Source organism: Amphiprion ocellaris, chromosome 8 (genome assembly GCF_022539595.1).
Source record: "Amphiprion ocellaris isolate individual 3 ecotype Okinawa chromosome 8, ASM2253959v1, whole genome shotgun sequence".
NCBI classification, from domain to species: Eukaryota; Metazoa; Chordata; class Actinopteri; family Pomacentridae; genus Amphiprion; species Amphiprion ocellaris.
Window position 1 is genome coordinate 17268744 of NC_072773.1, and position 72089 is coordinate 17340832.

Here is a 72089-nt window from a genome sequence, read left to right on the forward strand (position 1 = left end):
CTTGCTCATCACACCCGGGACATGAAAAACAGAAAATGACCACATCTACCATTTGCAGCAGTGTGTGTCATCTTTGCCGTGTCCCCCTCCTCCTTCCGCCCGCTCAGTCTCTGAAATGCCTCGTCTCCCATTCGTTAGCATAGCATCTCCTCTCCGCTCAGCCTCGGCCTCCCATCTATCAAGGCGGACCAAGGCAAATGGAGCTTTCAGCTGAGTGGTGATAAGGAATCGCAGCCACATTAAAACATCTGTCACACCTCCAAAGCCATGCACAGCGGGTGATACAGCCGCCGTGGAGGAGAGGAGGATGAAGGGCTGAAGGAAGGAGGAAAGTAGGATGTGACTGGAAAAAGAAAGACAGGAGAGTTTGAAAGGCTGGAAAGACAGATCAGTTTGGGAAATTTCTCCCTCCTTTTCCCTACATTTCTGCTTCTCCTTCTGCTATAGTTCTCCAGCACTCACACTCCATCCTACACACTCAACGATCATTAGTTAACTGGGTACCCATAGATGAAAAAAAAAAAAACCATTCAACGCAAGACTTTGTTTTGAGAGTTATTTTTTGTATTACTGGTGGATTATTTGGACTGCACAGTGGCTCGGTGGTTAGCACTTTCACTTTGCAGCTAGAAGATCCTCAGGAACTTACTGCTGCAGTTTGCATGTTCTCCCTGTGCATGCACTTTCTCCAGGTACTCCGGCTTCCTCCCACAGTCCAAAAACAAACTGAGGTTAATTGATGATTCTAAATTGTCCGTAAATGTGGATGTGAGTGTGATTGTTTGTCTGAATATGTAGTCTTGTGATGGACTGGTGACAAGTCCAGGGTGTCCCCTGCCTTCACCCTAAATCAGCTGGGATAGACTCCAGCCCCCTATGACCCTAATGAGGATGGATGAATGGATGGATAGATGGATGGATGGTGGATTATTTAAATTGTGGTGCAATGTAGTTTTCATTATTAAACTCTCCTGCAGGTCTTTTAAAACACCCCAGTTAATATTAATGTCTGTCTTTTGTGGTTTTACTGTCATAGTCTCTGGTCACTTTGTACAGTAACTCTAATTTGTTGAGCTTTATCAAAATAATTTAGTTTGCTACACTTGCACCAAGTATAATGAGCTCAGAGCTAGAGGTCTTTATAGGTCAGACAGGATCCAAATTCAGTCTTATGGGATCAGATTTTTTTGTCTGTGTGTCAATATGTCCAATAGCTGAGTGATTATGACTGGACCTGAGTGTGTGTTGCATCATGTACATTCAATTTCATAATTGCTTTTGTTTCTGTTATCAAAAATTGACATAAAATTAATGACTTTTTAAAATAAATGTGTCTTTTAAGCATATAAAAGAATGACTTTGGTTTCTATGATTTTACATTCGCTCTAAAAGCAATATTATTAGGGATGTCTCAATCTGATTCTAATTCTTTTCCTAGATAATATACACCTCAGATATATTGAGGTTGTCAAGATCAATCCAATATATATCCTTGACCGCTGAATAACTCTGAAATGTATTTTAAAAAATTGCAGTTCAAAGCTGCCTTAATGTTATGTAGTTGGTCACAAACCTTCTTGTAAAGCTCCCGTAGAACGCTATCAGAAATCTAGTATAGAGAGAGGCTGAACTGGGGTTATACAAGCTCCAACCCCCCCCCCCCCCCCCCCCCCCCCCCCCAAAAAAAAAAAAAAAAACAAAAAAAACCCAGCCACAACCTGTATTCTCTTCATGTATGCCAAAAAATGTATAGCTGATTAGCTGATGTACCTGGTTGTTTCACCAGGTGGAGTCTCTTACTGTTTAATGCTGTAGTGACTCGAGTAGGTGATCAGCTGGACTAGGCGAAATTGACCACCACGACAAAGACCTCTGTGATGCTTAACTGCCTCCAACCAGTGGCCACATGCTTGTAAAAAAAACATGGATCAACTAAGTCAGTGTTCCCATATCTTAGTGGCAAAGATAACAACTTTATGGTCCACATCGTACGAATGTGGACTAAAACAGCAACATCAGGACAAATGACCACTCTGCTCAATTTGTCTGTTCAATTATTGTATTACTGATGAGAATGCTGCTGATTATTGTGCAAAAAAATAATTCAAAATTTGTACCCCTGACTTCCTGCCACAAATTGTGCTCCCCCTTTATGACACCTATGTGACAGCAGATGTGAACAAAGGATCGTGCTGCGGTTTGTGTCAATAACATACAGTGTAAAAATGCCTTGATCAGCCCCAAACAAGTTCTTTGAGATCGGGATTTAGGTGAACTGTTATTATTAATACAATTTGGTTCCCACTGCTTGTAAAATGACAGAAGTAACTGATTGTACATCATGCTGTTTCCTATGTTTGTGTCCTCTCACAGTCATGATACCTCCAGGTTGGATAAGGTCATCTATTTGGGTCAAGTCTGCCTGTACTTGGGTATACGTCAGATTGATCGAGATGCGTTTGGAACTTATTCGTATCAGGTGTCTTTTTTTGGACTTCTGAAGACCACAGTCACGTTTGGTCAAATCAACTAACAGGTACTGAGCAAAGTTAAAACTCCACTGAGCAAAAACATAAACACAGCATGCAGATGATCTGCATTACTGACTCAGATAAAAAGTAAAAGATCTATTGTTCTTTTTAGAAAAGGATTATATGTTGCGAATTATCCACTAAAAGTTTTTGAGCTCTTTAACTGGTGACTGATTCTGAACTACTGAGTTAATCCACAGCCTGGTCAGACACTGCTTTAGAGACAACAACCAGTGACTATAAAAGGCCTCCTTAAAATGCAGCCTCATATCACGGATGACAAGAAAAACACAAAAGTGAGCTGTTGGCTGTTGTAGCCATAACACACTGAATGGGCGTTTATTAGTCTGACTGCCAGAAACACGACTCCAAACCAACAATAATGATATCCAGTATCTGCTTGATATGTGAAGAAACATCTGTTTGTTAGCATGTTTAGCATTTCATATCTTTGGTTGCTAATATCAGTGTTGTGTTTACATTTTGTGTCTTTTAAAGTACCAGCCAAATTCATTCTGATCATTTAAAGCTACTTGAACAGTTCAAAGTATTGTGTGTGAATCCAAAGCCTGATCTGAGCCACAGAGCTTCACTGTTGTCACTGTTATATAGCCCTAACTGACATGCCAATGCATGTCAGTTAGGGCTGTAGCCAGGAACTTAAATGTCCACAACTCCACTATTAGTCGTCTAAGAAATCATTTCATAAACCTCTGAATATCTGACATTCTGTGCCCCCAAAATGTCCAAAAACTTCCCTGAGCTCTTCAGGACGATTGTGACAGCATTCCACAAGCAGCATCGGCAGTTTTATTAACTCAATGCGTCGCAGATATGCAGCACTACGCAATACAAAAGGTGGACACACTGACTTGTGATTTCTGTTCTGTGATCTGTCCATTATCATTTCCAAAATAGTTTTACTTGATTGTTCCATTCTGTTGTAGAGATGCTGTGTGACAAAAATTTTGTCCCCCACATAAAAAGAATGCTTAGAAATGAATAAAATACCACATTCCATGTTTGAATTCTTAACCCAGTTCTCTTCCTTCCGTTCCACCACCACATGATATGTTTTACTGCACCCCCTCCAGTCAGTCCACACTTTAAAGCAAAGAACACTTCAGCAGTTTATATGAACTTCACATTAGGTTTTATTGATCAGACGTGTGCATTAGCAGTTGGTGACACACACATACATGCATGCACCCTCACATACGCACCAGTGCTTTTCTTACACTGCATCAGTTTTTACACTGTTCAGCAAACATACGCACTTTTAAAAAAAAAAAATCTGCAAAGAATAATAAAAAAATAGTCTCCAAAGGACGATGCAATTATAGCAGTACACAATAAAAGTACAAATTTACCAAGATACAGTATCTATAATTACTTACCTGACTTGTTTTATTCAGATTAAACAAATGACTTCAGTGTCTTTTGGGTAATCTGTGTGATAGAGATAAATCCACGCAGTAACTGGTGCATGCTGTGTATTATCCATGGATGACTTTCTGTGTCTCAGTCCAATAAAGAAGCAAATGTAGCCTCAGTTTTAGATTTTAAAGCTGTTTTCCACTGAATTAGCTCGAGTCTTTCCGCCGCTTCTCTGTCCATTTGTTTTTCCCTCTGCAAGTGTGTGTTCAGATGTTCGGAGTGATCAATGCACAGCTACAGCTGGTTGAAGGGGACCAAATCCATTGAACAGTTGATTTGGTTCCATTTTACCAGCTTTAGCAAAGCATTTGAGGGGCAAGTCTGGTCCGAGTGGAGAAGGAGGAAGTAGAGAAGAGGATAATCTGGATGAAGACCTGAAAGAGACAGAGCCAGAGAGAAGAACTGATAAGAAACAAAGGTGTCCACACGCAAGCAGCATCAAATAAGTATGCGTACAGAATTTGTGCAGACATGCACAAAACACACAATGCAATACATCAGCAAACAGCCATTGATTATTGGAAGAAATGTTGCCCTTGAAAGAGCGCATGTTACTGCTTAGAAGAGGCAAAAATATACGACAAAGGCAGGGTTTAAAGGAAGAACGGGGGGAAAAGATGTAGATGGGAGTGTGTGAGGAAGAAGGAGAGAAAGAGAAAGGAGAAGAACAAGCAACGTGTGTGATGAAAAAGAGATGAGAAAAACAGGGAGCAGGGCCCTAAGAGATAAGAAAGGAGCGCATATAAACGATGGTTGCAGACAAACTTGAGAAAACAATGAATTCATCACCTAACTGCCAATACTGCTAATGAAGCCAGCGGATAGGACAGCAGGAAAATTAACTCTCATTGACCTCTAGCGCTATGTGGAACATCTCTTCCTCTCTCTCGCACACATACTAATGCTCTCACGCTTTCTTTCCATTTCACCGAGCCTCTGCTCCTCCTCCTGCTCCTCTCCGTTATTACTATTCTCACTTGTATTTGCGATGTTTTTGGCCCGTGGTTTGGGCCGTTCGGCTCTGCTGCCTAGCTGAGCGTGGTGGCACAGAGATGATGTACTCAGCAGTCTTCCTGCTAGCTGCACAGCTCTGCTTGTCCTTGGAGCAACTCACTCATTTCCTGGTTCAATTAGCCTAGCTAATCATTTAATCATTAGGAAATAAACTGTTTAAGCAGAGTCTTGGCCTCCGAATCCCAGCTATTGATATATTCTGTCTGGATGTTTTTTATTTTTTCAACGATTCACTGGTATTCAATTTTTTGCGTGTACAATCTGCAGTGGTATCTTCACCTATAGTTCATTTTTTTTATTTTGCTCTTCAGAGCTTAAAGCTGCCATATCCAATATTTTTGTATTAATAATGCATGAAATTGCCATGTGGAAATGGAAAAAGGGTTCCTTCTCGTGAGAAACGTCACGTGCTTCAGCTCCATGCAGTGTTTTAGCATCTTTCACCTCATTGTTTCAGTTTAATTGGCTGCAATTTTGCCGTCTTTATTCAGTCTTACCATTCTGGTAATCATCATTTTCATGCAGCAGCATGCAGCTGTATTCAGTCAAAAAGCTCTGTACACTATCCGCTCAGCAGAAAGACACAGTCTTTAGTTAGTTAGTGAACATAGAAGAACATTTAGAGGTTAAAGAGACATATATAGTAGACTAGCAGGATGTACTGATGTGGCCAAAATGTAGTATGAACTATGCAGTATGCAAAAAAAAAGAGAAAAAAGTGTGCTCTGGGCTTTTATAATAACTTTGTTGACAATGCACTACTATAGACTTTTGTCACCAGAGAAATATTTGACAGGTTTGAGTTGTAATGCTGTATTTTTATGGGCTGGGGTATAATGAATTTAATCATATTTTAATTTTGACTTCATCATTGTAAATAATGTTACTGTATGAAATGACACAGGAAGTCATAGAATATTTGGCTCTGTTTTATTCTGTTAATGTTTTGTTTTAACTATATAGCTCCTGAGTAGGAGAAATGTTGACCAAACCCACGGTGTGTATTAAACCTTTTAAAAATGAGTAAATGAATTTAAAAAAAAAAAACAAATGACATGTTTGCTTGTGCTTTCCAAAACCATAAAGTGTCTGAGCCTGCTGTAACACACTGCAAAATAAGATGATTTAACATCTGCATGTGGAACAAACTATGCAGTGTTTGGTACACACAGTGTCTGTATGTACACACTGAATGGGCGTTTATTAGTCTGACTGCCAGAAACACGACTCCAAACCACCAGTAATGATATCCAGTATCTGCTTGATATGTGAAGAAACAACTGTTTGTTAGCATGCTTAACATTTCATATCTTTGGTTGCTAATATCAGTGTTGTTTTTACATCTTGTGTCTTTTAAAGTACCGGTCAAATTCATTCTGATCATTTAAAGCTACTTGAACAGTTCAAAGAAAGCATTGTGTGTAAATCCAAAGCCTGATCTGAGCCACAGAGCTTCACTGTTGTCCAAAAACTATTGAAACCACAGCAGTGACCCACACTAGTTTATTCTGACTCAGTCCCACATAAACCACCATCCTGCTGCTGTCTGAAATGCTCACTGTAGCAGCAATTGTGGATTAATCCACCACTGAAAATAGTCCCAAAAAAATGCACCATTTCTACCAGTTCAAATTACACTTGTTTAAAAAAATACTACAGTGTCCAACAGTCACATTCTGCTGTGTAGCTCTGCTGGGTTTTGGCACTCAGAAGAGGAGTGTTTCAGTATGTGTGTGTGTGTGAAAGAGAGAGAGATTACACTGTCAGTTCTGTATCAAAGCTGTCCACCCCTCTCTAGATAACAAATACATCAGCCTCAATGCACACAAATCGCATTACAAAAAAAAAAGAAGAAAAAAAGAGCTTAAATACTGGCAGTGCATGTGAGGAGCTAAGGAGCAATACAGGGTCTGTTCACTCTTTCTTTCCCCTCTCCCTCCATCTCTCTGGTGTTTAATAAACTTGTCACCCAAGAGACTGGCAAATTGATGAGGAGGATGCATCCTTGACTGAGAAATTAAAAAAAAAACTGAGAGGGAAAGAAGGGAGCCTGGAGAGAGAGAGAGAGAGAGAGACTGAGAGAGAGGGGGGTGAAGTGCAAGAGAGAGAAAGTTGGAAGTAGCATAGGGAGGACGAGCTTGCATGGCCTGAATTCTCTACCTGTCCCAGAGCTGCAGTTGTTCTACCTCTGCAACATGCAGCACTGCAGTGTGCATGTGTGTGTGTGTGTGTGTGTGTGTGTGTATCCTGTGTGCTTCCAAGCATGTAACCTGTATGGATGTTCGTATCTATTTTTGATCTCGGCGGTGCGAGTGTGAACCATGCCTATGTACCACTTTTGTGGATAATGATCTATGAATGTCCACATAAGACAGACAGTGAGAGCGAGTGTTGCTTGGCAAGCTTCTGTGTGTGTTCAAGCGCAAATATCAACTTCAGAGGAGAAAGCGCGAGACATGAAATCCTTTTCATAGCAGGATTTTCAGTAGATTAGGGAGAGAATCCCTTCGCTACGCCGTCTGCGCTTTATTCCGGCAATCTTTGGCCCACACACTCATCAAACGGGCAACCCTCCTTCACCTTGCACACCTCCACTCAGATCCGACATCAAACAGAATCATTACACCCATAGCGTTTTATCATTAACCTCGCTCAGATGCCTGCTGAAGGCTTCACCGGTGAGTGCTCTTTCAACATTAAACTGTAAGGCAGCTCCGTCAAGATCAAAACTACAATAAGTAAAGGTGTTGTGCATTCATAAGCTTAGCAGCTCAAGAGCTCAGGGAAGTGGACAGTATGTGGGTCGGGGTGCCTCCGTGTGTGTGTGTGTGTGTGTGTGTGTGTGTGTGTGTGTGTGTGTGTGTGTGTGTGTGTGTGTGTGTGTGTGTGTGTGTGTGTGTGTGTGTGTGTGTGTGTGTGTGTGTGTGTGTGTGTGTGTGTGTGTGTGTGTGTGTGCGCTCCTGCTTGAGTCTGGCTGCTACTGTATGTGCCCTCTATCAGGCTGACTGCATGGCTGGAGATAGGCTGGCTACTTGTCTATTCTGGGACTGTGCTGTCCGCTGCATTCCTGCCCTTATATTGGAGACAGAGGGGAGGAGGAGTTGAGGGCTAGGGACAGCTGGACGCCGGCAGAGAGGGAGGGAGAGACGTAGTGGTAAAGACAGTCAGGGAGTCATAGTGGGAAGGTCAGTGGGGGTGTGGGGCCTCCCCCGGGAGACTCGCACAGTACAGGTGGTGTTACAGAGCAGCTGCCAGCCCACCGCTCTGTACGGCCCCCGCAGGAGGAGTGACACTTTGAAACCAGTCCCGCAGCGGACTCTGTCACTCTCGCTCACCGTGATATTTTCATTTTAGATGTATGGCCTGACACCCGGGGCTGCACTAGTACAACCTGCCGCACGCCGCCACTCCCATCACTCTCTCAGCCTCTCCCCTCGCTCACCATGTCGCATGCTCTGTGTCTCAGTCTCTGGCTGCCTGGTATTCCTCTCAGCTCTCAGTCTCTCTCTCCTTATCAGGACAAGTGGCTCTTGGTGACTGACTGACTGCCAGGCCACGGCTCTCCATCCGGCGCTCTGTGGGAGGGCGAGGCCTGGAAACCTCTCAGAGCATCACTTCTTGTCACATCAACGTGCTGCGACTGAAACCCCTGACAGTTCCGAGGCCAGCGCTACAACACAACCATTAAAATCCACTTAAAACTGCAATAATCCTCAGTAATGCAGCATTTAAACGAAGCAGATTCAAACCATCCTAATGAAGGCCCGTGTGCATGTCTGATGAAGATGTTTGCCAGTTGGTAATTAGCTTAATGCAAGGCACACCATAGTAATGAAACAAGTTGACCTGTGGTCAGGCTGTAAACTTTATCTTCTGTGGCTGGCTGTATTTATTCCCACTAATTACCTACTGACTAGAGGCAGAAGGAAAAGTGGGACATATATTATCAAAGTGGGCACAGACATCTAGTGTGAATCTAATATCTACAGGATAAGCATTGGAGAAGTGGTGTAAAATAAAAGTCCATGAGGAAGGAACAGGCTCTGAGGCTGCTGGGCCGGCCCTCTCCAAAGAAAGGCCTCTTTGCCATGAAGTTAGTGGTGCTAACGCTGCTGCAGTCCACTGCAGACACCGGCTGGCTGGCTGGCTCCTCTTCAACCACCAACCCCTCCTCCCACCCCCCTGCATTCGGACGTGAGCAGCACCCAGCGGCTGACTCAGCACTATTCCCGCACCTGATTGGTTGATCAGAGAAGGAGACAGGAGCGTAACAGGACCCTTTATCCTCCGCTCAGCCACTTCCTCGCTCTCTTACTCTCCCCCGAAGATAAAACACGTCTGTCGGATAGAAACGCTTCCTGACCTTGTGCAACTGCTTGGCTCAGGTGCTGCACCGTGAACTCTTTCTTTATCAGCCTTCTCAGGGTTACTGTGGCCCGTGATGATTGTATCTCTAAAGCTACATCCACACTGTAGTTCATAATGTGGAGCAACTCTGACAGTATCTCCTCAGACATAAGCAGCACCTGCTTCACCTTGCGTCGTCCAACCGAACCTCTCTTGTTTTTGGGTGAAATGCAATGGCCAGTTTTGGTCATGGTGCCTAAATGCATCTTGACGGGATCTTTAATGTATCTATAGGACATCATTAAGCGTATTTGCAGCGCTCATAGTTTGTGATTATTGCGATGTTTATCTTCCTTTGCTCTTGATTTTACCTCACAATGATTTAATCCTCAAAGCGGTTTTATTCCTTAACCTTTTAATCTAACGGCAACACCCTTAAGACGATCAATACCTATTTAGATGATATATTTAATTATATCCTCACATACTCTCGGCCTTCTGCTTTTCTTTGTCAACCACCACAACATGCAAACAGGGTTTGACTGTTTTTTTAGACAGTTATTTGGCTTTAAAAAAAGGACCAAGGCCTGTATCCCCCATTTATAAAACCTTACTGGACTCTTGGGGACTTTGTCTTTTCCTAGACTTTGCAGAACTGATATTCTTCATGTTAATGCAAGAATTATGACACTGTGAGTGTCCTTAAAGAGACACTTTATTCAGTAATTTCATCAAATACATAAACAGAGTGCTGGAACACTATTAAGCAAACAGAGCTCTTCACAATACATGTGCGTGAATCATCTAACCAGCCTTTTACTGCCCCTCGGACCTGTCCTCACCACGGCAACACACCATCAATAACTGTAATGAGATTACAAAAAAAAACATGGCAACAAGCACAGGAAAGACCTCAACGCTGCTGTATGTGATTTTTATGTGTTCGAAAATGCTGAGATGTGGCTTCAACAATTAAATGGAAGTGGTGTGTAAAGATGCTGGGGACAGCCAATATCTGCAATTATCTGCTCGTAAGGATATAAAAAAGGCCAGCCGCTAACTCCTGCACGCTGGACTGTCACTAAACTTCTTGGCAAAGTGGAACAAAGGGAGATAAACGTAGACAGCTGGGATAGAAAAGAAATGATGGGAAAAGCTTCAGTTTCTCAAGCGAGAGCAGATTGGATTAAGAAAATGAAGGGCGCTGCTGAAGTTAAATGAAACAGTTTAACATGTGCAGGTTCTTCATTTTTAAAAGAACTCTTTGAACGACACTACAGCGGAGAAGACGTCATCTAGTTTTGTCCGGGGGAATGATGTCATGATCCATATGCAGAGGCTGCCAAACCGCAGCAGACCTGCCTTCTGTCTTCACCTTTCTTTCTCCCTCTCTCTACCTATGCAGGCTAATTCTCACTCTGAGCACGCTCCAACCCACCCCCCTTCTCCTCCTCCTCCACCTCTTACCCCACGCTCCCTCCCTATCCCCCCCTCCCTTAACGAACCACCGCTGCCACTTAGGTATCTTAGCCATGCATTCATTACAGGCCACAGCAGGGCCACAAAGGCGCGCTTGATATACGCTCTGTCGTGAAACAAAAAATCCAATGCAGTTAAAGTCAGAGAGGGCGCTCGGGCGTAAAGATGGCCCCGGCTGACACGCTTTTCTATTGTGAGAGAGTGGGACACCCGCTCTTTCTAAACCTGAAAAGCACACGGAGAGTGAGAGGCTTCATTACAACTGCTGTGTTTTAACTTGGGACAATGGGGATTGAAAGAGGCCCGAGCTAGTTAGAGTCATCGAGATTAGAATCTGTGACAGATCAGCATCTTCTGTAAAGATATATGTGTCGGGACGGGTAAGTGTTAATAAAGTAAGTCAGCAAAGCTTTTGGCCTAAAGGAGAAATGCAGTTTACTGTGGATAAAGAGGAGCACAGTGTGGACATTATATTCATTTTCTTATTAACTCTTGGTCAAAGATTAATAATTTTTTGTAACATATTAAAAATTTACGTGCAACTGACCACCAGTGGTGAAAAGTAATTTAGTACACTCACTTAAAGCTGTTGATAATAGTTGATATTTTATGTAATAAAAGGGCTGCATATAGTCATGAGCTCATCAAGAATTATCAGCCAACCGTGCAGTTCCACTCAGCTATATGAAGCTTTTTAGCATCTGACTGTTTTGTCTTGGTTAACTCTCACTGTTGTCACCAGAGAGTTTTGAGTAAAAAGCTTTAAGAAGATATTTCAAACAACCCATTCAGCCACTAAACAGCAGACAGACACAATTAGAGACTGGCTTTTTAGCAGCTAAGAGTGAATTTTATTTATATCTGACTATTTGATATTCATTGTGTGGAGAGAACCGGGACTCCAAATAAAAGCTAATGTTGCTCTGGATGTGTAAATAAGCCGTTTGCTAACATGTTTGCTATATCAACTTTAAACCGCTTTATTCTCCACTACACAACCCAGTAATTGCTCTTTGTACTCCACTATATTCATTTGGAAGTTGTTGCCACTTCTTAATTGGCAGAGTAAGCCTTTGCCGGTTTTGCACACACGCCTCTCTCTTTCCGCTTTCTCGTCTTTCCCCACTCCTCTCCTCTCTTGCCCTGCAGCTTTATTGTTCCCATAACAAACCACTAAGGCCCAGGAGTCTTTCTTCCCATCTCCCCCTGCCACCGCTATGACCTGCCCTCATGAAGCCCTCTCAGCCGTGTGTCCGGCCACAGACTGACCACCGGAGACAAACGAAAGAAGTTCACATCCAACAGACACACTGCCGTAATGCAACATGGAAGTCTATTATATTATGTGACACACTGCTTCCTGGTTAGTGCAAGCAATTAGAAGCAATTTCACCACAAAGAACACTTAATCCATGTTACGTTTGATTCCCTCCTCATCTTCCTCTAGTGCATCTCTTCTATCACTGAAGAGCCTCTTAAATCTATGACTGCAATATGAACTTGAGAAGTTTAAGGAAAATGATGAGGAGTCTATTTAGCAGTCAGTTTTTGATTTTTAGATCATACTTAAATTTCAGTGATGGTTGTAGCTTGTGCGTATGAGGTGCACCGTTACAGTGATCTTAGTCTGAAATCAGCACTGAAACAGACTGACAGACAGGTCGCATGGAAATAATTACATTAATATTAATATAATGATTACAACTAGTATAACTGTAGCATCAGTGTATCTCCTGCTGAGGTGTCACAATGCATGTGAATGAAACAGGACCTCCTGATAGTCAGCGGCATAATAAAACTAATAGCTAATACATATAAAAAGAAAGAAAAATATGTTTATGCATTTTGTCACATCATTATGTGGCTTTATCATTGGCAAAGTAGTACACTTTATTAATATGTAAACGAATGCAGCTGGAAAATGACTGGTAAGCCCTCCTTTTACATTCTTTTAAGATAAGTCTGGTGTTATTCTATATTTTTCTTAATGCCGTGAACAAATCAAAACCATCAATGACTGCATCTATCAACAAGTGTTGTGTTTGTACCCAAAACTTCATGTGTGTCACTCCTCTGTGTTATAGAACTCCACTGCCATATACCAAATGTTGCAAGTGCTTTTTGGTTCACGAAATATGTACCAATCAGATGCTGAAAAACCCTTTATTATATTATAATTAATGCACAGTTTCTATCTGCTCGACTAAGACCTAGTTATAAAAAAAAAATCTGTAAAATAACAGCTAAAAAAGATTCTTTACCATTTCCAGTCCATAAGACGCAGACTTAAAAAAAAATAACAGCAAATATCATAAAAAAATTGTTGTAAAAGCAAAAAAATACTATTTTTAAAGACATAGGTTTTTGATGTGGACATTATGTTTTGGATTTTTTGGGGGGGTAAACATGTCAATTAACCCTTTTTTTCCTTTTTTTGCACTTTTTAAAATAAAAATGTGCAATTTAACAAAATTGAGAAAATGTAAAACAGGGATAAATTGTTAAAAAAAAGTTTTTAAAATTTATATATATTTTTTAAATGTAGGCAATACAGACAGGATAGTGAGAGATGCACTAATACATTATTCGTTTGGACGCTTTCAAAGGAAAAATATTAAAAATGTGTAGCCTACTGCAATCAGGGTGAGTCAATCCCAAAAGAGTTTTCATATTGCGACTCCAACAAAGAAAATTGTAAAAGGTTAGAACCACTTGCACTGATTTTAAAAACATTCAGGTAAAAATATAACCTCTACTACACACAACTACCAGAATGACTATGGAGAGTCACTTGGTTCGTACGTTTCACACCTACAATGAGATTTGATGCCATCATGGTGATGTGCTGATGTCGCTGGATCCGACAGGGGAAAAATGTTTTTACTCTACCGAGTGAAATTCTTGTGAAAGGAGACCATAACTACTACAATAGCCCTGGGCTCATACACAACCCACTCACGCTGTTCACTAAACCTATAGTTTCTACAGTAGCCCTGCTGCTGATACAGCACTACTGCTGCTGTGTAAAGCCCACTGTTACAGATGGTAATCCGGCTATCATATACTGTAATAGTCTCTGTACAACAAAATGGAAGCAATTATCTCAAAGCACACAACGATCGCTGGAACAGATCACAACGCATAACTCTTTATGGGTTTGGGAGATTTACTTTCTGCAAGTGACTCTCCCTCTCTGCGTAATTCATGGTCTTTACGATGCCACTCTCCTCCTCTTTTGTTTCTCTTCCTTTCTCTATTGATCATTTTTTCCTTGCCTTTCTCGTTAGTGATGATCCCCCCACCCTCCATATACATTTTGGAGATGTAATGTAGCCTTTATGCCACCACCACTTCCCTCCTCCTTTCACTCTTCTGTCCTCTACCTTGCTCTCTTTTTTCCTCTTCAATAACGCAAGTCCTGAGCGGTGAGGGCGATGACAGAGGAATGCTAACTAGCCTTGTCCTGACGCTGCACTCTCCTCCTCTGAGATATATATGTGCACTTACAGGGGGAAGGAGAGGCCTGACTCGGTGCTCTGCTGTTTGACTGACAGACTCCCTGACTGACATGGTCATTTTACCAGCTGACAGGCCACGACTGACTCGCTGCTTTTGCTGCCTTCCAGGCTGCTCCACTAATCTTCCTGCTCTATGGTCCTGTATCACTGGCTATGGCAGGCTGGCTTTCTGACTCCCTGACACTCTGCACACAACAACACTGCTCCCAATTACACTTGTCCTCTGGTGGACTGACGGGAGATGGATGCTAGAGGCCCCACTCAGATAGAAGACGTGTTAGCATTGGCAGGTCGATGAAGCCGCGCAGATACTTGTATGTGTGTAAATCACACATATGATCTCCTGTGCATCTCAGATGCTCAGACACTGGACCAGGAGGCATCATTTTATTAAACATTTCTCTGAATCATGTCTGGCTTTTTAAAAATTGTGCCTATCTAGTTTAGAAATTTTAAAGAATTCATTGTTCTAATTCATTACTTGCTTCATAAAAAAAAATTCAGAACTTAAATTAGTGTTAAAGCAATTTGCTGATTAACTCTCTGAAAACCCGCCAGTGGGTTTGAAAGGCACATTATCTTTTGAAAAATCACCAAAATTGTAATATTTATAAGAGTCAGAAACTGTAAAAGCAGTTAGAGAGAATCATTGGAATGAGCCACTTTTCGATGTTTCTTCAACTATCCATCTGTAAAGTGCTGCTCTGTCATAAAAAGTTACAAAATCTAAGCTTAAAATGGTGATGGTACAACAAAATCACTTGAGTTTGACAAAAAAATAAATAGATCTCTAAGCAGAATTTTATCATAGTGGTTAAATAATTACAGCATCTTCCAAAAGACGTGTAAAAAAACTCTTGTAATAATTCAATCTGCAATAATTGTGTTCAAAAATACACTGATGTTGTCAAAAATTGTTGTTGGAGTCACCATTATTTTGTGTAAAAGCTGCATGTGTAAAGTCAACAGATAATTTAAACTAAATTATCACTACACAACACTTAAAAAGTAGAGAATCACGAGATCATGAGAAGACAGCCATTTTTGTGCTTGATAAAGAGGGATACAGTTAAGAGTCAGTGGCTTTGAATCAGCAAAAACAACATTTATTACAACCTCAAGAAGAAAACGCAGTATGACTCTAGCAAGAACCACAAAAAAGAGGCAGAAAACTGAGGTCACAGGGGTCTAATCATTATTTTCAAGGCTGTATAATCAGTTAAGGTCACCTGAACCCAGATACAAGGCTAATGGAGGAATTAATCAATTAAGAAATGGTCAAAAGTTCTTCTAAAAATTGACACTTCAGGGTTTTAATTGTTAAACTATTGCCTTTTAGAGAGAATGTAAGTCCTGCATGAACACAAAATAACCTCAGAAGAGTTCTGGTCATATCACATGACAGATTTCTCTATTTCTGTGTTTTGGTTGTTCTTCTTCTCCTTATGCTTGTTTAGTTTTTCTTTGATATGGTGCTCACTGGTTTAGATTCTGTTAGAAAAAATTCTGACCACTGCTCAGAATTGACCAACCACTGAATCAAAATTTAAAGACAGTTGGGTTGTTTCTTCATGCTGTCAATCAAATCTAACTAATTCACAAACACACAGTCCTGAAGAAGCAGGCCAGCCACATTTTTAACCGTTAAACTCCAAGAATGTTGCTTAGCTTCACCTTAATTGTTACATATTATTAACTCATGAATATTTGATGCATGAACTGTAACAATTCCACGAGACTCCCTCCCAAAAAAAAAAAAAAAAGATGAATCTACAGCACATGAATCTGCTCTTTCACACAGTCTTCATTCACTATTCTCATAACCCGTAATGGAAATAACAATGTGCCCAGGAATGCATTATATGCTGAGATATACCTTATGAGACACATCAGTGAAAGTCTACTTCATATTTCCCTGAGATGCCTCTCCAGGCAATATATTTTTGAAATACTGCAGGAGATGGATGAAGGTGCTCTGAGGTGGGGAGGATGGGAGCTGCATAATGGAAGATACTGTATATTCTATAACCTAAATCTATTTTAAACTAATTAAAAAAAAATTAAAAAACGGGGTGTTTTTTCTGGGGCTGGTGATAGCGTCCGATGTGTGTTGTCATCAGAAACAATTAGAGGTGGGAAATGCCTTTTTCTCATTTTTTGGTCAATTGACAATTACTGTGTCGTAAAATTGTAAATGTTATGACCTTATGAACACAGACAGAGTGTAATTAGAATATTAGGATGACTGTAAACCCTGGCAGTAATTATGGGGATGTCAATGTAAGGGGGAACCTGCATGGGAAAACGTGTAATCTCCAGCAAGCAGGGGGGAAACAGCAGCGGAGGGGATGCAGAGGAGGGGGATGCAGCCCACCACCAGCACCACCACAGTGCCCTTGTTCCTTTAATTACTTCCCTCTGCTTCACAGCTTCACTGCATAACAATTATCCTGCGTGTTCATTTGAAGGGAGCAGACCCTCTCTCCTCATATCATACAGTAATGGACAGACTCTGGTGTCAGCAACATCACTTGATGTACAGAGAACACTAGTGGGAGCCATTAAATTAGACTCAAGCTAATACAACTGTCTTTTACCTCTTTTTTTTCTTTCCTCCCCCTCCTCTCCTGCACCACAAACAATAAACAAGAGCAGAAGTTGCCCGTAGCGTTGCTCAATCCAGATGTGAAGTTTTCTCCCTTTCTGTCCTCCCATCCTGCATTGCATCTCAGCAGCTAAACGTGTTTGGCAAAAAGTGTAATAGGAGAAAATGAGGAGACAAACTGCAAAGTGATGCAACAATTTACAAACCCAGCTTGTGCCCTACAACTGTTAAAATCAATTATGTGCTGCGGGACGGTTAGATTCTTCACCTTTTAGCGGTTTGTTCGCGGCTGCGGTGTGATCTGCGCACACGCAACACACACTCGCACTAATACACCGGGGGATAGGAAGGGGTTGGGCCTTTTGCAGTCTATTGGAGTCTAATTCAAGCAGATGTCTGTTTAATTGATCGAAACAAATTACCTCAACATTGATCCCTGTCCCGGCGTAAGGGACTGATCGGCTTTTTGGAGGTGCACTGTGTGTGTGTGTGTGTGCGTGCGTGCGTGCGTGCGTGCGTGCGTGCGTGCGTGCGTGCGTGTGTTGTGTTTGTGTGCGTGCCTGGGGCAGGGTGAAGCTCTCCGGCTCTGACCCGCTCACAGAGAATGCGCGACTTAATCGCTAAATGATAAATCCTAATTTGCTTTCTGATTATGCCGTGTGTTTTCTTAATCGATTCCGAGTTTCCCTTTGAACTGATGCGCCATCATTCTCGCATTAAAACGCTGCGCCAATTAACTGATTGACTTTTAAGGTTCATAATTATGAGTAATTCATTAGATATCTGAAGCCGTTTATTATCAAAGCCCTATCTTCTTTCTTTCATCTCTTGTCGTTCGTCCTTTTTTTTTTCTTTTTCCAGAGAGCAATTTGTCCGCCGTGATTTAGGTGACACATCTATTGTCCAGCACATGCTCCATCTCTAATAAGCTCTGGTGTCTATTTTAACACAGTCCCTGTAATGACTGAGTGCATGAGCAGTTTGTAGGTGTGAACTGTGAAATTACACATTTGCCTTGGCGCTAGCCCATCACTGATACTACAAATAAAAGCAGCTTCTGCAGTTGGAGAAACAAATCAGTGGACTGCTGCTCTCAGTACAGATGCATTATATCCATGTAATGTGCACATATTAGAAAAAGGCACATGAACAGCCAGATAAATCAATAGTGTGGCTGGCACTGCTGGCGCTGATACCACACATACATGTTCTACTGCACCTTGCCAAGTGTTTGTGCATCCATGTAGAGGTTTTATTTACACCAGCACATGTGACGGTATCTGTGCGTGTATTTTTATGTGTGTGTCCATTGAGGAATGACTTTGGGGGGGTTCAGATGTACATTCCCCCTGAGATTCACTTTAGAGACATAAACATAGAATGGGATATAATAGGCTGCGTCTGTGTCCTTGTATCAGGGTGAGACGACACATACATTACCACTCCACCGCATCTGTTTCAACTTCCATTACTCTTTACCCCTATTATATTCCGTGGATTGCTGCCGATGCACACTTACTATAAACATGATTAAAAGAGAAAAAAAAAGTCCTGGCAATAAACTCTGACACTTAATATAAAACGGCTGACTTTACAATCTCATCTCCTCCTTCCTTCTCGCTCTTCTGAGCTGCCCACCCACTCCAGGTATGCAGTGTATGGATGCAGATTAACAATTTAAGAACCTAAACTCATCCTGCTTGGCTTTAAAAATCTACAGGCCTCACTTTAAGCTGCTTCCTCTTCTATTAATACACAGCCAGCCACAGACACTCAACCCTGTATAATTTTCAACTTACTGCAATAAACACATTTTGTTTTGTGTGACACAAATAAATGCAATTGTTAGAAACAGCATCACAAAAAAATTGCGAATTCCATCTTTTGCTCTGAGCCCTCACCACTGATTTCACACTGACATCTTGTGTTGCTGCTAATTGCAAACCACCCATTTCTTCTTTTGTTTAAAACTTTAAAACAGGTTACCTCACTCCAGGGACGTGCACACAAAAACACCTTGCATATACCCACAAATGAACTGGCATTTACAAAACTAGATTGTGGAATGATACTTCAGATGCACATGTTTTTCTGCAATAGTCCAAAGGTGATGTGATGATGAGATTATGAGAGATGAAATCTAATAACAAAAGTGTTTGCTGAGGCAGCCTACACAACTGCCTGGAAGACGCACATCAAATAATTTCATTTTACTCACTTTTGTTGTTTCTTTTACTGACAGTAGAGACATTATTTTATTTGATTGTGTGTCTTTGTAATCCTTTCAGCTTATCTTGTGTGGTGAGGCACTTTGTAAAGTCTGTTTCAGTGTGACTCCTCTAAGCAAAATCACTGAGTACCTTCTCGTAATTGAAATTTGAGCGGCACAGGTACATGTAAGTAATTCATGATGTGGACGGTATGAACAGCCTCAGGCGCGTAATGGTCGGATTGAAGGACAGCTGCCCCTGTCCAGTGAGACCCAGTCCGTTTTTTAACTGCCTGCTCCAATGAGTGCAGAAGCATCGACGTGTGAACATATGATGAAGGGTGTGTCCCTTTATGTCTAACTGTGGGCGCAGAAACGAGGCTCCTGCAGTTTAGCACCATTTGAGAATTCTAAAAGAGAAGCATCTGAACACACTCTGGCCTCTGCCGTTGCTGTTTGGAACAAAATCACTCATAATCTCAGCACAGTATATTGACTATTGCGCTTCAGCTGACAGAGAGTGATGAATCAAGCGTTCCTTCACATGCAGTCGGATGCGTTGTAGATTCTGCATTAAATTCCACATTCACAGAGGCGGATTTTTTCGGTCGTTACAGTCAATGTTCCACATGACTGATCTGTATGTAACGACCACTAATCCCTCACTGGGCCCGTGGATTACTAGCTTTGCCCGTGCCCTTGTGTGGACTCCCAAATGGGGGGGACAAGTCATCCAGCCGGCCGGTCAGCTGGCAAGTCAGCCGGCTTTACCAGCTGACTACACCGCCACCCAGCCAAGGAGAGCGGGGAGAGAAGGGTCAGGGGAGCCCTGAGAAGACGCCGGAGGTCTCCAGGTGTGTGTGTCGGCGTGTGCATGTGTGTGTGTGCGTGTTAGGATGGATGGCTGTCTAGCACGGCGCGAGGCAAAGCGGTGCCGCTGGTTTACTTTTAGTGGGGCCCCCCAGTCGTCCGGCTTTGGCTGTCTCAGCACGGTGCCGCAGTCAGCATTGTTGCATATTTAATGTCCTGATGAGAGCTTCCACCTGCTGACACAGGCAAAGTGACAGAACAATACCCGCCCAGCCCCCCTCACACCCCCCCATATAACACACACACACACACACACACACACACACACACACAGAGGCCCTGAACACCATCATCAATCCAGTCTCCCTCACTCTCTCTCTCGCTGCCTCTTTCGCCTCGCCTCATCTCACACGCTCACTCGCCACAACTCCCTCCGCTCCGATCCCACTTCAGTCTACGGCGCTCTCTCGTTTCCCTTTTGTCACCCGCCTCCCCCCCCGCCCCGCCATCTCTCTCACCCTCACCACTGTGCCCTTCTATCTTTGAATTCTCCCACAGTACAACGACCTTTCCCTCTGGTTCTTACAAATCACTGCAATAAATCCCTCCAGCATATAAACACACACACTTGTGCTTACTCACAAATACACGCTCCGTGTTTTTTTTTTTTTGTGTGTTTTTTTTTTGTAAAGGGTGTTGGTGGGGCGCTGTGTGAATATCTTCTCCGCTGATGTGTGCTTCCTGCATTTTTGTACCCAGTATATCGCAATGGGCTCTTCATCAGCGGCTGCTCAGATTAGAACTGTCTCTCATGCTGATGGTTAATTAGCTCTGAAACACACTGTCTGACTGCATGTATTGTAATGTTAAACAATTCTTCTTGGCACAAAGCTGTTCTACTCGTTTATGATCCCCTGTTAACATTTTTTTCCCCCTCCTCGTAAAATAAGATTGGCAGCGAGTGCAATCCAGCTGCAGATCCCTGTCAGGCCAGGAGTTCCCACACAGGCGCAGCGCCCTGGAGTGTTCACCTGATCAGGGCCAAATTGCCGCACTGAAACTGGCCCAAATAACACCTAAACAGGGACAGGTAAACCCTAACTAGGTCACATACAGTATTTATACACAAAGTAGGCCAAAATACATACATTAAAACCTGACATGATTGTTATACCTGCTCCCAAACCACACCCAGATTAGTCACTGCTCCAGCACACATGTACATACCGTGCTGTACCATACATGCTTAAACAGGGCTAAAGAATTATCACAGGAGTCTAGCAAAAAAAAGGAAAAAAAAGAAAAAAGTGGCACCTATATGTTCTGCTGGCTCAGCAGGCTGAGACAGATATCATGTAGCCTGACATTGTGGGTTGGACTCGTCGTAAGTCATTTTCTCAGTCTCACTCGCCCATTTTTCCTGTCACTTTCCCCTCTTTCAGCTATCTAGTAAACGCCATGAGACATAAACTTTCCCCTTCCAGAAACGGACTGCTCCTGAGATAGTGCAAGAACACACAAAGCAAGAGATCCAAGCGTCAGTGAAAAACAAAACTTCACACAGACTGATTTTGGTGATGACCAGACCAACGAGTAGAGCCCAGATCCAGACAGCGTGACTACAAGCAGGCGTCTGAGCGCAGTAATCTGTTAGAGAGGCCTGCAGCCAGTCTCCGCTTCTTCCTCTTTCTTACCATCCTCTCAGACCCATACTATCCATTAGCAAGCATTTAATCACTGCACCATTTACTGGAAACTGCTGTCTGTCTGTGATGTGTGTCTGTGTGTGGAATTTTGTAGCATTAGCAGATTCACACAATCCAATCCAAACGCTTGAATGCCATTTAAAAAAAAAAAAAAAAAAAAGTGCATCCTGAAGAAAGAAGGGAGAAGTGTTCTTGAAATCACCGCCAGTAGGAGATAAGACTGCTTTTCCACAAATAAACTCAAAAGAACAGGCTGAAAGAGATATCCAAAAATCTATTGTGGGCAAGAGGAAACTGCTGACCGGAGTTGCAGCTGCATCTACGCTTCTCTACTGCATGCATCTCTCTGCAGCACCAAGCTGACTGGACTCAACTGGGCCACATCAGGGCAGAAAAAATCGTGGACACACATATATACATTCTGCAAATGTACGTGAAGCGTGCATGTAGAATATCTGGTGCTAAAGTGCAGAAATGAACCGTCTTCTCCACTGAGTTTCCATGCGGTGGACTCACTTGGCGGTTAAGTTTACACGTTTGAGTTTCTTTCAGATGCAGGCGCTGCAATTTCTCCCGACCTGGGATACATACTTCTTTACATTCCATAGTTGCTCTTGTTCATATGGGCATATAAAGAAGTATGTCCCCCAAGCAGGCCACTGTCCTTGGTGGCGCATCAGGCCCACCCGCCCACCTCCACGCTCTCCACCCCGCTCCTCCCCCAACACACTCAACCAGGAGGGAAAAAAAAAAAAATGTTGAATCGGGATTCACACAGAACGCACATAACCCACCCTGTGATCCTTCAACAGCAGGGTCAACTCCACATCGCTTTGGAAACAAAAAACCAAAAAAAGTTCATACTAATACCCTCAAAGAAAAAAACTTTCCTCACTGCTTTAAAAATGCTTGTTCTTCTGACCCGTCATGCAGCCCTTGACCAAAGCTTGTAAAAGCAACTAAAACAAGCCAGATTCTTTTTAAAAAATTACACAATGAGCTCACTAATTTACACCCTGCTCCATCAGAAACATCAAGAGGTCACATTTCGCACCGTGAACATTCAAGTTGCCCTCTTCCCCTGAAAGAAGAGATTAATAAAAAGCTGCACCACCACAGTTTTGCGTGGCGACCATGTGTCCGCTCAGCTTTGACATACTGTACGTTATGGAGCAGTTTCTCAAGACAGACACACGATTCACCTTGAGTGCCATGCTTAGAGGTTCAGCTGCAGCGGGAGGAGGAGGACATGGGAGGGGAGGTTAGAGAAAGAAGGGAAATGAGGGAGATGTTGCACTTACCTACAGGCAGATGTTGGCTAGAAACCCCCCCCTCCTCCTTCTCCTCTCCTCTCCTCCTCTTCCTCCTCCTCCCTCCCCTCTCCTTCACCACCTCATCTTGCTTGAGCCGGGGCCGATGCGCCAAAGAGAAGAAGCAATAAAGCAAGAGCAGAGAAGAAAAGGAGACTGGGAAGAAGAAGAAGTGCTTCGCTCTCTCTTCTCTCAGTCTGTGTCCCAGGTGCTGCCTCTGCAGTCTCTCTCTCTCTCTCTCTCTCTCTGTGTTTCACTACACTCTCTCCCTCTGATTCTCTCTCTCTCTCTCTCTCTCTCTCTCTCCTCTCCTTAATCTCTCCCTCTTCCTCACACTGAAAACTTTTAGTCCGGCGCACAGCTGCTCGTCCCACCGGTCCTCCACCACTGAGAGCAATTCCTCTTTCTTTTCTTTTTTTTTAACCCCCCATCTCCCACCTTCTCTCTTTCTCTCTCTCACACACACATACACTGTCCCATGCAGTCTATAGGCTGACATGCTATGCAGTCATCCCCCTCGCTGCCCACTCCCCTCTATATACTGCATGCGCTCTCGTTGTCTCTCTCTCTCTCGCTGCCTCTCCTCCACTCCAACTACAGTAGCGTTACAGTTCCATGCTGAGCAGACGGCGGTGATGATGAGGTTTGAATGGCATATGTGGCGTGGCACGTGGACACTTTTGGGAGTGGGGGGTGTGCAGCCAGAGTCGACTAAAGGAATGTCAATATAAGTTGTGTGTGTGTGTTTGTCTCTAAATGCATGTCAGCGTGCACAGAGTGTGTGTTTGTGTGTTTATACGCGTCTTCAATTGCCCTTGTTGCTTCAGTGAATCTCATTCACCTGAGACCCCCCCTGCCCCCTCCCATTAGCCTCAACCCTTGATCCGCAAGCAGCCAACACCCCCCCAACACACACACATATACACACACACACACACACACACACCCTCCTCACCCTCCTCTGCTGCCTCACCCTCTCCTCCCCTGCACCCCCCCACCCCCCTCCCTGTCCTCTCAGAGATCAATACCAATTTATAGGCAAATGCACAAAGGCTGAGTCGCGCTTTTAATGAATTGAACCATTGCTAGCGTCAGGCATCTAATGAAGGCTCTGAGAGAGGCGTTAAGAAAACCTACGGCGGGAGCAGCAGGAAGCATATAAGGGTTATTGGGGGAGTGTGTGTCTTTGTGCTGCTCCGTGTGTGTGTGTGTGTGTGTTTTCCAACCGGGCTTCCCCTTCAAATATTCACCTAATAGGAGACCGGTTACAGAAGATAAACTGAGAGTCACAACAAATAGAGAAGGAGGATTTTCTCCATTTGACTGATTAATTCAGGCATAAATGTGGACTAAAACATAAAAAAAAGAACTAGCCGAAGAAGACAAAAAAAAAATCACAGGGCATTCTCTGACACCCCAGCATGCACAGCTCTTGGAAGTTTCACCCAACTGCAACATCAGGAGGTCTTTCTTTGTCTTTGGTCTGTCAAACTTTCACCTTGAATGACATTTACAGGTAATCAAATGTCCATGAACGCTTGCATTAAGGTGGACTGTTGACACAGCACAATACTCTCTCTTTAACTATCTGAAATATTCTACTTGTTTACATGCAAAGGAAAAAAAGATACATTTTTCTATATGAGATTGCCTCCACAGTGAAGTGGAAAATGGATATTGTTTAAAAGCAGCGATGTGCATATATTTTCTTGTGTTTTTGCTTATACACTTAAGACCCCTGCACAGGTACTGTATATTGCTTTTGCATGCTGTGTAATTTGACTCTTGAGTCCTGTCCTGCACATTAGCCATACAAATTGGCCGAGTGTATCAACAGCAGCCGCAAAACCTATGTGAATATGTCATCTTGTGTAGCCCCCCAATAGCTCCTTTGTGTGTTCCTACCACTGTGTAACCAGTGCCATGGGGGCTGCGTACATCAGCCCTGCCCGCCCAGTAATTAAACTAAAAGTCTCTTCCATAAATCACACTCGTCCTCTCATCTCTCTTCTCTCTCTCATTCCTCCCCTCTTTTCTCTCCCAGCAATGGAACGAAGGTTTTGTAAATCACCGGCCGGCGCTGGTAAACGAGGGGGCTTTGCACATGTGCACACCCCAGCCCAGCTCGAGACACAGACACATTACGGAGAATTAAGCTGCCTGTCCACTCTGGCCTCTGCGCCATCACCATTACAATATTCCAGGCAGGAATTACAATTCTCCAGGGAGAAATAGCCAACTGCTATAGATTGCAAGATAAGGGAAGTGTGTAATATGCACCCGCACTGGGTTGTGATACGCATCTTGGCAGGAATCGGAAGGAATTTGCCAACATCTGGCACGACTTCTGTAATCCTTACAGTAGGGTGAAGTATCAAAAGCATCTTTCATCTCAATAAGCAAGTTGAAAGCAGACCCCCACCCCAACATTCACAGATAAGCTAACACCATATAAAGCTAAGATTCACACAGTGAGAGATCGATTGCCAGACAAAAAGACAGACAGATTCCCTTCAGACAGCTGCATGTCTGCTATACAACCATGCAGGCGGTCTCCTACAGGGCTGGGCTGGGATACCCGACACTTCGCCACCTGCAGCAATTCACCATGAAGCCTGTCAGGGCTCCGGACGCTTGACAGACAGCTGACCACTGCTGATCTCCCTGGTATCTGCTAACTGGGTAAAATTAGCCTGGACAGCAGGCGAGACATAGAGAACAAGGGGAAAAGATACAGAAGGATGGGAGCATATGCAAGACACTTTTAGAACCTTGCTTCTACTTTAAACCTCTCTCTGTCACTGCCTCTGTCTCTGGAGAGTGACACATGTGTGTGTCCCGTCTATAGATAGAGCCGAGGCCCTGTTTGGACGGCAGCGCTGACACTGAGCTTAACACTGGGGCACATTAGAACACATCCCTGTGGTGTTTCAACTGATAAAACTCACCTGTCCTGCAGGCAGATATAGTACACAGAGCAGGACTGCACCGGATCAACACCGTGCAATTTCACACTATGTTCCATTGCTGGATTTCAGATGTTATGGTTGACATGCTGCTTAAAAAGCATGAGAATATTTCCAAAGATATACTTACAAAAACCCAGAACAACTTTAAAAAGAATCTGTGGTTCTGTAGTGGAAAATGAAGAAGTGGGAATATGGAGGGGTGCTCACGTGGTGCGATGACTTTACATGTGTGTCCTGTTCATGCTCATACTTGGATAAATTTAAGTAGATTCATTCTGCACAAAAAGCTAGAAAACTAAGGTCATTACCAGTTTTTAAGTGATCCCTCAGTGTACGCTGTGTAAATTCAAAATTCACAAAGTAAGACTGCCTTGTTTCCCATTAACGCTTTTATTCTAAATGATTTCTACTGTATATCAATACATTATTCAATGATCAATACATTACAGTGCAACATCTCAAAGATAACCCTTGACCTTTCACCCCTACACGGAGACGTTTTTTGACAACATGCTGCAGTTGTAATGCTTTCTCAGCTAGCATAATTCTAACAAGGAGTGGAGCAATGAATAAATAAGAAGACTCTTTCCACCTCTCTAACTCACAATCTGTTTTTTTTGTTTTTTGTTTTTTTTTAAACCAGCCGCTTAGAAAAAAAAACTGTGTACAGTGTGTGAAGGTGGTCGGGACAAAGCACACTGACACACACAAGCAGGAACACACGTTCACAAATATATGCAGTGAGTAAGCACTCGGAAAAACACTTATTTTACAAATATCTAAACACACACAGAGACACTTCTGCACCTACCGTAGTAAAGGTGATCCAGATAGGGATGGTGGCCCATGCAGAGTGAAGCGGTCGCTGCAGGCGGAGTCTCTCCTCCCTGAGAGCTGAATCAGCGATGGAGAGTTTAAGGATGCGGAGAGGAGAAGAGAAGGAGGAGGAGGAGGAGGAGTGAAAAGAGAGGAGAGGAGAGAAAAGAAGAACAGGGTCACGGGACTTGCCTCTCTCTCTCTTGCTGGATGAAAAAGGAGGAGGAGGGGGAAAAAACAGGCAGACCAAGACAGAAAAAAAAAACAAAAAACATAGGAACCCGCAGGTAGACAAGAGAGCAAAAATAGTGGCCTTGGAAAAAATAAAAGCATAAAGGTTTGTGCAAGAGGATTCGATTTTGAGGTGATGACTGGGCAGTGAAATGCGTCAGCCGGCAGCTGCCCGTCCCTTCGCACCACACCAGGCCATGTAAAGTTAGAAGGAAGACAGCTGATCAGACTGCCAGAGAAGGAGATGGAGCGAGATAGTGAGTGCTGACAGAGCTGAAGGACAAATCGGGAGGAGGGACGGAGGGAGGGAGGGGTTGAGAGAATGAAAGAGTGAGAGACGAGAGACGGGACAGGAAAAAATAATGTAGATTAAAGAAATCAAACAGAGTAAATGCTGGAAGAACAGGAAGCAGGAAGAGGAGAGGCAGGAGAATTAAAGGCAGAGACGAAAAAGGAAAGGAGATGAAGGGGAAAGAGAGGAAGAAGGGAGAAGATGAGATGTATGGAAGAGTGAAAACAAGGAAAAGGATAAAAAGAAGGAAAGGGTGATAAAAGCAATGCAGGAGAACATGACGGGAGATAAAGCAGGGAAGTACAACGTTTGGATAAATGAAAGGTTAGGAAAAAGCACTAAAAGAAAGAAAAAGGAAAACAGGAGGTAAACATGAGCAGTTGAATGGCCAGTTAATAAACTCAAATATCTCTTACTCTTTCCTGTCTTTCTTGTCCTTTTGCTCCCATATTCCACTCAGCCACTTTCCAGATACGCCGTCCAGGGGTCGGTGAAAGCAATTCCTCCGAAACAAAAAGATGAAAGGAAGACTACAAAAAAATGTAACACTTTGACATCAAATAGTTAGCATAAAGAAAAAATTTTAAAAAAGGTTCAGGGATAAAAGGTCATCTGATACCTTTCACAGGCAATGTTTGTACATTGATTTTTTTTTTTTCAATTTCAGTGTCAAAAACAGATGAGAGCAAGTTAGAACACTGTGATGAAAGGGGGGACGAGCGAAAGGTTCAGCATAATCAGAGGAAACCCCCACCGTCCCAGGGTTTTTATACCAAGGTAAGAACACACCTCCAGCAGCCCACCCGCGCAGCCATGCTCCACGGCCTTATTTAGTGAAGCGTGGCAAAAAATAGCCTCCCAAGTGCTGCTGGGGGGGTGTTTGGGTAAAGTAGGTGGGTGGGAGAGTGGGAGGGACAGGGCGGGGAAGACCGGGAGGTGAGGAAGGGGAGGGCGTCGTGGAAGGTTGGGCGAGTGGTGGTGCCGTCACTTTTAATCACTCGATCTGCTATTTGACTAGTCTGGTCTGAGCCTGATTTACCCATCTATTTTTTTCTGGTGTCACCACTTGGTGCGTTGCGTTACTGTCCGATATCCTCCTCTGCTCACGATACAGTCTGTCCGCAGCCTGCCTCCTCCACCACCTTGCGTTTACAGGGCTCAGCTTTTTTAACGACAGTCCTACGCTAATCTATTTGATGCAAATCTGAACCACGTCAACTAGTCCTTGCATCTTAAATTGTTTAAATGTTACTTTGAAGCTCAAACTGAGACTTGTTTGCTTTCTTGCTTTCTCAGTTATATAAATTTTCAATCCAAACGGGCAGGAGCTTGCTGAATTTATCCAATGGGATACAATCTTTTTTCTGAGCAGCAGCACTAACTCCCAGTAGGGGTTTCTAGATCTTCACGGGGACTCCTGAGGTGCTTTTAATTTTAAGAGGTGTAAGAAAAAAAACTGCATATACAGTCTACAACAGCAGCTGCAATGTCACTTAAATGTCAAATGATTTGCAATTGTGTGATGTGACAGTAACTGCATTACTTTCAAGTTGAATTAAATTGAAAATTAAGAATTTAGATTTATTATATTAAAAATACAAGCCCCGCTGTAGGAACTGAATGCAGCTAAAGCAAGCAAACCTTACTTTACTGAGATTAAAACTTCTGGTTTTTAATACTTCAACAGAGTCAGTCCTATTCTGCATTGACGATACCGGTGTTCTGGAGAGATGTTTATAGCTGCCCTTTACTGGAGGGGTTGTGTTTCTCTGCCTTCTTTAGTAAAGTACACCAAATATGTTCTGTTGGATTCAAGTCAGACAACATACTTGGCCTGGTGAACATTTTTTTTCTTCTAGAGAAACTCTTGTGTGATTTTGGCAGCTTTCGATGATTATTATGCTGGAAAATTCCTTTTCTGGGAAGCTTTTGCAGGGCTCCAGACTAATTTTTTTACTAGTCACACTAGTGCGACCAGCATTGTCAGTTGGTAACACCTTCCACCTGATCACAGGCGAAACACTCACTTGTTGAACATTTGCTTATGGATAGACGCTACATTTACCGATGCTCCCTAAATGCTTCACAGTGTAAGCTATGGTAGATGCTTATAAGGTGGCTGCAGTGCTCAGAAAGATGTGTGAGTAAAAATTAGGTTGAAAATTTAAATAAAGAGTCCTAAAGTCACCTAGGCACACTGTCCCCAGCTCACGTAGACTGGTTGTGGGGATGTAGAAGTGGACTGAGTCACAAGGTAAAGCTTTCGGTTTTGGTCATGAGCTCTGGGCAGTGACCAAAAGAACTAGATCGCAGGTACAAACGGCCGAAATGAGCTTCCTCCGCAGGGTGGCTGGGCTCAGCCTTAGAGATAGGGCAAGAAGCTCGGACATCCGGAGGGAGCTCGGAATGGAGCCGCTGCTTCTTTGCGGCTTCGAAAGGAGCCAGTTGAAGTAGTTTAGACGTCTGATTCGGATGCTTCCAAGGAAGCTTCCTTTGGAGGTTTTCTGAGCACGTCCATCTGGGAGCAGACAGCGAACCTGTTGGAGGGCTTATGTATCTCCTCTGGCCTGGGAACACCTCGGGATCCCCCAGGAAGAGCTGGAAAACTTTGTTAGGTGGAGGGACGTCTGAAAAGACCCGGCCCCAGATAAGTGGAAGAAAAGGAAATGAAATGGATGTTCTAAAGTCAGATTTGTCGAAGATGAAACCAAGTCATTTTATACACGTGTTGATTTCTATGAGCAGAAAAAGCAACGCCGTTTATACGCCGTTTCTGAGTTCTGAGCATTTTTAAATGTAAAGACCACAGTCAATCATTTTCATATAGTGGTTAAAAGCTTAAATCTTGATTGCGATTAATATTTATTTAATTTTGCAGCCCTGCTGCTGAGTAAGCCATTGCAATTGGCTAGTTCACCAGTTTGGTATCTTCCTAACTGCACCTCCACCCTGATCATCAGCTTTCTAACTTGGAGGTCTCCCTCTCTGCCTCCTCTTTCGTCAGTTTTGGATAAGGAATGCACATCAGCTCAATAGCTCGTTTTATGCACCAGGCAGGAAAAGACTGACAGAGCCACGGAAGAAATAAATGTTGCCTGTTCTGGTTCAAGCAACAACCAAACAGCTAAATGGTCATTATTCATTCGCACAAAGAAACCACTTGAAATTTTAACTTGCACACTCTCAAAAAGATGTTGCATATGCGACCATTTTGGTCGCAGTCTGGAGCTGACTAGGAGTCATCTTGTCAGCCAGTCTGTTGATACATCCATAGGTCTTCATATCTATAATGTCATCTTCCTAACACCTTTTGCACTCATACAGGCCCGTGTCATTACACTCCCACCTTCATGCTTCACTGTCAGGACTATGCATTCACTGTGGTAGTCATTGTCAGGCTCCCGCCAAAGTTTCTGGACCCCACCTGAGCTGATCAAATTTATTTTGGTCTAATCCAACCAATGACTGTGCTCCCCAATTACTGCTGTAATTGTGTTCCCACTGATTTTTAGTATCTTCCTCCAGTCTTGTCATCATTGTGAAGTCTCACAATCAGATTTTTTTCAGTTCAAGTGGCAATTTCATGTGGAGCCATGATAGACATGCAGATAGACACAGCCAATAGATGCAAAATCTAAATCGTTTTGGTGTTCACAGGTAGTTTTATAATCATGCTCATGCAGTTGGGTTAATTGGAAATCATGTGTACTCAAGTTTTAGCAGTCACAGGTTTTAGAACTTGTTAGTCAGTGTGTACTCACTTTTGTTGCACTTTGTCTCAACTTTGGAACCTATATTTTCAGTCTTCTTGAAATACTGAAATAGAGGTGTAATTACCTTTGTCATATACCGTACTTTACATCTTAGCATTAAATGCATTCATTGTGATTGTAATCTCACAGTCTCTCGATAGTTCAACCACTTTGGTCCAGAATATCTTAGTAACTACTGAAAAGAAAGTTCATGGTCATAAAATGAGACCTATAGATGTTTACAGTGGTGATCCTGTAACTTCTTCTCTAGAACCACACTGAGGTTGACACTTGTGTCACTGAACAAAATGTTTAAACAATTTTTTAACAAATCATCATACAATTTGGTGCAGAAGCTGACAACCACATCAAAATCAATTGCAGTCTTGTCTTAACAGCTCCAACCCATGGACCATAAACGCTACAAGACCTCTGAAGATGTCCTGTGGTATCAGGATGTTAGCAGCAGACCTTATAAATCCCGGAAGTTAAGGGTTGTTGCATCGGACTTGTCCCGGCACAACTCCTAACACACTGTTACTGGTTCATCATTTGTCCTGTCTCAGAACACTGTCAGACTCTGTAGATTCTCATCACTGCTGACTGGGAGCATCTAGTCGCATTACGTCTCAGTAAAAAACATATTTACAGAGAGTGACTTATTGCTAACTCTGAAGTAAACAAGCCTGTTAGATAGCTGCCTTGCTATCATGGCCAAACACCATTTAAGTTCTTCTTTATCAGAATATCTCTTGGGCAAGAAAGTAACTGCACCTGGCAGCCAACAAACCCCCCAGCAAACTGTTTCCTGGCTTTCCCTCAGTATTTAAATATGAGTGGAGTAAGTCGTCTCAGAGTGGGAAACCACATTCATATAGTAGTGATGACCCAGTTCAGTCTAATCCAATAATTTTTTAACTGACCATTATTGGCTTGACTGAGCATGGATCTAGCCCAATCCTTTGTTTATGCTTGCTGTCACACCAGTGCTGCAAAGGGAGGGCGCTGTTCTTCTTCTATTTATAGTTTGATTGGCGATTGGCAATTACTGCCACCTAATGGACTGGAGTGTGGAACAAGAGCACGGTCTGTGGCAAGTCCGCAGTATGGAAATATTTTAAATTGGGAAACAGAAGCAGTCCAACAGTTACTTGTAATAAATTGATATGGTACCTTAAAAGTAAATACTTGAACACAGTGAGTTTGCTCAGGTAACTCAGGCTAAGGCAACACCAAAACTACACACACTGGATGGCAATTTAAAAAGAAGAGGGATATTTCCCTGAGACAACAATGGGACCTAAAAAGCACAGTGTAACAGAATTCATCGTCTTGGATGAGAAGCCCATTGTTGTGGTACACAATACAGGTTTTTACCATCTTTTGGAGCTTATGAAGCCATGGTACACTTGACCCTCTCCTCATCACACTTCAGACTGTGACTTACCAGAACTTAACAACAAAGTTTGTGACCACCTACACAACTAAGGAACAGTTTGGATGCAAAAATTATTTTTCTCCTATGCATTCCCGAGCTGTTCAGTCATAAAGAATTTACACCAGATTGATTTTAATGGCTTTAATGCCCTTGAAGTGTGCTTTATCTAGGAATATGATACCGGATTGTGACTCGATATCGGCAGATACTCAGCATTAAATGACTTTGACTTTTCTATTTATTTATTTCTTTAAATGCATGCGACTAAACAGACAAGAAGTTAACCATTACCAGCACCGTATACGAATCTGCCATTCAACGTTGACAATCAATGAAAATTGGCACTGTTGCTCAAAATTCGTGAAGCCTGAACACCCCTATGTTCATCCACAGTTGCCACCCCCTGTAGAATCTCCCTGCTGTATTTTTAGCCCTGCCAAAAAAAGAGGCAAGAGGCCTTCCACCGTCGAACACCCATCCAAACTATCACGCATACCCTCCCTACACAGGATGTAGCCCAGCACCCTCAGGTACTGGGACTGCTTTACATTTAATGACACTATGGAAGGGCTCTATGTATGTGTAGACTAGGGATCGACTGATGTGTTTTACAGGGTCGATACAATACAGATTATTAGTCATCAAGCAGACCGATAACCAATATTCTGAACTGATATACATTAGATGCTACATATTAACAGCATATGATGACAGGGAATCTGTCATTTCTAAGTTGGCTGCTTCATTAGGAAGGATTCCTATAACTGAACATGTACAAAAGCAACAGAAGTGATGGTGTCAGAGTGTCATGTGATGCGAAGATGTTCTCATCTTGTTTACTGTGAGTCTGATCACAGTTTGTCTCCCTCAGTTAGGTCTGCTGTTTTTCTCCGTTTTGTTAATCTTTTGGCTGCTCTATCACTTTTATTGCCCACTAAGGCCCGAATCTTAAAGCAATGTCTCTTATTGCTTGACAGACAGTGGCTACATCCAAACTTAGCTGTTAGCCGTTAATTCACACGAGTGTTAATTTACACTCTATTACTGTATTTAAATAAGACTAAAAATATATTACTTTACAGGTATTTGTTATAAATGTCACAGTATTCCACTGTTTTCTTGCTGCCAGAAAAGCATGTCACAGAGAGAGGCGGCTGCATTAGAGTCCAAGCAGCACTTTTATTTGAAATCACTAAAAATAACGTTACCGATAATTGAAAAATGCAGAAAATCATCTCGAGCGGTCAATTCCAAGTATGGACCCCCTGATGGGTAGAAAGAGAGGAAGAAGGGTCCCTCATGCAGAGGAGCAGGACGAGAAGTGTTCGCTTTTTGTGTCTCCAAGCTGATGAAGAGTCTCAGGTGAGGCGAACGTATCCGAGGAGGCCGAGAGACACAGCGGGATGGAGGGAGGTAGACGGGGGAGAGGGTGAGGGGGTCCGGGAATTGAGAGGACAGGAGGAAGAGAGAAGAGATGGGGAAAGAAAGGATATTGATTTCCACCTTAAAGAGGCAATCTCCGCTTCTCAGGAGCTCCAGGGATGAAGCGTGTATCTGCACTGGTGTGTGTGTGTGTGTGTGTGTGTGTGTGTGTGTGTGTGTGTGTGTGTGTGTGTGTGTGTGTGTGTGTGTGTGTGTGTGTGTGTGCGCGTGTGCGTGTGTGTGTGTGTGTTGTGTGTATGATCTGTCCCGGGATCACAGCAGAGACTGCAGACACCAGTGTTCACATCACATACACACACACGGTTGTGGAATGTTAATGATGTTTAAAAAAATGAGACGGACAGCAGAGCAAAAGAGAAAATAAAACCTTTAAAGAATTCGTTTTTGTGCGTACATCTCCTTCACAGATATCCCACCGCTCCAATTAGTCATATTACCCTTAATCTCTTCCTTTACTGCACTTCTTTATATCCTTTTATTCCTGATGCTCATTTCATTTTCTTCTCACACCTTTTTCTCAGCTGCTTTCTTCTTCTTTCCTTTCATCAGAGACGTACTGCTGAGTCAGATTGCTCGAGATTAAAACAAGACTTACATCAAAGCCGCATTTTAGCATACGGAGAACCTTTAGTGTCAATGCTAGTAGTAAATAATTGTTTTATGCTCCAGAAATAATTTATAAAATGTACACAATTGTACATTTTTTCACGTAGAATACGTACCATTGCTGGCCCTCAGAGGAGTGTCTTTGTGTCATTCAGACATGGGTGACCTTTACGTTAATGTTCCTCTGGGCTTTATTCAGACATACCAAGATCATTACAGAGAGAAGCACAGTGCGCATGCGATATTTGGAAACTAACACGCAAGGCTAGACAGTATAGGAAGCTACACATAATTTATGAGACACTTACGGTCCCGTTAGCTGCCTGGTTATCTCGTCCACTGCAAGAAAAGAATGCAGCTGTCTGAGTTTAGTGTTGGAGCCATTTTCAGCCATTTTTCCTAAATAGTTTTGCTTGCATTGATGATGATGTCTAGGATTAGGTTACAGCTTTTTAAGGGTCACTTCTGTGTTCGGTTGGAACACTGTGGCTAAAAAAAGTACCTGATCGCGTTATAGTGACAAAGGAGTCCAAGGTATCAAGTGATCAGGTTGATTATTCAGGCATGAGACCATCACATTAAGTTGCATTGGATTAAGAGAGAAGAGTGTGTCTGTAAGGGGCTAACAATGACTAGCATTAGTCTACAAATACCACCTAAGTAGAGTGTTACAAATGCAACAACAACAACAACAAAACCTACAATATTACAGATACATACAAAACATACTGAATAAATACCAGTATGTTAGAAATAAAATCTAAGCTAATTAGATGTGACTTTTCTGTGTGTAGTTTCCATGTTCTCCTACAGTCAGCACATGGATGTTAACTAAGTTTTCAACTGTAATGTTTCTTGATAATTTACTGTTATTTTACAGATTTTCCCTGTATATTAAATTTGAATTTTAATGTTAACTATTATCCACATCAACAAAATTTACATTTTTACAAATGGTGATTAACTCTCCTATGTCTGACCACAAATTACACGATTTATATGCTTTTTAAATCAGCAAAAAATGTAATTGTTTTACATATACTTGCAGTATTTAAACATTTTTTGAAAACAATGAATTGTGTTCAAATTTAATTTGAAAACAAATCTATGAATATATGGATTCAAAAATAGTAATTTTTTTTACAAGTTAACTTGTAAACATGTTAACTGCATTTTTCTTTTTTTAAAAAAGAGAAAATTGTACATAATATGACCACATAGAAAAGTCTGTATTTTTGCAAATCACGATTTGTTCCTTTGCAATTTGTAGCCATTGTAATGTTTTACTGTATATAAACCAAACAAAAATATCATTATTTTGCAGATTTGTTTGTAAATTTTTTTATTTTACATTTTTTAATGTATCTGTATTCTACCATTTTTTACATATTATTTTAGGATTTTTTTGTTTTTCTGTTAAACAACTTTTTTTTTTTGAACAGTGAACTAAAATCAAGGCCTTTTACTTTTCAAACCCACCTTAACTGTTTGGATAGGGTGTTTTATGCCATTTTCTATAAGCTGCATCACTGCCAAAATCTAATCAGGTGGTCCTTGTGTCATTTCTGACTTTCCCTGAAAATTTCATCCAAATCCGTTTGTCCGTTTTTGAGCAATGTTACTAACAAACAGACAGCCAAACCAATGCCGATTGTCACATAAATTCCCCGAGTAATAACATTTTGACATATAAACTTTGTTATAGTGGATGTGCTTATCTTTTTGTCAGACCGTCTTTGAAAATGAAGCGTCTGACTTTCTGAATCCAAAGCAGTTTCTTGGCATTTTTTGCTTCAGTCACATTTGTGCACTACAATATAAAGTCATGCAGCTCTATGGCAGCAGTACAGCCATAGTGAGAGGTAGGGGATTCACTTGTTTCTATACACAGCCTGCAGTTGAGTCAAAACGTCCCTGATCTTTTGTAATATGACTGTCGGTCACAAAAATGTTTAAATGAAAGTGCAGATCAAAACGTTGGTTGCTACATGTTACATGTGATTATTAGAGTGACTGTCATAAAGCTGAAATTTCATCAATTCTTTCTGTTTTCACAGTTTCTTGCACAGATTAATTAGTAATTTTGGAGATGCCATCAGGTCTTACAGGTTAAAAGGTCACCCAGATTTTACACAAATGTGTCACAATACGTGATCAGTGCACACAGATTCAACAATCTGAAAATGAATGCAACAAACAAATTGACACCATGACTTCTTTTTTGCCATTTTTGATCCATATTTGGATTAGAATGAAACATGTCTTTGTCATAACTATAATCACAGATTTTTCTCCCTGAATAAAGGGTTAGGGTCCATAGAATTATCCATTTTGTCAGAGGCTTTTTTTATTCTTCCATGAAACTATTGTTGATGTTTTTCTATTGTTTCTTCTGTTCAGTATTTGTCTTTGTGATTGGGTCAGTGTGAGAGGCTGTGCTGAATTAGATTACATCTTTAATTTCTGAATACACAAACACTCCCTGAGCGATATGTTTGCATATTGTGTGTGTGTTTCTAATTAAAGCGTGAATACGTGTGCATGTGAGTCTCTGCCTGCCTGTTTCCAGTCATACCTGCAGTGCTTTCCTGCAGGTGTGTGTGTGCTGATCTGTGTGTCTGTGGGTCCCACAGTGTCAACGGGCACTTTAGAGTCTGTACACTCATCTGATCCGCCTTGGCGAGCAGACAGAATAATAAGGTTGTGTTGTAGGACAAAAAAACAATAAGCTCCCTCAAACGCCGTCTCTCTGTGACGGGGCAGTCCCATCGGAGACAAACTGCAACCACAAAGACAAAACACCAAAATATTTCCTTGCTTTTTTCCTCCTGTTTTTCCTCTCCCTCCGCCTCTCTGTATGATGCAGTTAAAGTTCCCAGGGGGCCATTACTTTAGCTGGCATGTGAAATGGCCTAGGAGATGAATGCTTTTTCTGCATTACCTGGTGGCAGGGGAGAAGCAATGGATACAGTGTACAGATCCTGCAGACACTTTTTAATCTGGGAGAGAGAGCTCTCTGATCCAAGCTCGCGGCGGGATTGAAAAAAGTAAATGTGAAAAGAGAGGGGAGGGGCAAAGACGAGGAGGCAAAAAAGAAAAGATGGAAAGGAGGAGGGGTGACGGAAAGAGTAAGATGTGTGATTGTATTTTTAATTAGCACCACTAGAGAGGAAAGTTAAATATATGACTTTGGGTAATACTTCACCACAGGAGAGGTTTTCAATCTAATGAAAAGGCAAAAAAGACTTTCGATTTGGCTCCAACACTAATTGTGCTGGACTGCTTGGACCAGTCACTTGTCCCTGTGCACCTTATAAACAAGGGGACCAAACTGCAGGTGGGGGGCCACTGCCTATAAACAACAATTAGCTCACAGTCCATGTCCACACTGGGGAGTCGAAGCCAGAGGAAGCAGACGCTCTCAGAGGTCAAGAAGCAATTGGCAAAATAGCAAAATGCAAATAAAATACCAAATAGATTCATGGAGGCTGCTCATGTGGTCTTTTGTAGCCTTTGTGGAGCAGCCAATGACCTTGTGCGTTTTAAGGCTGAGGCTAAATTACAATCTTTTGTTTATTGAAGTAAAAAAATATAGCCTTTCAGAAGAGATGTCCCTTTAGCTTTCAAGCCAATGACAGTGCAGGCCAGTGTCTAATTAATATTCAATGTTAGGAGATGCAGCATCAGCAACTGTGCCCTGCTGTAAATGGAGTTTCCAGGCAAAGCTACAGACACCGTATCAACTTTTTTGTTGGTGGCCCCACACATCTTTTCATGCTGCGGCTAGTTGGGTGGTTCAAGATTTATTGCTGAGGTTAGGGAATTTGTAGGAAATACATGAATAAAACCAGGTTAGGCGCTGAAAAGGCAACTGAAAGTCAATTTCAAGTATCATATGCTTACGATACACACTTTGTTATAGCAGAGCAGTATCTATAGTAATCGCAGTTTTAAACCTTTAAGCCCCAAGCAGTTTCTGGGCTTGGAGTTTTATTTGTTCATGTAATATTTTTTATTCACTGTGGACTCATTGTTCACTGCGTTATAAAGTCCTGTACTGTTATGGAAATAGCAAAACCATGACTAGAGGGACAGACATGGCAGTAATGCGCAATACAGTCAAATTGTAATTTCATCCATCCATCCATCCATCCATTATCTATACACTGCTTAATCCACATTCGGGTCACAAAAAGGCTGGAGTCTGTCCCAGCTGACTTACAGTGAAGGTAGGGGACACAGTGGACAGGTCACCAGTCTATCACAGGCCTATATATAGGGACAAACAATCACACTCACATCACAGCTACGTACAATTTAAAAACACCAATTGTTTTTGGACTGTGGGAGGAAGCCAGAGTACCTGAAGAAAACCCACACATGCATAGGGAGAACATGTAACCTCCATGGAGAAAGATCCCGGGAAGGCGGGGATCTACTCGATCTTCTAGCTGCAAGACAAAAGTGCTAACCACCGAGCCACTGTGCAGCCCCTTAATTTCATACATATAATTATTTAAAAAAAGAAAAACACAAACGTAGATTTTGCTTAATTACTCATTTTACAAAAATTGTAAAAATCTGGAATTGACAAGTGCAACATTTTTTTAAGCACCCAACGTACCAGTACTGGGGGAAAATGGTGATTCTGTTTGTTGTAGATGTTACTTATTTGTCACTTTTCTGTGGAAACAGTCTGAAGTTCAGCCTAGTTCAGCTGAAAGATGACTTTATGTCACAGCTGAGTCACTAATGCCTTCACAGTTGTGCACAGAATTGCTGTGCTTTTTTACAGAATCCAAACAGGAGTCCATTGTACAAACATTGGATTTTGACAAGTACTAGATTTTGATATTTTTTGACGTAATGCAACATTTTATCATATGTGATTTTACCAGACTGAGCTGAGCAGTTGTTTACTGAAGTAAAGTCATCTCACATGATGCCCACAGTGGGAAGTTGTTCATCTGGAGCGCTGTAACCAGTGGCGGAAGATATGGTCCTATCAAGCCACATCCTAGTGTCTGTATGTTTAAATAGAAGGTATAGTGATTTAATGGAATGCATGGAAGACTTAAATTTGATTGCAATCATTTACACAAAGGCAGTATGTATGAATGTTTCCTAAGTGGACTTCAAAAATCTACTTCATAAACATAAAGAGACAAAAACGACAGACAGAAGTAATAACGAGATGGAGCTGCTGGAGGACTGAGTTTTCCAACCATTCAAACAGCTGCAGCCAATTCATTACTCATTGCTAAGTGTGAACATTTGAGTTTTGTAAAGAATGTTCATACACACAGCTTTAACAGCTACGGTCTTTTAAGAACAAGTAACGGCACTACCAAAATACACATCTGTGGAAAAAAGGCAAAAAAGAGCAAGTATTTTTTTATTTATTAAAAATATAATAATAATTCAATTGGGTATAATAGACTGTAATTCTTAACGTGGCAGTTAAGGGAGTCAGATGTTGCAGTTTGTCAATATGAAAAGAGCCTGAGCTGTTTATTCTTACTACAACATAAATCAAATTCATAATGAATTTGAATAATAAATCCCATCGACTCTAAAAGTTGCACAAAGGAAAAGTTTGGTTCTTACATTCAGTATGAGCTCCACATGGTGGCTAGCTGATTAACCCGTGCAGTATGAGAGATATGAGAGAAGAACACATGCCAAATATTGAAATAAATATCCAAAGTAAGTGTGAATATCGAAAAAATTAGAGATTGCTATATAGAGCAGCTTTTCTCCTCTGTAATCAAATATAAAAATATTGTATCTGACCTTTTTTATTGTCTCTATCCTCTAGTCTTCTATAGATCTAGGCTGTGCAGCACCACTTGTCTGAGTGATCCAGAGGTTTATCTCTGACATACTGTACAAAATGCAAACCATCTGCTCCCATATCAGTTTTATGTCTATGGGCCTCTTTGATGGACCTACTATAAAAATTCAATGAATTTGGCATTAGAGTGAGGGCTTGCTGAGCTGTGAATGGACACTACAGACCGTTGCTGCTTTGAAGTTAAATGCTAATAAGGCTAAAGTGTTATTCACAGGAGACTGCAGGAACTTTGCGTAAGACCGAGTGTATGTATGTTATAGGTCTACACAAGACAGAAAATGTATCTACATCACATTTCTTTAAAGAGACGTTACCTGAAAGGGACACAAGGACTGTCAGGTCTGATCCAAAATAAACCAAGGGGAATCCAGATGTAATGATGTGAACCACACAGTCAGAGCTGATACTCTGTACAACACAGACCTAAGACACGCTGCAATACAGCAGAACCCTACCTGACTGGATTAAACTGAACATAGTTTGGAACCTGGGTCTTGATGGAGTCTCATCATTTTGCACATTAGTATTTGCGATCTCATGCTTTCGGTCATTACGCAAAACTCAAGACCAGAGATGAGGTCAGGAAGGTAGATTGACTTGCTCCTTCTTTTTCACAAAAATTCATAGAAAAATCTTTCCCACCGAAAGAACAGAACAATATAAATCATCTACATGTGTAATGTAACATTCCAGTTGAGATTTCAGTGTTTTGCAAGTAACCAACTAACAGCAGTCTGACAATGACAAGGACATGAATCCTCGCTTGCTTCCAACCCACACACTTTAATTTTTGTTACTGCGGCTGCACAGTCGTGCTACAGTGCTGTTGCCTAAATATAGTGTTAAAGCAAAGCAGATATACTACTTAAAATGCAGCTACCTGTGGCATTTTCAGGAGCTCAAGAATGAGTGTTCCATCCGTGACCAAAGTTATTACCACATTGGAGGTTTCTGCAAGTATGTGCATATCCATAAATAACACACGTTTAAATCCAGCTGTCAATCTTTTAACAGCAATGTGCCTAGTAAGATGTGGCTGCTCCTGGATGTCACAGAGCAAATCCCATGTGGTTTTTAAAAGCTTCATCTCTGCATACAACCAAAATTTATAATCAAGAATGTACAGAAATCCAATTACATTTGTGTTTCAACAGTGCTGACCCAAATAATATGAACCCTTTATAAGCTTTGCTATAATTTCACACTGTAGAAAGGAGCAAACGAGCAGGACAGCCAACAGAAATAAATAAAATGAATAAATCCCAGCTCTGGTATTGCGTTACCCTTAATTTAAAGTTAGGAATATCAAAAACTGTATAACATTACACAGAAATGCATAAAAGAGAATACACAAACATACACCTTGAGAAAAAATAAAAAATAACAAGATAAGCACTCAGAGAGCGCAGTACTCCGCCAAGGCTGTTCATTCCCCCATATGGCATTGTCAATCAGTCAATCAATCAAACTTTATTTAATCAATTAAACTTTATTTATAGAGCACTTTTCATACAAAAAATGCAACACAAAGTGCTGTACAACATTTAAAAACATTAAAAACAAGAAAACCCATCCCACCCTCCCTCCCAAATATACATAGATGCACACAACTGCACAAGCACACACACATGCACACACACACACACACACACACACACACACACACACACACACACACACACACACACACACACACACACACACACACACGCACACACACACACACACATGCACACCCACTCTCACCACTGACTGTAGGGAGACATGGCAGAAATACAGCATTTTTTTTTAAATGCAGCATTTGTTTATTAGTTACTGATGATCAGAAATCACAACAACATGGAATGTGGCCATTTAATATAGATGTATCCACAAAAAAAAAAAATGACCTAGCGCTGAGCACAGTTGGGACTTGGAAGCACCCCCACAATTTAATCAATTGTTCCTTGTATCATTTCTGACGGATAAGTCCCCATAAGTCCACAGCGGTGGATTTGTAGTAGGATCACAATCATGTGATCATCAGCAGGCAGCTGATGTAGCGTTCACGTGTCGTCATAGTTACAGTGACGCCATGCCGCTATCTCGCAATGATACAGAAATCTTTAACAAATCCGTGGAGCCAGACTATAAGCCGCATCACTGCCAAAATCTAATCACTTGGTTCTTTGTGTCATTTCTGACCTTCCCTGAAAATTTCATCCAAATCCGTTATTCCATTTTTGAGTAATGTTGCTAACAGACAAACAGATGGACAGGCAGACAAACCAACGCCGACCGTCACATAATTCCACCGCATTCCTTGACGGAGTAATAAAAGCAATGACATAGGAACAAGAGGATAAAGCAAGGACAGTATGTAGAAGTAATGAGAATATCTGTACTTCATTCCTAGTGGGCATCATGTGTTGTTCCACATCATGCAACCATAGTCAGTAGAGAAGCTAAAGTGTTTAATCAGCAGTTCTGTGAGCCTACACTTTTCAGCATTGCTTTGTGTAGAATGCTAACATCACTAATGTTAACATGCTCAAAATGACTGACTGAATTAACTATCTGTCTAAAGCTGGTGTGCAAAAGTAAGTGTTATGTTATCTTTATGTTAGTTTTGCACATTGGCACATTAGGACTTTTTATTTAATGTAAAGTACAGCCACTTACGGGAATGCTGTTCCTGTTGTAGATGTTTTGTCAGACACCAAATAATTGGACCAATGGAAACTTACCCAGCTATAGTGCTAGATTACAAGTTAGAGGATAATCGAAACATATGGCAATCCATCCAACTGTTGTTACGAAATGTCCTCCATCCATTTAAACCTGATCTGAAAAGCATAGGGACAATACCGATGCAAGAAATAAAGTCACAAAAAGTTTTACATGAAACAAACATGATAGAAAACTTAAATCAAAGTCATTAAAGGAACACAAGGAAAACTTGGCAGGTAACAGGCAGGTGTTCTAGGAGACAAAAAGTGGTTAACAAACAGGATGAACTGGCCAAGACAAGAGGGAAAGACAAGATAATTTATACACAGAGCACAATGAGGGAAACAAGACACAGGTGAAACTAATGAGGGCAACCAAAAAGGAGGGAAAACAGACAAAGGGAGGAAGTCAGGACACAATTGACACACGAGGAAATGGGGTTTATAAAATAACTGCAATTTTTATGGTCACCGGGACTTCAAAACTGCTTATATAGAATTGCCAGTCACATCTGATGAAGACTGCTGAAAAACATTTGGTGGTATATGCTGCACAATAAAAAGCATTGGTGGAGCGAGCACTGGGACACGTGTCATCCATCTGCCATCTTTGGCGTAATGGAATTCTATAGATTTCTCTTCAGGATTCTCTCCTTTATGAGATCCATAGAACACGATGCAGAAGAAATCCTGAAAAGTCTATCTCAACCAGCTACATCTGACAACTCTGTCTACTCAAAATTACATTGCTATGCAACTAAACTATATTCCCATTTACATTTTTTTAAAAGTACTTTTGTTCTGTAACAAATGTAACCTGTGGGAAAGGTTTGTAATTTGAAAGAGCCACAAAGTCCATCTAAGGAAGTAACAGAAGAAGATGGAGGCACAAGTCAGCAATGGAATTCACTAACTCTAACCCAGGAGATGAGAGTTTGTGCCCCATATTGGATCATTATCCATAAGTTTCGATTTCGCTACCTGGTTTGGGCACTAACACTGCATTGTTAGGTCTTGGAAAATACCATGGATTTCAAATAAAATATGGCCAGAGTGATGAGTCCTACGCTTGTAAATATATAGTAAAAATAAAGAATTAAGAAGTTGAGAGTGCTTCACAAAAAAAAATGTCAAATTCGTAAAATAATTCCATTAAAAACGATCATGATTGGCATTATGAAAGTAAGGTTCCAAGTGTAAAATGTGCGGATGAGACCATTTAGTGTTATTTGTGGTGTATTGTTACCAGAGTTATTTGAATATTGTGGATTAAAAGCCCACAGAATGATAAAACACTACTTTACCTAACTACTAGACACATATCAAGGCAGAGATCCAACAGTGTTATTACTTATGGAAAAAATTATGGAAAAAAAACCTAATTAATATAATAATATTGCTAAGATTAATTACAAAGATTAACCTGATTAATTTAAAGTTTTGGCCCTCCAAAAATATACATACTTATATGACTAGTCGACTAAAAAGGAGTAAAGCAAAAAAGATACAATAAAGATCATTTGATTAGAAACATATTTGAGATAACATAACAGAGAATGTAGCTTAGCTGTATAGAAATGTAATTTTCAGAAAAAGGCTGCATTAAAATACAGCTTACACATCAGGGCATCACTAATAATAACTGATGCTTTAGGTCTATTCTCTTAATGGCTGTCACAGTGTTTCCTCTAGCAAATGATGGTCTATTTCATACTGGGATCCTGCCACATTTACTTAAATAGAGTATTTCAATACTTCCTGCAGCACTGATAAATTGCAATGATGACTCGCAGTTTAGCCAGTAAAACCCACACAGAATATGTTGAACCTCACACTCTCCCTCCCGTTTACAAATAACCCTTCAATTGCCTTCAGGTGACATGCCTTTTGGGCACGTTAAGAGTGCATCATGTGCCTCCGCTAGCTGAAGTAAACCATTCACAAATCATTCATAAGTCTGGGTCCGTCCTCTTGCACAGCTCCACTGCTGTGTGATTTAGTGGCGGCAGGATTTGGCCAATCTCTGTGGCGCAGGCTGAGTTATGGGCCGCAGACAGCCCCAGTGTAGTGTGTCAGCTGCAAATCGATGAACACATCTAAATATAAACTTGTCTCATGTAACGCTGACAAAATCATCCCCATTTTATTTTTCAATAAAAATCCAGTCATCGCATGGTAGTGTCTGTGTGTGTATATGTGTGTGTGTATGTGTGTGTGTGTGTGTGTGTGTGTGTGTGTGTGTGTGTGTGTGTGTATGTGTGTGTGTGTGTGTGTGTGTGTGTATGTGTGTGTGTGTATGTGTATGTGTGTGTGTGTAGGTGTGTGTGTGTGTGTGTGTGTGTGTGTGTGTGTGTGTGTGTGTGTGTGTATGTGTGTGTGTCTGTAAAGGAAAAGTCTGTTGAGGAGACAATGAGTGTTCATAATGTTACTGCACGGCTGAGCTTTGACTGAGCCATCACTCAAAGGTGGAGATAAAGGGAATCTCCCTCCTTCTACACACACACGCACACACACACACACACACACACACACACACACACACACACACACACCCACAAGAAACATGGTTTGACCAGTTGAGGGCAGAATAAGGAGAGAGTAAATCCTAACAGAAGACTCGGGAAGAAAAGTAAGGGGTCCCTGTCTTTGGGTCACACTGCTTTTTCTGTGTCTACATGGACTTCTTCCTTAGGCTGAGAATAGCATTGACTTGCCCTTTGTTTCACATAGATATATAACTGTCTCAATGGCAAGGTCATGTGACAGTTTCACACACACACTCTCCCTCTGTCTCTCCTGCTTCTTTGTTTCAGTCTTTGCTTGATCACAGATATGGCGTTGCGCTAAAGCGAGACAACCAATAAGAACAATGTTAAATCAAGGCGAGTTTCACTTATCCTTATTGTCAGCAAAAGCGTGCCTTGTCTCGCCACTGTTCTCCGCCATGCTAATGCAGTGACGGTCGGTGGGCCGGAGAAGGGCCAGAGGAGGGGGGGGCGGGCCCTCAGAGGGGACTTGGGGAACAAGCCGGTGACACATTGATGGATCTGAGTCCTGCTTCGCATAATCATTCTCCTGGCCACTCGAGGACAGAGAGAGAGGGAGGAAGAGAGACAGAGGAGAAGAGGCTGAGACAAAGAGACGGACAGAGGAAATAGAAAGATAGAGTGTTAGCAGAGAAGTGAGGGAAGAGGGGGAATTAGAGGATGAAAACTGCATGAAGGAAGAAGCAGAATGCCAAGCGGTGCATTATTCCGAAGGAGGGAAAAGAGCAGGGAAGCTGAGCGATGCAAAGCACTCGGATGGAGAAATGGGGAGAAGGGTGAGTGGGAAGGAGGGGGAGGCGGTGAAGGGGACGAGAAGGAGGAGGGGAGGGAGGGTTGTAAAGAAGGGCCGAGGGAGCCGAGCATGTTGAGGGCTGGTGGAGATCAGAGCTGCAGCTGTGGCTGGCGATAGCAGTGTGTGTGTTAACACGCTACCTCGCTCCCCTCCTACATCTGTTCATTCATTCCCCTTCGCTCAGAGCCCGGCGCCGCCAGGTGATCATTTTCTCTGTGAATTAGGACTCCCGGCAGAGTACAGTCCATTAGGGCGGATCGCTGTGTATCAGTGTCTCACGCAACCAATTGAGCATGAGAGAGCGAGCACACACAAGTAGCTGCTGTCGCCAAGAGCCGCCGCAGCATTGTACGAATGTGACACTTGTTTTATCAGGTGTTGCTGCTTTAGCGCAAGTGCAGTTGTTGCAGATTTAAAATGGCACAAAGCACATTTTTGTTTATCATAATTCTTTTGCTTCCATTTGTGTTGTTGCTCCTTTCCGCGTTTTCTCTCAAATGCTGCAATTTAGCATCAACAATTCAGGAACAAATGCAGAATAGTCAATGAACTAATCACAAGAAATGGCCCTCATATCCGCTCTAACTGACTATTCTGCACCAACACTGCATTTTTATCTTGTCTTCAATGGGACAAAATACTGAAGCGAGGGTTTTAACAATGACAACAAAGAGCCACTGGATTCTTTTAACTTCAGAGCTGAACTTCTGTTTGTGTTTGAACTCCAAGCAGTCCAATTATTTTGTGGGGTTTTGCTGCATCAAGAGCATATTCATGAGTCGCTTAACAGCATAGACAAGCTCTCTGCGATTTAAGAGTAGTTAACACAATTTCCAAAGGTAGCTGAAAGGTACAAAGGTAAAGAGAAGAGGACCAGAATCTGTGATCTGCGACGATAACGCTGTTAGGGATGAATGTCATATATTGTCTAAATGTACTGGCACTAAAATAAACGAGAAACAGAGAAGTACCTGCCCAAGCATTAAGTATACAAGGGTTGATCAAACAGATACCAGAGTGTCCATATAAAAAAAAACTTAAAGGTGTACCTAATTTAAAATTTTGACTTTCTCCCCATTGAAGCAGTCCCAGCAGTTCTGCAACAGCTGGGAGTCCATGCACATTTACATGTCAAGCAACCACCTACAATGCGCACTGAAGATCCTAAATGGACAAAATGGCAAACCTTCAACTTGAATTTCATTTTGGGGAAGAGAAGGAAGCTTCAGGGGGCTAAGTCTGGTGAAATGGGGAGGTATAATTGAATTTTTGTGGTCCAGAATCCTGTGGGCTGTGACTGAGCATCACATTGTCACTCCTGCCAATTGTTTTACCTTAGACATCTCTGGACATCACAGTGAAGCTCTACCTTGACAATCTGACCCTGGTGGATTAATTCCTAGTGCACAACCATGTGAATGTTCAAGAAAGCAACGAGCATGATTCTGGTGCGCTCCTGACCTGACGCTCCTTGTCCAGTTTTAGATTGCAGGTTCTTCCTCTATAAAAACTGTTGTTTCTTCTCTTGATGGTAGCTGCAGACCCACCTCCTGTCTCCAGTGATGATCCTCCACATGAAACTGGGATCATTCAGATGCTGACTGGCACAGAATTCCATGTTTGCTCTCCGCGAAAGTTCAAGCTTAGTGAAGAAATTGCAGGTGTGCATCTACCAGCAGTTCTGATCACAAAAATGTGTAACGCAGGTTCCACTGTTGATAGTGTGGTACAGTAGGTCCCTGGTTTAGGACGTCCTCGACCTATGGCGTTTCGTGGTTACGTTTCCAAGTCCCATAAATTTATTAAGACAGTCTTGTTCCATCATTCCGACGTGCAGCGTTTGCAATATTAAAACAAATTTCACATGGGAACTAGTTGGTGAGCGGAGTGGACAAATACATCATCATGCGGTGCTACACAGGGAAGGCTGCTTTGTTGAAATTCGTCGACTTAGGGTGAAAATCAAGTTACGTCGCACCAGGGGAATGAAATTCTGATGCAAGTTGAGGACCCCTTGTATTATGCAACATCCTGATTGATGACAGTTACTGCTCATAAATGTGGCACACACAAGAACTCTTGTATTTTGATCATATACCATCTACATTTGAATGCATTTTGGTTTTATAATCTGAAACCTCAAAGATAATTTTTGCATTTATTTAAAAAACTGAATGAATTGATCTGTGTTATAATGCTTGTTTAATGATGTAAGCTTTAATTGTTTTGGACTACATATTATTGTTCATTGGTCTCAAGCAATACATGTGTAATGAAACAGAACAAAAATTAAACATGCTGAACTTTACCTCTGAACACACAGATGTATTACTGGCAAACCAAGAGCTGTAAGTACAAAGGTTTATGGGCTGAGGGGACAGTTTTGGCGACTGGTGTCCTCCATCATTACGTGGATCAACTATGAAAGTTGAAAACTGGAGCTAATAGTGCTGCGAAACATTTGACAGTCTGCTGCATTTCTGACCTCTTGTCTAGTTTCTGTCAGATAACATCTTAGGCGAGTCCACTGATTTTAACAAGCAAGCAAAACACACAGTCATTGGTTTTAACTGTCTGTCTCGTTTAATGTAGAGCAGAACACACGGATCAAGGTTGTTGTGTGTTAAGAGCTGAATTAATAACGTCGGGTTGACTTAATAGATAGTGTAACTGAAAGGGTGATTTAATTATTTTCAACCTGGACTTTAATTTCCTATTATTGCCACCGTGATGACTGATTGTGTTCACTTGCTTCTCTGTACAGCTTGATATACCTCCAGTTTGTCGGCAGTGTGGCTCTTCAGTACACAGCCAGAGGGCAAACGCATTTTCCTGGACCCAAAAAGCAATTAAAAGACTTTCAGCAAGATAACAGGCACACAGCAACAGGTCCTGTTTTAACATCCAGTATCTGATTATCGCATTACACAAGGCTGTTTGTCTCGCAAGTGGCATCATGATCTGTGGATGTTGTGGTAGTCCAAAATCTACAAAGAGAAAGACACAATTATAGTAAATATAAATGGACTAAGAGTGTGAAGTAGTCAGTCACCTGCAGTTATCAAGTCGATGCCATTCAGTTGTTTGGTACTGTGCTAAAAATAAGAAAATTGATCAGAACTTGATACCTAAGAATCCCGAATAAAAATAGAGCAACTTGCATATTGGACTATATGAGTAGATGAAAGATTAATCTTTTATTTTAAAAGTTTGGTCACATCTACACAAACAAGGGTTTTCTTCACTGTAAAACAAAGCTCAATACATCAGTATTATGAAATAACACATATAGATTTATGTAGTAATCAAAAGGGGGAAAACAAAATGTGTCTTAAATTTAAAGTTGTTCATGGTTACCATCTTTTTATTCTTGGCATTCTCTCAGCCAGTTTCATGAAGTCATCACCTGGAGTTTTTCCAACCGTCTCAAAGTTCCCACAGATTCTGAGCACTGTTGGCTGCTTTTCCTTCACTCTGCACTCCAGCTCTAGTGTTTAGGTGGGTGATTGTGGAGGTTAGGTCGTCTGATACACTCCATCAGATGAGTGTATGAGTAATTGGAGGTGTGCTTTGGCTAATCCCTCCAAAACAAATGAAGGTGTCACTAAGCTCAGTCAGATGGGATGGGTGTTGTGGTAACCATTACGTGTTGTCCTGAATTCTGTATAAGTCACAGACATTCTCACTGGCTCATGCTTGGTTTGTTTGATATTTTAGTTTACTACATATATACTGTTTCATAGATGATGAAATGACACATGTCTATGTTTTATTCTACAATATTGTAATAATACAGAAAGAAAACTTGAGTGAGCACATGCTTCCGAACTTTTGGCTGTTAATGTTCACTGTTACCATATTCTGCTCCTTTCCACAGTGGTTTGACTCTAGTACCCATCAGGTAAATATTTTAATGACCAACCCAACTTAATTAAAACTCTAGTTGCTACTGCCCCAGGTTCAAGCTGACTCGCTGGATATAGATTTTGGATATGAGCCTGCTATTGGAACCACATCTTTACATGGTATTTTCCTCCCTTTCTGCTATCTCTATGTTACCATTTTCAAAATCATCTTTGCTACAGGAAACAACAACCTCCCAGCAGCAATCTACATGCTGAATGTCAGCTTTTGACCAAAATTTGTATTGAGCAGTAAAGCAGGCTGCCTTGGTTCTTTCAGTAAATGATTATAAAGATCTAAAAAGAAAATGTTTACAACATTTGCTGTCCAACAGGGTGTTTTCCTCCCCAAATGCAAGTGTTACACTAAAACGAGTTCAACATACCAGCAGTATTTTGCAGAGAGGACACTGTCACTGCATTCTGGGCTTAGCACCGCCCAAGATGACTGTGAAATGCAAACAAGCCAAAGCAGAATGATGATAAGAGCAGTCAGAACATTCTCCAACCAGTCTGGCTATGCAAGACTAACCCACATTTAAGCCATTCTGGTTGCTCAAAATGACAGTTGACTGACAGTTGTACAGTGCCCACAGGTTGAAAAACAGAAGCTAAATATATTTTTATCTTTCTTTTTCTTTTTCTTTTATTTGCCAGAACCATTTGACACAGTCCAGCTTTAAATATTCTGACCTACTGCAGTATGGTCTAGAGTTGACAGAAATCTCCATTCTATGCTCAGTGGTGTTTTTATTTTTATGTATTTGCAGGTGATGTGTGTAATATTTTGTTAACAGTCACAATTCATACATTAATGATCTGATTTCTAACTGTTGAGAAGTTCAGAGTAGTTCATGTTCTGGCCTGAATTTCATGTCCCTCGGTGGTAACACGGTGTAAGGCAAATTGCCGTTGAGCAAAAGTGTGTCCTCCAATTCAAATGTGGTTAATAAAACAGACAGTGGGAGAGGCAGCGTAAGACTAATTGCATACATGTGCCTGTGTGTGTTGGTGTGGGGAAATGAAAGAGGGAGAAAGACAGAGAGAGACAGAGAAAGAGAGATGAATAAAAGTAGAGCGCTAATCCAGTGATGAATCTGTGTGTATTTTGGTGCTGGCAGCTCTGATTTATCACCAACACTTTATTCAAGGTCCTGAAATTAGTAAGTCGCTCCACAAGATGGAAACCCCCGACTTCAGCGATGGTGACAAACTGGGTGTCTGCGGCTGTGTGTGTGTGTGTGTGTGTGTGTGTGTGTGTGTGTGTGTGTGTGTGTGTGTGTGTGTGTGTGTGCGTGTGCGTGTGCGTGTGCGTGTGCGTGTGCGTGTGCGTGTGCGTGTGCGTGTGCGTGTGTAAGTAAACTCTCTCTTACATGCAAATATTTAATATGTTCGCCTGCATGGGATGTTCAGGACCGCATGCGATGATGTGAAAATCTGCCTCCGTGTTTTTACGTGTGTTGATGTTGGATGATACAGCCGACAGTCAAAGAGTGCAGTCAGACTATCAGTGGTAGCCATGAATAGACCTAATAGAAACACTGTTACCTCTGGGACAAAAGTTTCTTCACGGTGCACATCCACTTCCCGGAAGATGAACAAAATATTAGCTGAATGATAGAGCGAAGCAGACTGAGGCTATTATAAAGGAGAAAGGTGGGGGAGCCGGGCGGTGGGGGTGTAGGTGTGGGTGCTCCTGAGGACATTATGAGGAGCAGTATTCTGGCTGATGATGAAAAGGCTGAAGGGTCTGGCTGGGAGAATTTGTTGAGATATAGGTACGATACAGCAGGCCGAGGGCCCGCTGCGGACGCTGCCAGGGCTGAAGCAGTGAGATAATATAAAGTGCCTTTCTCCAGCCTTAACTCCTTTCTCTTTCCTGCTTCCTCACGTTTTCTCAGTGTCTCTCACTCTCACCTGTTGGACAAGAAAGATTACAGTCCGTTGCTCCTCCCCTCTGGTCTGTTTCCTCTTTCCTCTAATAGCCTTTTATATATATATATATATATATATATATATATATATATATATATGTATATATATATATATATATATATATATATATATATATATATATATATATATATATATATATATATATATATATATATGAGAAAACAGGCTTCTGAGGAGGCCGAGCAATAAGCATTGCATCCACATGACTTACAGAATACGCTGCTGTCGTGTTTTCAACTATTTTAGGAACTTCTTTTTTTGTCTTAGATAACATAAAGTATAATTAAACTGTAGTGTATTTAATGCTCCAGTGTTCAAATGAGAATAAAATTATTTTTGAACAAATTTGTAGAAACACCCCTTAGAGTTTCTGACCTCTGGACCAAACAAACCTCATTTCATCCATAAATCCTCTTATCTTGTCAGTCCATTTGAATTCAGTCTGGTTTTACTTAGACAGCGGCAGTTCACAAAATAAGTACCCTCAAGGCACTTCACATAGTAATTCAAAGACCTGAAAATATTATATTATGATAGAAACCAAACAAATTCAGAGATTCCCTTTGAGCAGTAGCAACAGTAGGAGGAAAAAGCATGACGTAGCAAGGAGAGCTGGACTCAAAAATGATGCTGACTTGTAAATTAATACTGTTCACCTGGTACATGAGGTCAAAAAAGTTTTCTAGTTCACAGGTATGTGATGTGCATCAGTGTTTTGAATCCATAGACTGTATATAAAACATAGTTTTGGACGTAATTTTGAGGTCTGAAAAGTGAAGCCAATGTAGAAGCGACTTAACACTGCATTCTGTCTAACTGCCAGCAGGGGGCGACTGCTCAGATGGCAAAAAGAAGTCTGATTGTATAGAAGCATATGAGAAAGTGGCCATTTTCCTCACTTGGTCTGTTATCACAGTAAACATTTTCCTAACAAATTTATGGTCTCACTTGCTAGTTTCAAGTCTCCTTCACTACAGTCATTTTCTAATTTATGGTCCCATTTTAAAAATACATACACTACTGTTCAAAAGTGTGGGGTCAACAAGGAAATTTCATGTTTTCCATGAAAATTCACACTTTTATTCATGTGTTAACATAATTGCACATGGGTTTTCTAATCATCACTTAGCCTTTCAACACCATTAGCTAACACAATGTAGCATTAGAACACAGGAATGATGGTTGCTGGAAATGTTCCTCTGTATATCTATGTAGATATTCCATTAAAAATCAGCTGTTTCTAGGTAGAATAGTCATTTACCACATTAACAATGTCTAGACTGTATTTCTGATTAATTTAATGTTATTTTCACTGAAAAAATACCTTTCTTTCAAAAATAAGGACATTTCTAAGTGACCCCAAACTTTTAAACGGTAGTGTATATATTAGCTGATGAAGCAGGGTATGTTGTTGGGCGTGGCTACATTGTGATTGATGGGTTTACTACAGTTTTGGAATAGTGTCATAATGTCGTCATGAGATCCACCACTTGCTGCTCATGCTCACTTTGAAAAAACCAAGATGTGACAACCATATTTCAAATTCGAGGCTTCAAAGCAAAGCAACATAGTGACTACATCTATGTTTTATATGCAGTCCAGGTTTGGACCACATGGGATTTTTTTTTTTTTTTTTTTTTTTTTTGCTGCAATAGTAACCTGTGGGTAAAACTGGCAGCAAGGTCTCATTCAGCTCTCCTGACACATTGATGGCTGTCACCAGAATTTGATTTCTTAGAGCGGGTTCATGCAGAGCTGATGATGACATCAGCAAAACTGTCCAATCAATGAGTTATGTGTCAGCCTGTATGACCTCATGTTTACAACTTTTAATCGGTTTGTAAATGTCAATGTAAATGCAAACTGAACCACAATTAAAGAGCAAAAATGTGTCATTTTATATGATGTTCAGGCTAAATAAAGCAATAAAATCTACTTTGTAGTTGGAACACAATCTAAAATTAGAGCTTATTTTTGTAAAATCTGCGTGCATACATTGGTTAACATGCACCCCGTTCAGTGGTAAGCAGTGGTGACTTGGTCCTTGAGGTGATTTCTGACTCCCTCTTCGTGGAGCAGATATATAGTTGAATCTGGACCTCAGTATTTTCTGCTTCCACAGCAGATTGACACTCCAGCTGGAGATGGATGTGTGCTGGACAGAGAGGGAATGCCTTATAACTCTGCTTGACTGTGAGGGAATGGCAAGAGCTGAAGACACCGGGGAAGAGAGTAATGGATAACGGAAGTGGTGAGCAGCAGTGGAAGGATGCAAGGGAGGTAAAGGGAGGGAGGGAGGGAGGGTAGGGCAACTGCTGCAGGTGAGGGAAGGAGGGGGGCAAGTTTGGATATCAGAGATTGCAGGTCTGCCTGGAGATGGATTGGTGCTGGCTGGGCACAAGTCTACTTGATATCAGTTGTACGTGGGTTGGAGGGGAAAAAATGTGTGAAAGGAGGTGGATGATTGGAGAGACAATGAAAGCAGAGGGAAGAACAGTAGAGGAGGGTTAGAGGACAAGGAGAGAAATGGGAGGGGATAATCCAGGGTGATGAAAGGGAGGGTGAAAATGGAAGGGAAGGAAAAAATGTTGAGAGAGGGGAGGGCGAAAGGCAAAAAAAAGGAGGTGGGATTAGAGGAAGAGAAAAGTGGAAGATAGCGAGGTTTGAAATAGTAAAAACCATCTCCAGCCAAGTGAGTTTCAGCACATCCTCCACTGGTCTCTGTCTCTTGTTCAGTATGATTTATGAAGGCAAAGCTCCAAAACCCTCTCAGACACCATCTTCCGCAGCACCGTTGACGATGTGGGTATTTATACACACACTCTGCTATTTCCTGCATGCGGCACAAGTGCGCCTGTGTGTGTTTGTTTGTTTGTGTACTCGTGCATCATAGATTTCTCCTGACTTAACCTAATTTCTTTGTCCTCAAAATGTTGCACAATGACTTTGACAACATCAGCCTTTGCAGAAGGTGCTGCAGAAGAAGCAACACACACACATACAGGCGCAGACTCACACATAAAGGATTACTGTGAATGTTCTGTATTTATCCTGAGGCCGTAATGGTTTTGGCTTGCCACTTGACAGCTTTAAACACAAGGGCTTAGCGGTGGGGACAGTATCAGCGGAGGAGGAAAACAACATTCATTAACAACCTTTGACCTATTCATAGACTCTCTGTATCTAGCGTGGGGCACACAGAGTTCTCCTTTCTGTACACTCTGTCTTGTGAGCGACGCGCCCCGGAGACATGGCGAATGGAGGAATGAATGGATGGAGAGAAGGAAAGTGAAAAAAAGTGACTTGCTGGGACCATAATCTTCTCTTACGGTGATATATCATGAATTTCCTTTATCAGACTTGACAGCCTCTATGAATAAAAAACAGGTAAATCAGACAATGCTGCTCTTTATAACATAGAATTTAATTTTTTTTTTTTGCTTTTTTTCTTCATAACTCAGAATTCAGGTCATTTCATGCCTCATAGAAAACAGTCGGTGTTGTCTCTTTGGCTGCAGTTTCTTTTTGTCTTTTTACCCTCCACGTAGGGAAGGTAAAGCTTTATTAATATGTGCGGTGTCTCTCCCACACATCTTATTCATTATAGATAACCTTACACAGGACCGCTTGAATGGGGAGAGGATACAGTGCTACGTCTTGGGTGTTAACTGAGCAGGTCTGAGTGTAGCTTCTTAAATGAGAGTCAGCTTCCGGTGGTGCTGTTGACGAAGCTCTTTGGATTTGTCGTCATATATTTTAGCTTCTGGTTTATAAGGCAGGTGAATGTTAGCCCCAGTTTGTGGCTGTCATGATTAGCACACTTTCAGGCCAAAGAGCTAACTTGCATGCAGTTCTGGGGAGTTTTTTGGCTCTTGACACATTTTTTTTTACCTCTGTGGCCTCATCTTTCACTGCAATATAAAGTCCTGCACCACTATGGAAACAACACAACCATGGCTGAAAGTAGAGAGAACTCAGATGTGTTCTTTGCAGCACAGCACAGTTTTAATGGCATTAATCATAAAAAGAAAACAAACAAAAGTTGGATTTCTTTGATCATTTATTTTTCTAAAATTGAAAAAAAAAAACTAGAATCAACACATACAACAGTTCTTCAAGTGACCACAGGTTTTATCAATGCATTAAAAAAGAAACATGGCCTCTACATACTATAAATGTTTTACTACTTGTAATTTTTTAAAAATTTCATCTCATTCTTGTCTCCTATTTGCTCTACGTAAACACAGCCTGCAGTTCAGCACACTTCAGTCAAAAAGTCCTTGAATTTTTGTCATGTGACGTTTGGTGGCAGATGAATCACTAATGACTTCACAGTTGCACAGAGGAATGCAAATCTGTTTTTTTTTTTAATGAATCTGGTGCAAAAGGTTTGTTTTTGATGATTTTTAAATTAGATATGTAGATACACTGTTGTTCAGAATTTTGGGGTTACTTAGAAATGTCCTTACTTTTGAAATAAAAGCATTTTTTCAATAAAGATAGCATTAAATTAATCAAAAAATATAGTTGAGACATTGTTAATGTGGTAAATGACCATTCTAGATGGAAACAACTGATTTTTTATGGAATATCTACATAGGAGTACTGAGGCCCATTTCCAAAAACCACCACTCCTCTGTACATTGTATTAGCTAATCCTGTTGAAAGACTAATTGATGATTAGAAAACCCTTGTGCAATTATGTTACCACATGAATAAAAGTGTGAGTTTTCATGGAAAACGTAAAATTGTCTGGGTGACCCCAAACTTTTGAACGCTAGTGTATGAACAAAGTGATTTAGAATTTTTAGCTTAGATTTAAGCTTAGAGTTGAGTTTGCTGATGGAATGGCATATTTGATAATATATAATTTTTTTTGAAAATCGAAAATCTGACAATTCTGTTTTTACAGTATCTGTTCTAGTTTTAAGGTGTAAATTTGGCTTCTTTTTGTTTTCAAAGATAACATGCTTTTAAAACCCGCTGGCAGGTTTTGGAGTTAAGTGGCAAGAAGGCCGTTTAAAACACCTAACATTGTCCTAAAGGCACCACTAACAAACTGAAAGATTCAAAATCTGTCCTTTTCCATTATAATTTCCATCCACTGAATGAAAAATCAAAAGATTTTTAACTGAAGTTGCAACTGTTTTCTGTTCATGTAGCTGGCAGCTGGTGTCTTTGTTTCAACTGTAAAACTTAAGACAGAGACATGAACAGAGACATTAACCAGATCCAATGATTTCTTTAAGCCTTCAGCTGTTTCTCTGGGTTTCTTTTGTACCTCACTGAGCATTCTGCATTTTGTCTCATCCTAGCTGGATGCTCACTCACAGGGAAAGTATCCACAGTAACTAAATTGTTGTTTATAGGCAGCCTGTCTAACTGTGGACTGATGGATGTCTAAGCTCTGTGAGATAAATGTGTAAGCCTTTCCAGCTTAATGCAAATCAACAGTTCTTCATACTAAAACTTAGGCTGTCTCTTTTTTCTTCCTTAAGTCTAAATTGCTTTAATCAGCACAATCTAGCATCACTGATTTTCTAACTCCTGACTCCACTGAGCTTTTGTAGATGTCACCAACCTAAAGGATTGCAAACTTTTACCAGCCTGTACTGTAAATGCTTGAGCACAGCAGGGAAGACTTGGAATGGTAGTGAAACTAATTCATCTCAAACAAATAAAACTCACTTTGACATATACTAGACAATCACAGATTATCTGAGTTAATGTAAAAACAATGAGTTTGGTCGTTACAACCTACTGAGTAACACTAGCTGGTGGCAGATGTAACAATGATATGTTCTCTGCTAAAACAACATATTTTATACTATCCAATGTATCCAAGAATTTTACTGAGGAATATAGAATTAGCAGTTCTGAATAACATGACAAAAATGTGTTTCTTCCTGACTGTAAAGTTTAGCACAAAGCAACTGCTGTGTGTGTTTGTATGTGGATTGTCCTACTGAATGCTGCAGGCCTGAACTGAAAACGTACACCCTCATCCACACATTTTTTTGGCCTTGATCTGTAAAATGTTCCTCATACATGCTGCAGAAATTCTCATCATCAGAGGTGTCAGAATGCTTTTGGTCAATGGGCTTGGGCATTTTGCTCGTTTGCTTTGTTTTCTTCTTTTGCCCTTTTTCATACGGCAGGGGTATTATTTCCTCTTTGACACTTTCTCCATTGCTCCTATTTTTTCTTCCTCTTCATATGTCTTTCTCATGGGTGTATCTGTCAGGATTTCTGATTGCCTCTTCTTTCTCTTTCCGCTGGGAGTCTTCCTTGGTCCTGCTTCGGGAAATGGCCGGAGAGCAGATGGACTGAAACCCCGCTGAGCAGCTCAGGCTTGAGTTGAGGAGCCCTGTTGATTGTCCTCCTGATGGGTCAAGTAAGTCTGAGAGAAGGCTCGGCCTGATCAGCTGGAGAGGAGCTTCCTGGTTAGCTGAAGTGAAGGCTTGGACTAGCTAATCAGCTGGGGTGGAGGCCAGAGAGGCAGATGTCTCAGGGTGATCTGTGCTGCCAAATAGTCAAATTCTAAGAAATTTCTGGACTGAAAGGCCAGATGCATATACATCTAAAAGCAGATTGTACATTGCTTGGGGTTGTAGCAATGGATTCAGAATTAAACATGATTGGGGGGGTCATAGAATGCCATTGTTTTTGCAGGATTCACTCTCATCAGTGTAGCACTGGTGGTGTCGTCTTCTTAAATAGACCTTAGATGGTTAGTCTTTGGGTTAACAGTCAATAGTTGAGAATAAAGTATGTGGGGTTTTTTTTTTTTTTACCTATTTTGCTGAGCTTTTGTTAATTGTTAATGTGGTAAATGACTATTCTAGCTGATTTTTAATGGAATATCTCCATAGGGGTACAGAGGAACATTTCCAGCAACCATCACTCCTGTGTTCTAATGCTACATTGTGTTAGTTAATGGTGTTGAAAGGCTCATTGATGATTAGAAAACCTTCGTGAAATTATGTTAGCACATGAAAAAAAGTGTGAGTTTTCATGGAAAACCTGAAATTGCCTGTGTGACCCCAAACTTTTGAATGGTAGTGTATATATCAGTTGTCACAGGAAAATCAATGACTACCACGCGTCATCACGTCAGCCAAGTCCTCATATATACATATGTTTAATATGATTTTGTCATACTCCCATACTCAAGAGAAAACATCTCATTAAGCAAAGTGAAGTCAACCCACCACGCTAAAACAAACTGAATACTGCGGTAGATATAAGACTTGTAAGGGAACATAATTCAGTGTCAGGACCAAAGGTCTTCAGGGGAGACACTGCTGAGCTTTTTAAAGGAATGCCATGGAACATTTGAGACGGTACAGTTAGAATCAGCAGCATTTGGCGGCTTGAAGGATCTGGATATATGGGAGTAATAAAGGCTGTACGAGTTACAGAGTGCACCTGCACTGGACAGAATTCCCCAGAGATGCAGGCTCGCTCTAAGGGCCCCAGTTTGGGAAAGCGCTCTGAGGAGGCTTTAAAGTTCGGGGGTCAGACGCTGCAGAGATGGCACTGCAGAAAGGGTGAAGCACCTGCATTTCATCTTGTTGTCCTCCCTGCATTTGAAGGCAGATTAACTATGAGCTTTGAAATGATGCATTGTAAATACTGGTGTTGCTAATAGTGAATAAATGGTTTGAAAATACTTTATACATCAGCTATAACCCATAAACAAGAACAACTTTTAGGATATTAAGGTTATGAAAAAATCCTTTTAGTTGATTACCACTTACATTCTGGAGAAGGTGCACAGAAACTAAGTCAAATCCTTGATTTACTTATTTACTAATTATTCAATGGAAATCCAACATTCATAGCTGCATTACTGACAGACACAATATATTCAAATCTGTTTTCTATTTTCCTGATGATCAGCTCACAGCAGGTTCAGTTCAGTATTAGGAATGGAGTTGCTCACATACTTATCCTGTTGTATTTCTGTTGTAAACAGGCAGAGTGTGTCTCTGTTTATAGCAGTAATTCCATGAAAGGTGTGAAATAAATGTGGTCTTTATGCTTCTGCTATTTACAGGTTTTCAGAACCATCCAAAGTGTTCTGCAGTGTCTTTGTGGGAGGTGTTTTAAGTTTCATCTCTGACTTTTATTTTCTCTTGATAAAAGTGAGTGTGTGATAAATGGCACTCTTTAATGTTCTTCAGTAGAAGAAAACCTACACTTTTAGTTGAGCAACATTGCTCTCTCAACATGCACAAGACCCCCATATTTAACAGTCCAGCTTCAAACAGAGGCTCATTGTTACGTCACTAACAATGAGCTGTCACTGTTAGGAGCTGCTCATGAAACGTTGAAATTTCACAGTTGGGTGTATTTATTTTATAGAACTGCATTGGTCAGAGGATTTATTTGTAAGGATGAAGTTAATCTGTCATGACAATTTCAGTTTTGGTGAACACTGAGATGTAAATTCAGCCCACATTCGACCTTGCTGACCTTTGAGGGAGTATAGGCTCCAAAACCTCTAAAATCTCTTTCTTAAGTAACCCTAAGGGCTTCAGTTCAAGGTAACTGGGCTTGTCTTGTGTCACCTCTCATCCCAGAGGCTTTTTCAGTTCTGGCTGACTGATGGGGGGTTCCAGATATATACTGTCACCCCCAAATCTCATGGCACTGATGAATGAATCACATAGGTTTTATATTGTGATGACTTCACTAAATCAAAAGTCACTTTTTTAGTCGCTGTGTATTTGGTTTTTCAAACATGAAACCTCAATTGATTAGAAATTCATAATAGAAAGAGTGATGTGTCTCATTTGTCTTGTAACATGTACTCTCTATTGACTTGTATCACTTGTTTTGTTATTTTCGAATCTGGGCCTGGGATCTTTCCGTGTGGAGATTGCATGTTTTTGGACTGTGGGAGGAAGCCGGAGTACCTGGAGAAAAAACCCACACATGCACAGGGAGAACATGCAAACTCCATGCAGAAAGATCCCAGACCTAGGCTGGGACATGAACCGGGGATCTAGCTGCAAGACGATGGTGCTAACCACCGAGTCCACTGTGAGCAGTCTAAAACATGCAGAGGTTCATTGGCGATTCTAAATTATCTGTAGGTGTGAATGTGAGTGCACAGGGAGAACGTGCAAACTCCATGCAGAAAGATCCCGGGAAGGCCTGGATGCAAACCAGCGATCTTCTAGCTGTAAGGTGAAAGTGCTAACCACTACGCCACTGTGCAGCTCTCTTTCTGAAAATGATCAATTGAAAAGTTTTTCATGAAAATAATCCCTTTCTGCCATTTACAGTTTAGATGTGCAGATCTATGAAGTCCTGCCTCTCCCTTGATATTAGTGTATTTCAGTTATACATGTTCAACCCAGAAATCGATTCTAAAGAGAAATATTAATACAGAAAGTCCCACCCTGCAAGTTGGCGGGATTTTATGTTTGTTACATATGAAACTGTCAAAGTCTGATTCAGTGTTTTTCAGACACACATCGGTACACTGCAGTATCATCACTCGGTGTGTATTTAAGCATATAAAAAACACCATCTGGTCATGATTACAAGGTAAGAAAAAGTTAATTTTTAACTGAGGGTGTCTTTAAAAAATACTAAAGCTTCTCAAATGAAGAGCTGTGCAGAAACATCACAGTAATGAGCACCATAAAGGTCACTAAACATTAGCACTTCAAACGTCCGGTTGCCTTTTGACATTCAGCTGCTTTAAACCTCGACTTGGGGTTACGGTTCTGTATATATTACAGAACACAACAGCAAAAGGCATATCAGGCTCACTGCAGTCACTTGTGAAGTTAATTAATTGCAATAAGCTGCAGACAGTCGTGCCAGGTGTCTTAGCTGATCATGTTGGAAATTACAATACAAATTCGTGTGGTCACCCTTCACCAGCGTCCCCCCTTCACTTTCTATCCTTTTTGTTTTCCCTACTCCCTCTCTCTTTCTCTCTCCTCCACTCCCTCGTCGTTCCCCCTCCATCTTTTCAGCCAGTGCTGAAATGTGATTCTGTCAGCCGCTGTAAGCAGAGCTCTGCCATCGGGGCTTGTAACAGCCGTATGGTGGCTATTTTCGCGCCGACTCTGACGGTTGTGGCTGTCACATCTGATGGTGAGGGCGGTGCTGATGTGCGGTGGCAGGCGGACGAGGAGGAGGAGGAGGAGGACAAGCAGTCTAGCCTTCCGTCCGACTGCACACTCACTACTGCTGGTTCTCTCTCTCTCTCTCTCTCTCTCTCTCTCACAAACACACACATATATACAACACACACATTTGTGCACCTGCCTCCTGCAGCATGACCTTTGTTTTGTACGACCACGTGTTCATACACACATACAAGCATGTATCTTTCACTCCTGCAATGCACAGTGGCACACTTGCATACACACCCATTTCTAGTACACACTAACAACTTAATCCACGCACACACACACACACACACGCACACAGTGAGCGCAGCAGCACCGCAGTAAGGTCACCATGCTGCCATTACTTACAACGCTGAACACTCACTTCTCTACCTCCCCCTCTCTGCCTCCCTCCTCCTTTTCTGAATCTCTTATTTACTTTTCTTCCTTTTATCTGACTGACTTCTTCTCCACACGTTCTGTTCTCTACTACGTTATCGTTTCTCATTCATTCCCCTGTTCAGTTAGCTCGGTGATTTATTCTTTATGACTTCTGCTTCTGTCTCTCTGTCCTTCTCCCTCGTGCTCGCCGACTCGCCTTTTATTTTCTCAGTCCCGCACATTCACACCAGAGTGGCTCTCTTGTGCTGAGAGGATCGCATAACCCCTACACGCTATTTGAAGTGTTACAGTCCTCCCTCCTGCTCGACTCCCGTTGGGTCGAGTCCAGCATTTCTTGCCCACAGAGAGCGAGTTGGTCCCAAAGCTTCAGCGGTGAGCCCTGTACTCATGTCTCTAACCCTGAGGCTTCACTGGATCAGAGGAGAGATAGACTCGCAGCCCTCCTCAACTTCAGCCAAGTGTTTCAGCTGTTCACCTGAATACTGAAACAGTAGCGACTCACACACTACAGCAGGGACCCTCACCTGAATGCCAGCTTTTCATATGACTGGTTTTGGTGTTACACCATCGAAATACTTTGCATTTCAAAGAAATGTTTGCGTGGTCATTGTTCAGTCGCTGCTTCTTTTACTGCAGGTTAGATTATCACTGCCAGCATCTGATGTCTCCTTGATTCTGTCCTGAAAAAAACTGATGGTTTCATCTTGATTTGTCTGCAGAATTTGCCTAAATGTGCACTTGAAAGATCAGACTCGTATAACTCAGTCTCCTAAAGCTTAATTTCCGATGCAACTAAACTATGTTCCCAATCACTTCTAGCTGCCATATTATCACTAGCTGCAGACGCTCACATTGGAGCTTTAACTGTGGTTTATATAAGAACTTTCGTTAGAAATTTGATTAAATGGAAATAAACATCTTTCATGTCCAATAGGGTCGATGAATTTTTTTGTTTTTGCTTTTTGCTTTTTGTGAAAGGCCGGTAATTTGGAGCTGATCATTAGATGTAATGTTTTAACAGTATGTGATAGCAGAACTCGACTTCCTCATTAATGAGTGTAACTACAACTGAATATGAAACATAGAAGTCAGAGGGATTAAAATAAAATGCTCACTTCTGTTTATGTGGGATCAGCTAAGATTGATCAGTTTGTCTCCTGCAGTTACGTCTGGTGTTATTCTTTATTTCCTTAATCTTTTACTTTTCTATCACTTCAGTTGCACAATAAGGTCCTTGGCTTAAAGCATTATTAATTATTGTTTTCTAGACTCTATTTCAGGAAAATCCGTGGCTGCCTTCCAATTTAGCGGCTAGCCGTTAGCATATGCTTAGCCACTGTGTGTGTAGCTAATTTCCTGGTTTGTGGTAACGGCTTGTGTTCCTTGTTCAGCTTTTGCCACTTAAGAGACATTTCTAAAACCACAGAGTGACTACAGACAGAGAGGAGGCTGCATCAGACCATTTATTTTTTCTTAATAATAAATGAAAATTAAAAATGCCAAGTATTGGCAATGCTAATTGGTCTGGCTGATAATCTGTCTATCCATAGTCTCCAACCACAGCGGACATTTTTGTCTTTCCTGAACCTTAACCGAGCGCTGCCAGTGTCTAAATAGAGCCATGAAAGTATTAAATCTTCAGCCTCTGGCAATTTTTTTGAAATTTCTATCTGAAAAAACATCCTCAAACTCAGTAACTGTAAGGTCAAACTGAACAACCTTGGGATAATAACCTACATGTCCTACAACAGCGAGATACAAATGTTTCACCAGGCTCCACTTAGATGATGTTGCTGAGAATGTCAGTCTTTCCATTCTAGCACTACAAATAACATTAAAGTTAGTTTTCATATTGTCATATTATTATTACCAGAGATCACCAACCCAGGTGGATCATCATCACTCATTTTAAATGTCAGTATATCAGCTGCTGCCAAAAAGTTGCATTTTTGTTCTTTTTGTCAGTGATCATAAAGTAATGATTTATCTGCAGTGCAGCAGCTTGATAATGAGCTCTGGTTAAGATAGTATTTATGAGCTGTGATCAGATTTCACACTACTTCTAATGTCTGGCAATAGAAACGGAAAAAGTACATTGTGAGTTCAGTTGCATTAAAATACAGTGCATGTGATGACTGAGAGCAAGAGGTGGGACTGAACATGGATCCAGTGGACGGTCAAATACTGTACACAGATAGAACGGCAGCAGATCATCTTCAGCAGCTGCGATGAAGCTGGAATGTGACACAGCCGGATGCTATGGACCAGAAAAGCTTTAGCGAGCAGACATGTGGAACAAGGGATCATTCAGGGCTGCTTTAAATTAAGCAACAGATTCACTTGTGCTGATGATCATCAGAAAGAGACCTGCCAGTCAGCACAGACCTGCTTTACAGTGACAATAGTGGTGGATTTACCATCAAAATTCTTAAAGAAAAGACACCAGTTACCAAGAAGAGAAAAAGAAGCGTTATATTTTTAACTTTCTGACGATCCTTGATCTGCCCATTTGTAAAGTGATGCTCTGTAAGAGAATTTATTTTAAAATCAGGATTTTCATCAAAATCCCCTTATTCTAGATGTCTATTTTCAGATTGTGCCAAAGTAAGGCATCTGTAATAACTACATTCCATAAAAAGCAAGAAAAAATGTGACCACAAGTGCAACTGGGATGACATTAGTGACTAAGCTGAAACCAACAGTTGCAGATGGTTTTTTTTTTTTTTTTTGCTAAACTTCAGGCTGTTCACACAAGTATGGAAACAAATTAAATATCATTAATAAAATATTTATTGTATGTAGATCTTAGTTCTCTGTTTTATCTTATCTTAATTGTATTATTGACATAGCAGTTTTTATGCACATGTATTTATTTTTAAAACTATATATTTTTTTAAAACTTACCTCATGACAGTAAATGTATGTTTTGTAATATGTAAAATACTGCTGCAGCACTGCAATTTCCCTTATGGGATCAACAATGTACTCTATATGTCAATCTATTTCATCTTGTGAAATGGCAGATGTAGTCATCGGCTAATTAAGACTTACACTGGGAGTTAGTTGAAAACTCCAGCTCACATTATAGTGTTTCTTGGGGACTCTTTTTAAAATGAGAACGCTGTTAAAAAATGAGCTACATGATGTTATGGTAAGACATACCTACAGCAAAAGCAGCAAAATAATTTCATAGTTAATTACATGAAAAACATGTAAGCAATGACACTAATAATAAATGTTTATGCTCTACTAGAACAGTTAACGCAACAGTTTGCATCAGTCTTCTTGAGTTCTGACTTTTAAGGAAATTATGTTCAACAAACACACTACATAAAGTTAGGGGAATTAATTTTACAATTTAAAAAAAGGCATTTTAACTACCAATTATTTAATAATTGGTAGCATTAACCAATCATAACTTTTTAAGGACATGAAATTTTTAACTTAAGTTGAAGAAAAATGAAGTTATTAAACAAGTTTTATAAATTTACTACAGCCTGAATTTTGTTTGAAATCAATTCCCTCAGAAATTTCAGTTTTAATTATACCACAGTTCAAAAGTTTGGGATCATCCAGGAAATTTCATGTTTTCCATAAAAACTCATACTTTTATTCATGTGCTAGTAAAATTGCACAAGGGTTTTCTAATCATCAATTAGCCTTTCAACACCATTAACTAACACAATGTAGCATTAGAACACAGGAGTGATGGTTGCTGGAAATGTTCCTCTGTACTCCTATGTAGATATTCCATTAAAAATCAGCTGTTTCCATCTAGAATAGTCATTTGCCACAATAACAATGTCTAGACTGGATTTCTGATGAATTTAATGTTATCTTCATTGCAAAAAAAAACTGCTTTTCTTTCAAAAATAAGGACGTTTCTAATCTTTGAATGGCAGTGTACATACAATTACCAACATCATTATGTCAACAAGTCTCATCAACAATGTAACTTAAGAGGTTTATCTAAATCTCTAAAGAGAAATTGTCTTCAGAACTGTCCTCTAATGAAAGATACAGTGATTGGATGTATTTGATGTTCTGTGTAGCGTTGAAGTGTATTGAAAACGTTGTTGGTGCAGCTTATTACTTCATTATTATAGCGAACATGTTTGCAGCCTGTACATCGTGTTGAAACAATGATGAGCTACAATGTTATGAGCACCTCTGCTGTTAGTCTTCAAAACTGTTCCAACACGCTGAAGCATGGACACTGCAAGAGTTCTGAAGCTGCCCGTGGAATCAAAACATTGACAGCTGATCTTTTAAGTAACGGACAAAAAAATCACAATCACAATGGCATGTTGCTCAGTGGAAAGAAAAGCCAAAGAAAGGTCTTGAGTCGACTACAGCTGCAGCGGTAACCTTTGAAACTCTTCAAACTCAACAGGGCGATTAAATGGAAGAGCTATCCTTGTGTGTGTGCGTTGAGTGTATTCACCTTGTCTGCACTTTTGTTTGACAAAGAATGCGAATTATGGGTGTGTGTACGTGCAAGTGCGTATATGTGTGTGTGTGTGTGTTTGTTTGGGAATTGGTCGTGATCACCCCCCACATATTGCCTCCACACACACCAACAGTGCCACTCAGCCATCTGTGTTACACCCCTGTCCGTGACCTAGTCCCTGCACATGATTAATTCTGCTTTATTCCACTTTATGCATTAAAGTCCATTTCAGAAAGGTCAGCAAAGGGGTGGTACAGGCAGGAATTGAACGGCCCCCGCCCCTCCTCTTAAGATCATTTTGTGGACTCAAGGCCAGTTTCCTCTTAGTAAGCGCACATTAAATTCACACATCTTTCTTTTTACCCCCTCCCTTTCTTAGCATAAGAAAAATTATGCAGAGTAGTACTACCCATTCAATTACCGTTAAGCCCTACTTACCCAGCACAGAGAAAAAGGGATTCTAATTCATTAGGTGGGATTAAATGATGGTTTAAAAGGCATTTTGGTGTCTGGGAGAGCAGTGACTGTACTAAAGAGTGGTAGGTAGTGAAGCGATGAGGGGTGTAATTTGAGTCCTCTGCATTTTCTGTCCTCGAATGTCTTCCTTTCACATTTCACGCCTGTTGGGCTGCCTCAGATAGACTTTTTATATGTCTGTTAAAAATGAAGGTGTCTGCCTAAGAGGCATCATCATGACCCGACTCCTTAACAGCTGGATGTCAGCTAAGGAAAAAGATTGTAAATAGAAATTGCTGACAACCAACAAAAGCCCTGTATCATCAAAAAGGAAACTCTGGAACACTCCTTTATTCATAAACATTTATGGTTGACGTTTCAGCTTTAAATGCATTTGCAGACACTTCCTTTACAACGGTAAAGCTGCTTTGAGCAAAACGTGGATGTTAATATTAGATCAGTTATTGATCGAGCATGTGGGTGTCTGTTAGCTTAGTGCTTACATTTTTGTGGCCCTTAAATGTTTTGTTTCAGTGTCACCACTTTCATCTGCACTGCACTACAAAACTCTTAAAACCTCAGTGTATGTGACATCTGCAGGACCAAACAGTAAAAAAAATGCTAAAATAGCAAATATAGCAAAGGACCTGGATGTTTTCCTTACTGATATAGTAAAGATATAGTTAAAAGGACAGTTAAAGTTGAATAAACGTGATTCCAAATTACAATTACTGTTTCTCTGTATCTGTTTGATGTGTAGGAATGCCATTGTTAGCGAGGGCAACATTCGACATAGTCACCCTGTAAATCACTAAATGACTCAGCTGTTGCTGCAATGCAAAGCCACTCAGGGTTTTAAGGGTGGTAAAACTAAGACTGCATCATTTGCATCTGAGGAGTAGGGTCATGTGTGGTGTTTAGAGATGGCTGTTCTAGTTTAACATAGATGTCCTTCTTCACTCCTTTCTCAGAACATTTATCTTCTCTGTCCAGAATGTCAACATTGTTGTCCTCAAAGGAGGGTCCCTTATCTTCATAGCTGGACTGTTTAGTCTGCTCTCCTATTTTGTGTCTTGTCACTGGTGGAGCGATTGTTTAGTCTACCCTATATGAAGGTATCTTTCACTGCACTGGACAGCATATTGAATATCGCTCAACTTGTGTTTTGGTGATTTATCCTTAGGGTGAACCACTTTCTGTTTCAGATTGATGTTGGGTCAGATGTACACTGGTATGTTGTGTTTGGAGAAAATCCTTCTATGGTTTACATTGAAAGGAGTCTGACCAGATACTTCTAACACAGTCTTGACTTCCCACCACGGACAGGTTCTCCATCCTTAACACCCTGAAACATCCATCACCTGGCAGTTTCACAGCCATTCACACCTCAAGGCATGTGAGTCATGGGTAATAGGCCATGAGCCTATAATTTTAAAACTGACAATACACAGCATATATGGTAGTCTATGTAAGTCTGTCTCTGGATGAGAGCTGACATGTCTTCAACAAGCAAAATAAGAGGTTCAATAGCATTCTACTAAAACAATTAATGACTTGGATCACTGAGAATCTAAACAGACCTTTCTAATGTTTACTTATCAGGTGCTGAGACAGAAGATGAAATGGTTGTTGCTATAATAATTTTCCAGATAAGTCTTCCAACTCATCTGTGGGCTTCCTAGTTCATTCAGCATTGTTACCTGCAAGCAACATTTTCCCACAATGGTGTCCCTTGCATGTTTTAACAGCCATTAAGTGATTTTTAAAAATGGCCAAAGGAGCACTTAAAGTATCTAATTTCTGCCTTTAGGGATCAAAATATCATAACAATATTAAAAGCATGTAGTTTGATGACATCGTGAAGTAGCGTTGCATCATGGGAGTTTCTGTGTTTACCACCATTACACATGAAAATATATCTGAAATGACATGGTAGAACTCATTTTTATAAACAATGTAATGTATTTACGTTATGTAATTTCAGTTGTTATCTTACCATGAGATGAGTCGACTTCCCTGGAGTTGATCAGTAATGGAAACATTTGGCATAATCTATATACACAACTCAACAAAATATTTAACATTGTTCTGGTTGTTTTTAGACATTTTATTGCAGCAATGTCATATATTATACCTTTAATGCAGGTTCAAGCAGAACTGAATATGTAAATTTTTTAAGTCAAGCTAAAATAACAAAGCTGCCCAGCTGGAGTGGTAGTGATATGGCATTATGACAGAAGATGCTTTGAGGATGTGGTTTCATTCAGGTGGTTTATTTTGCCCTCAGATTCTCTGATTCTATTTTCAGTCATGGCAAAGTGCATAAATCATAGATAAAGAATACGGTGCAGCACTCCAATTTAAGTTTTTATTGCCGTGTAGATGATTTGGGCAAGATGCCATCTTTCAGCATGCATTTCAGGCAATAATAGTGTCAAACCTCAATTAATATTCATAAATCGACAATACAACCATGCACACAGCTGTGTCAAGAATACCATCCCTCATGCACTGATTCACTCCCACTCCCTGAGACAGTGGCTTGAAGAAGAGCTAGAGGCTCTCCGCAAACTGCTTTCTGGGTAATAATTTCTTTTTAGGGCTGAGAGGAAAAAAAACAACACATAGATTCATAATAATTTTATGACCCACTCAGACGGGGAAAAAGTTGGTCCTCCAGCTACAAAATATTTGTGAAACTCACAAAGAAATTCACTTGATGCTGTTTAAAGTATATTCAAACTGGTGGCAGAGAAAAGGACAAGGGCAAGCTGGACTGAGGGAGGAGGTGAGTGATGACAGGGTGAGGGAGAGGAAAGAGGGCATTGACCAGGTTACACTCCTGGCAATGCCGCAATTGCAGTATTTTTTTTTTTTTTTTAAATTCAACATGACAACAAGATATTTTTAGTTCTGTGTTCATCATGGTTAACCTCAAGGCCTTCTTTTTATGTGCCTGTCTATATGTCTTCCTTGTGTATGTCAATAACATACAGACAAAAGAAGAAAAGTTAGAAACACCTTTCAGTATGACCCGGGGTAATGCATCATCTGTACTAAGCAAAGTTCCAATAAGACTAAAGGAACAAACAGAGCCCAAAAACAGATGCACATTGTCAATGCACACGGTTTTGTCTATCAGACATTGGCTGTCTATATAGGCTTACATGGTCATGTTTGTTAGCATGGACATGTAGATCAAAAAATATATGTGATGCAAAACGCTTGTGGGCACTCAGATGGAGAAGCTAAATTACATTTACGAGTGTAGGCTGCACTATGCACAGCAGTTCATGCTAATCCCAACATGCCATCATGCAGTTTATTATGCTCATAACACCATAAGAACATGGTGTACACCAGCGGTCACCAACTGGTGGACCGCGATCCGGATCCGGACCCAGACGCTGTCTTATACGGACCGGACCTGTAATCAGTAAATTGTAACGGGATTTTAAATTTGACCGGTCGCTTCTGTTTTACCGGCACAGCTTTCTCAGTGTTTACGGCATTAGTTATCAGCTCAGGAAACACACAGACCAATTACGTACAAGTTTTTACCTGATGTAAACCCGTAATAAAGACTCCTGCTATATAAACCTTCATCAATGTGCTGTAGCATTTATATTTTGGATAAGAAACGGCACAGACAAAAAAATGAACGGGAATCGTTCATTTATTTTACCAGAGGAGTGTAACGTGGAGGACAATAACATTACCTTACGGAGCGTCAAAACCATTAAAAAAAATATGTCAACAGAACATTGATCAAAATGCACTTTATGAATTATTGATTTATTAAGACAATAAAGAAAATCTTGTCAGATCTGTATGATTGAAACAAATCACTCAAACCTACGTAAAGAGGTGACGATCGGGTTATTGCTTGTTTAGAAGAAAGTGGGGTTTTTTCAACAATTAGCTCAGAGCTAACCAAGTGCTACAGTTGGAGAACGTTCTGCAGTGTGTGTCCTGTTGCCGAGCAGCAGCATCGAATGCCGACATGTCACATCACATCATGATGTCACAGCACATCAGGACGTCAGAACATCTTAGTACATCATATATGTCGTTCTGAAACTTACTAATGTCTCGTCTTTCTTCAGACAATCACAGTGATTCCAAGAGCTTCCCAGAAGACAACCGAGCACTTTTCTCCAAGCACTGAGGACTAAAACACTTGAACACTACTTGACTACAATGGACCAACACACTGACAGAGGCAGCAGAAGGATGTCCAGCGCTGCATGCAAAGCTGCATTCCACTCTGTGCAGGGCGCCGCCACCACTCAGCAACAGAGAACTTTACAAGTTCCATCTCAGACTGATAACCAGTCACAGAAAGATGAAACTGAAAAACTGAAGGAAAAGATAAA

General features: G+C 41.1%; 1 long non-coding RNA gene across 1 annotated transcript; it reads right to left on the minus strand.

The window, feature by feature from the left end:
• Positions 1 to 3661: 3661 nt before the first annotated feature.
• On the minus strand, positions 3662 to 28000 carry LOC111584293 (uncharacterized). Its single transcript, XR_002747666.3, has 3 exons — positions 27691 to 28000; positions 26747 to 26829; positions 3662 to 4342 (listed from the first exon to the last, which is right to left on the minus strand). It is a non-coding gene; the product is annotated as an uncharacterized LOC111584293 (long non-coding RNA).
• Positions 28001 to 72089: the final 44089 nt, after the last annotated feature.